Raw genomic sequence first — 72,089 nt, forward strand, 5'->3', positions numbered from 1 at the left:
TTGTCTAAATTTAACATTTATTTAGCTGTGAAACTACCAATAGTTTGTAGCTGTCTTTTCAGAACTTCACGCCTTGCACCGTTTCCTTTATTGAACGTAGCACCAGAATGCATCTTATTAATTGACACAAACATTGTCTTTGGAATTCTGGTCGGTATTACGTCGTTGAGGGACTCATTACGGTTCTGGGTGCGGTCGTGAAGACGTTTCTTACGTAGCCTTACATCTGATAAATCTGTGAAAATTGCTCTCAAGACCATCATTATGGCAGAAGGTATATTTAGTTTGCGAATAAATTTCTCAACATTTTGTTGTGATAATTTCTATTTGCATTATGATTCAGTTCCTGGAGGGCATAGGCTATGAATGGGTTTGTCGTCTGTTGAATAGAGGTGCTACAAAACTGCCCATTCAGATTTTCTCGCACTTTCTACGCTACTAACATTTTACCTTATGTCCATAACATGATAATTTTTTATCGTATCTATGATAGAATCTGCAAGTCTATTCGTACCATCTTATCGTCTGCCATTTTCCAATTTCTCTCCTTGGTGTGTAGTTTTCAGTAGTCGCAGTCTCGCACCGATTCGCTTTTGTACGTGTAATATAGTTTAGTTACTGTTACAATTTCTCCATTTGGCTTCTCTCCCTCAACTGATTTGAAAGGCTTTGAATTCCCATTTCCTAAGTAACTGATGAATCTTACGTTCTTCAACCGTTAAGTATCTTGAAAAATCGTTTCTCACACTGCGTTTTGTTTACATGAATGAATAAACCAGAATTAAGACATAAAGTATAAATATTGCGTCTCATTCGAAACGTAAAATTCCTGTAAATTGATATCAACAGAAAAACGAAAATTTAAAATTTGAAGATAGTAGTTTGTACGGAGCCCCATAAATTTTGGCATAAGTTACTTGTCATAGTAACGTAATTGAAGCAGCCTGCGTATAACTTCAAAGTTCTATAAGCTGTGACAACAGTGAACGATCCTTTATTTAGATGAGGCAGTTCTATTACTAACGTACTACAAAGCTGACCCTAGCCTTCATGTAGACACAAACCTTCTGAAATTTTCAATTAGACTGAAATAATTATGCCAGATGTAAGGCGAATACGTCAGATATTTTTAGTCATCCTAGTAAGAGAAACTCAACAGAGCTTCATACTCCGCCATATCACACTTACGAAACCAAACCGTAACAAACCAAGTCCTCGGAATAAAGTGTACAGTAGAAAGTAAGTACCAGCTACATATTTTTCTCGGCGTTGAAAAACTTACGATATATAAAAAACTCTTCATTAAAATTCGGTTTATTTCGAGAGAGAGTTTAGATGTTATGCAGAAGATTCCTCTAAAGAGGTGAGGCACTTGTCGAGAGACATAAGGAAGACCGAAAATCAAACGAATATTCCTGCCCAAAATCACCAATCAAGCAATTTATTGAATGTAACAACATTACTGCAGTAGCAAAGGCGTAACCTCTTCTGTACTTCCAATTGAGTAAGCAGTAAAGCTTGGCCTGTTCATTGTGTTTTCATGTTAACAGACAAATCTTGCTGCAGATTCCATATATAATTCGAAATATCCAATAATTTTTTGATAATGACTCGAAACGTTCCTGATTTTGAAATTTATTGGGAGGATAGAGAACGTCTTAATACCGCACTATCTTAAAGAAGGTCAGCCTCTTTTACATTAAGAAATGACCGTTTCTAGCGATTTTGAACACAATATTCACTTCCAGATAACGAGCTATGTCAATGGGAACGTCATTTGACAGCTGAGAATGAACAAAGTTTCCTCAGAATCTCCTGGAGTACGAACACATGCTTCAATCGATCACAATGTACGATAACCGACACCCGAAAAGAGACGGAAAGAGAAATGCTAAAACATCAATAAACGAAAACAAGAATAGTGTACCACAGGTGAGACGTTCACATCAATTCTCTAATTAATTCAAAGTCTGTCTGACATTCCGCGGTTACGACAATGTCGTAAATGGCCAGAATTTATAACCAATAAAGGTTGCATATTTCGCTTGTACAGTTATTTCACGGTAATTGTATTCTTGCTGTCTTGGCGGACCGTCCCCACACTTGGCTCTATGGAGTGAGAATTGAATTACTCGTCCCAACCCCCCGTTCCTCCCTTCCATTCCTCAGAACGAACCGCTGCTTAATTGAAATGTATCACCCGGATGTAGTTAATTGGCTACCACTTTGAGGTGGCCGCCCTGGCAAGCGAAGACGGGTTCACTGCAACAAATCTACGACCGCCCCGACGAGCGTCTTCAGTAACACCAACGACTCGCATGAAAGAGAACAGCGTCGAAATACTACGAGGAGAATATACTAGTACCTAATGAAATGAATTGCAGCGACTTGTTATCAAACACTGTTCTAAAATAGCTAAAGTCATTTTTTTAACAAATTGTTTACTTTACCTCGTTGAATCGTACCTAGAAAAAAAGATATAACTGTATCACATGACCGTTGTTATGTGAAGAGGCTAACTTAACGGAAACCGGTAGCGAATCTCACACATTAGGCGAAGTATCGCGTCCATATTGGGCTCAAATTGTGGTCTACAGTCACCGGAGGTATAGCGTAACACGCAGCCGTTTGCGCTGACAAAATGTGTAGTCCTAGAAACTCATATTTCCCAATGTAGAATACCTTAAATTGCAGAATGAAGCTTACTTCTACACGCATTATAAATGGAAGTCACCGGCAGCGTTTTTCTATCTTATGTGAGAGCTAATCACAGGAACTACGGTAGAAATTTTGATTCAGTTTCAACTAATAGTCCGAGAAAGGTTCATGTACATAATTTACACACACTTCGTGCGAATTGGCTGGGTTATGATAAATTAAAGTCCCTCGACGATAATCTTATGAACCACAGAAGGGATTTTGATACGGGTTTCACTGAATAAGTTGTAACTACGTCTAAATATAAATACATACTCCGCAAGTCATAGCATGGTGTGCTTTGGAGGGTACTTGTACCACTACTAATAATTTCCTCCTTTAGTGAAAAATGGAACGAGGGAAAAATGGCGACCTATATGTCTCCGTATTAGCCCTGCTTTCTCTTATACCGTCTTCGTAATCCTTAAGCGGAATGTTCGTTGATAGCAGTAGAATATGTCTGCAATCAGTCACAAACGCGGGTTGTCTAAGTTTTCTCAATAGTATTTCGCCAAAAGAACGTCTTCTTCCCTCCAGGTATTCTCAAGTGAGTTCACGAAGCTTGTCAATGATACTCCGTGTTGATCGTACCTACTAGTAAAAAATGTGGCCTCCCGCCTCTGAATAGTTTCCATATTTTGCTTCAGTCCGACCTGGTTGGCATCTCAAACACTACACCTGCACTCATTAATGGGTAGCGGTGCTGCTTTAAACACCATCTGAGGTAACAAAGGTGACAAAATTCATGGAGTAACCCCAAGTACTGTGTAGGACCTTGTTTTTCCTAGTTTGTGCAGCATCTCGTCATGGCATGGGTTCAAAAAGTCGTTGGAAGTCCCCTGAAGAAATACTGAGTCATGCTGTCTCCATAGGTGTCAATAACTGCGAAAGTGTTCCCGGTGTAGGATTCTTTGCACGAACTGCCCTTTCGGTTATGTCTCATAAATGTTCGATTGGATTGTTGTCGGGCGATTGGGGTGGTCAACCCATCTGCTCGACTTGTCTAAAATTTCTTCAAACCAATCGCAAACAATTTTGGCCCAGTGCGGTGGCGCATCGTCATCCGTAAGAATTCCATCTTTGTTTTGGGACATGATTTTACTCATATTGAGCTCGAAGGGGCGATCTGCAGTGATTACTTAGGAGAGGACGAACTCCATAGCCGACATCGACTTTTATTGTGGATAAACGCATTAGTTAAGCCAAGTTAACATCTCCAGATATTCATAAAGGGCATTAGAGCCATCTTGTGCCTGCCGTATACAAAACCTTTCCATTGGATTTCCAGGTACATAAAACGTAAAATGAGTGATTCGTTGGCGCGTCAAAATTAAAATTACTAGGTACGTCACAAAACGCCAGAACATCTTTTATAACATAATACGTCATGCTTACCAAAGCACCACAAGACTGCCAATAACCAATGCAAGAGTTCGTGCCATGCATTGGCTGTTGACAGTCTTGTGACCCGAGGTATGGATGACGTGTTATGTTATGAAAACTCTATTTTGTCGATTTGTGATGTAGATAGCAATTTTAATTCTGGCGAGCCAACGCATCCTTCATTTCATGTTCTATGTACCTGGAAATTCAATGGAAAGATTTCTTGTATAGCTGGCACAAGATGTTTGTAATATCTTTTATGAAGACCTGACGATGGTAACGTGGTTTCACCGAAATCGATTATCTACAATAAATTTTTATCGCGATATTGGCTGAAACGTTCCTCTTCTCCGAAGTCGCTGAAAAGGTCTTCACGCAGCCAAACATAACCATTTCCAGTAAATGATCGGTTCAGCTGGACCAGAAGACCCACTCCAATCCATGTAAACACAGTCCACATCATTAAAGAGCCGTCGCCAGCTTGTAAAGTGCCTTGCTGACAACTTGCGTCCATGACTTCGTGCGGTCTGTACACACTCAAAACCAACCATCAGCTCTTAGCAACTGAAATTGGCACTTATGCGACCAGGCCACGGTTTTCCAGTCGTCTAGGGTCTAACCGTTATGGTCCCCAGCCCAGAACAGATGCTGCAGGCGATGTCATTCTGTTAGCAAAGGCACTAGTGTCTGCTTTCATAGCGTCAAATTTCGTCGCACTATCCCAACTGTTACATTCTTCAGATGGTCCACTTTGATTTAAGAAGTTATTTCACGAAACCCTGCTACTCTGTTACGAGTGACAACTCTACCCAAACGCTGCTTTCCTCGGTCGTTAAGAAAAGGCCGTCGGCCAGTTCGTAGTCCGTGGTGACAGCAATGCCTGAAATTTGGGATTCTCAGCAACTTTTCATGCTGAGAGTCGCGGAACATTGAATTTGCTAAAGATTTCCGAAATGGAATGTTCTATGCGTCCAGGTCCATCCACCACTCCGCGTTAAAAGTCTGCTAATTCTCGTCGTACGACCGTAATCACGTGGGGATCCCTGTTCACGTGACTCACGTGAGTACAAATGAGAGCTCCGTCAATGCACTGCCCTTTTATACCTTAGGTACGTGAAACTACCACTGGCTGAATATGGGCATATCGCTACGTCATGACATTTGTCTCCTCGGTATAGATGAGCTACACTCTCCTCAAATTCTCCGTATAAATCTGACGACTCGCCTTCTTTATCACAATCCTCATGAGCTTCAGCCATTTCATATCGCTTTGCAGATCTACGTCTAAAGATTTAATCGACGTTACTGTAATAAGTAAGACGTCACTAATACTGTCTTCAAACGTTACAGGATTCTTTTCGTTGCTCACCTTCATTAACTTACAGTTTTTCTACACTTTGAACAAACTGCCAGTCATCGCACAAAATAGTCTTCCTGTGTAATTCTACAGTCACTTTACGACGACAATTTCCCGTATACTGCTGCGTCATCAACAAACAGTGGGAGAGTGCTGTTCATCCTATCAGTGAGATCAAGTGTATAGAGAACAAAACTGTCCTATCACACTTCACTGCAAGCTCCTGACGATACCCTTGTCTCTGACTAACACTCGGCATCGAGGATGCCGACCTTCATTGTATTACTTCACGTTTCTTCGTGCAACATAGCTGGGAACCTATCCTGTATACTCAGCCCTTCATTAACACTCTGCAGCTTGCCACATTGTCAAACACTTTCCCGGAATCAAGAAACACGGAATCTGCCTTTCCCCTTTCGTCCTTTATACGACGGACATCCAACAAGGCCGGCCGCGGTGGTCTCGCGGTTCTAGGCGAGCAGTCCGGAACCGTGCGACTGCTACGGTCGCAGGTTCGAATCCTGCCTCGGGCATGGATGTGTGTGCTGTCCTTAGGTTAGTTAGGTTTTAGTAGTTCTAAGTTGTAGGGGGCTGATGACCACAGCAGTTGAGTCCCATAGTGCTCAGAGCCATTTTGAACATCCAACAAGAAATGTAACCCATTTTCTTTCTCGACCATTTTCGGTTGAAAAAATGCGAAATTTAGTGTGGGTCATCATCGAATATTCCAGCTTCAGCCCCTTGCGTAGTCTTCAAAATGGCATCTGTAACGGAGTTGTGGGCCAAGCTGGGAGATGTCGTTGAGTTTCGTTTGGCGGGAAAGCAGAAAATCACTGATATTTATGTAGCTTGCAGAACGTCTACGATCTCTGGCAATGAATAGGAGTACGGTGAGTCGCAAAGCGAGGCGTCGTGTCATCATCGCACCAAGGTCACGCAAACCTCTCCGATCTCACGCGTGCCGACCGTCCGACATAGGTGTAGCTCTTGCAATGCCGGAACAAGCTGATACACTCATTCGAGGTGATCGACGGGTCGCAATCAAAACCTCTCTGCTCAACTGGACGTCTCTGTTAGTATTTTTGACACATCCGTTCAGTCGCTGGAGTGCTGAAAGGTGTGTGTCTGCTGGATCCTTCACCGCCTAACAGAAGACTACAAGGAGCAACGAACGACTATCTGTGCGAAATTCCTTCCAAACTAGGTGGTAGATTCTGAGGATTTCTTGTCGAACATCGTCAAAGGTGACGAAACATAGGTTCGAACGGGAAAGCAAACGACAATCCATGGAACGGCACCACACTACATCTTCTCTGAAGAACCAATTCCAAGTCTCATCTTCAGGCAGTAAAGCCATAGTTACTTTCATCTGGGGTTCCGAACGGGTTATTCTGTTTGACAACTTCCCTCGTGGGGTAAAGATCAACTCTGAAGTGTACTGTGCTACACTTAGAAAACTACCACAGACATGGTAATGAACTTCTACTTCTCCATGACAGTGCAATGCCTTATACAAGTCTGCCCACCCCAGAGACACTCAAAAAACTTAATTGGACTGTTTTTCCTCGTCCACTTTACGGTACGGATCTGGTAGATTCCCACTACTGCGAGACGCACTCTCCGACGTCGACCAATAAGAGTGGTACCTTGGGGCATACAGGCCCTCCAAGTAAGGTGACGTAAGGCAATCTCGTTGAACGGAGAATGGGGAATGACAGGTGTATTGGAATCGTGAAAAAAAACCAACTAGCTTTCATAATAAAGGTATGTGTTGCATTTCATTATGGAAGCCCTCGTGTTATCTGAGAAAAGGCAAAGTTGACTTTGCACTAGCGATGCTTTCTAATTCCGTAATGGTACGTTCACTGAAAGTTTTCAAGGATATATTTTACGTATGGACTTTGGATATGTCAAAGAACTCTGCAGGAAATCTATGCAGATATAACTGATTATGTAAGTTTTTATATCCTCTTGACGCAGAGACTTGTTGGCATCCAAGTGAAGCCAGGGCTGGTCGCTAGCCAGTACATACGAGGGGAGAGAGGTGCACATGTGGTTCCGCGCTAAGATAATGAGTAATAGGAATGACGTGCTGTCAACAGAGAGGGTACATTCTGAGTTTGTTGCCGAGTCCGTTTGATGCGGAACGGATAACTGGTGCATCAATGTGTGGGAGTGAAACGGCATGGCAACTCGATTCTCACTCCAAATTTCACAGAACCCGGAAAGGCAACAGGAATTGGTTTCGAAAGAGTGTAAAGAAATATAACGGCAGAAGTTTAAACACATTCGCTCCAGGAGGAAAATTAAGATGGTTTAAAAAAATGGCTCTGAGCACTATGGGGCTTGACTGCTGAGGTCATCAGTACCCTAGAACTTAGAACTACTAAAACCAAACTAACCCAAGGACATCACACACTTCCATGCCCGAGGCAGGATTCGAACCTGCGACCGTAACGGTCGCGCGGTTCCAGACTGTAGCGCCTAGAACCGCTCGGCCACTCTGGCCGGCTTAAAGTGGTTCCTCTAGTATCGTAAGACTGATAAGTTGAAACAGGAAGGAGATCGTATTTAGGACTGTGATGTAAATAACAACCTGCAGTTAGTTTAAATGAAGTATAATATGTGATCAAAAGTATCCGGACACGCCCATGTAATGCGTCGTTGACCAATGATATCACGAGAAGTTGACGCGTCGCGCGCCTTAGCACGATGTTTACGGTATTCGGGAGGCGCGCCGAACCTGTATCGTGTCCGCGTTCTGTATTAACGACGAGGGCCGGTGTCCTGGAAATCTAGATGTAGTTTTCGAACTGAGAGAATATCGTACTGGTATTTACAACGGAAGTAACTAGAAGTGGCAGAAATTAGAACAGCGAGAAACTTATCACAAGGAGTGGTGATCACAAAGCAGATGAAGTTAAGGAATTCTGCCACTTAAGCTGCAGAATAAGCCATGGCGGTCGGAGCAAGAAGGATATCAAAAGCAGACCAGCACTGGCAGAAAGGGCATTCCTAGCCAAGAGAAGTCTGCCTGTATCAAATACAAGCCTTATTTTCAGGAAGTTATTTCTGAGAATGTACGTTTGGAGCTCAGCACTGTAGTAAAATATGGGTTGTGGGAAAACCAGAAGAGAGTCCAAGAATTTGAGATGTGATGTTACAGAAGAATGTTGAAAATTAGGTGGACTTATAAGGTAAAGTATGAGGAGGTTCTCCGCATAATTGGTGAGGAAAGGAATATGTGGAAAACACTAATAACATGAAGGGACACTATGGTAGGACATTTGTCAAGACCTCAGGGAATAGCTTCCTCGGTAATGGACGACTTGTAGAAGGTAAAATCTGTAGAGGAAAACAGAGACTGGAATACACGCAGCAAATGACTGGTGACGTAGGCTTCAATTGTTACTCTGAGAAGCAGAGGTTGCTACAGGAATGGAATTCGTGGAGCAGCACATCAAAATAGTTAGCAGACTTATGACTAAAAAAAAGAATTCTACATCCCGCGTCAGTTATAAGATTCGCAAACGTTTCGAAAACAAAACTTTCTCACACTTTTCTGTCCACACTCTACCACTAACACTGCCAAATCCAGAATAAAATGTCCACCCCGCGACAGTAGAGGATAATGCCAGGAAAAAGATGAAGAGTAAATATTAGCAATTTTACAAAGATCGGAAGCAAATGAACTTCACCGCTTGGGAAGCTTAGGAATGCGCTTCTCTCAGTTGAAGTTTTTATCAATATGTACACCCAAAAACTTGGAGCATTCTACCGTATTTAGTGGCTGCTGTTCAGACGCTACGTATATTGTTGGTAAGACTCTGTTTGTTGTGCAGAACTGTATTTAGTGTGTTTTAGGGAGAGTCCTTTTCAGAGAACCACTTAAGAATTCGTTGTACAATAGAGTTTGCCAACTCTTCTGTTGCTTTCTATCTAATGGGATTTATAGTAACACTAGTACCGCCTGCAGGAGTACCAATATTGTTTGTTGAATTTTCGGTGGAAGGTCATTAACAATGTAAGGGCTCTGTCTTTGTGATTTTCACATTCCTCCATTCACTACAAGTTTCTAACTTTCTGGTACTGTCTAAAAATAAATTATTCACCACAACCTTTTGCACTCTGTAAAGCATGATACAAACGAGCTGTGTGTAAGGCCATCAATACAGAATAACGTGATCTATACAATAAAACGCCTTGGAAGGATCACAAAAAATACCAATTGACATCACGTTGTTATTTAAGGTTTGTAGTGTTTGATTAGTCAGTCTATAAATAACATTCTCACTCTAACGACACGTCTTGAATCCACACTTTGATATGCTAAGTAATCTGTTTCAAATTAAGTGTGTATTTACTCATAGATACATTACTTTTTCGAATATTTTGGAAAAATATGTCAGTAAGGAAACCGGACGATAGGATAGTCTGACGTATCCTATCATTTCTCGGTTGTTCCACTTGACCCATCATTCCGTATTATACAGTATACCTTCACGGTTCGTTACTGCTCCATTACTGCAAAAATTTTGTGTCTCTATCGTGAATATTACTGGTTTTTATAGAACTAACTTTCCATCAGTAGTTGTTTTTAAGTGTAATGTGAAGCGACCTTCCTTACAAAAGTTGTCGACTTTGGTTATGGAACAGCATAATGAGTCTGTCAGGAGAGCACAGTGATTGGATGTCACCTGAGAAAAAAATCCATTTGAGGCATGTCAACCCTTCTAATGTTGCTCAAATCGACTGTTTGTGACGTGATGTGATGTGATTGCATCACTGCTAAAGAAAGACTTGGAAGACCTCATTTACTGAAGGACAGGGACCGTCAAGCATTGCAGTGAGTGGCTGTAAATTACCACATGAATTCAGCAGAAGGAATCACTCATGAGGTCCGACGTGCTGACAGTAGTCTGGCTAACACGAAGACTGTACTTAGACAGTTGAAAAGAGTGGTGTACAGTGGTCGGGCAGCTCCACACATTTCTGCAGTTCTTGCTAAGCGATACTTTAGGTGGTGTAAAGAGCGACGGCACTGGCTAGTGGATAACTGTAAACGACGGATTTGGAGATGATTGATTCATTTACTGATTTTAAGAGGGGAGCTAAAACAGCTTAGGTCTGACCCGCCACTACCCGCACCGAAACTAGGTTTATTCCCTGTACATATAGTAAAGCCAGCCAGTGCCCTTAAATAGTGTAAGGAGTCACTCTACTGGTTTTCTATTACACACTATTTGTTCAGGTCTAGTTGTCCCAAGGATTCTGTATCTTTTACTCTCGAATGCCATGCATTCGAGGATTAGGTGTGATGCAGTTTCTTCACCCTCATCACAGATCCTACATTTAGGGTCCTCTTCCGTTATACCCATTGTGTGTAGGTGTTTTTTTGAAATTCCCATGGCCGGTGATCAGTCCAGTCATTAGTTGGATCTCGTTTCTGTCCAATGCCAGGATTACAGAGCTTCTTTTAAAACGTGGCTTGGGCATCATTAGCTTACCATGTTTTTGTTTATGGATCTTGGTCCAATATCCTACGTGCTGTTTCCTAAGCCAGTTCCGTAGTTCTAATTTGATCATAGCCTTGGTGATTGTGAGGACAGATTCCAAACCAATAAATGCTATTGTTGCCCCCAACCTAGCCAATCTATCGGCATGTTCATTGCCACAGATCCCTGAGTGGCCAGGGACCCACACTAGGTTCACCCTATTGCTTCCCTCTAGCTCCACCAGAGCCCTGTGGCAATCTGCAACAATTCTAGATCTTGTTGCAGGAGCTGCCAATGATTTCAGGGCTGCCTGGCTCTCTGAATACATGTTGATGCTACTGTCATTGTAGCACCTATGCATATTCTCCTCCACACATGCCATGACTGCAGTAATTTCAGCTTGGAATACAGAAGCCAGTTTCCTTAGAGAGATGATGTTCTCCAGTCTTGGCTGAACCCCGTACAACCCTGCCCCAACGCCTTGGTCTCTCTTCGACCCGTTGGTGAACCAACCGATGTCCCCTGTACGGTATGGAACTGTTTCTTCCCACTGTTCCCTGCTTCCAGTTATTATGTTGTAAGGCTTGTCGATGCTATTAGGAGTTATTATATAGTCGGCAGGCATTTCCGTAGCCATTCCTACATTTACCTCACTCACTATGTTAAGTGTGAGATTCCGGATATCCGAATGAGAGCAAATTTTTGCCAGTTTTAAGTCTGTGTGCCCCAGCTGCTGCCTCCATCTTGACCCAAAGGTGATGTGGAGGCAGATTTGGAGTTACGAATCACGATAATCCCTGTGGCAATTCGATGGAAAATTTAGTTTGAACATGCATGGATTACGTTTCTTGCCTTCAAGTTTAAAGCCAACAGTAAAGGGCGGGGCAGGTGGTGTTACAGTATGGGATGCGTTTCTCGTGAGTAGGGAGTCGTCCACTTATTTCGCTTAAAGAAACGCTAAATGCCGAACAATATGAACACAATTCACAGCACCTTGTACAGTGTACAGTAGAGGAGCGGTTCGGAGACGATCATTGTTCGTATAAGCATGATGGCGCATGCAGTGCTGAAGCAGCATGTGTGAGGCAATGCTTTGTCGGCGATTGCATTTCTGGAATGGACTGGCCTGCCCGGAGTCACGACTAGAACACAACTGTACACCTTTGGTATGAGTCAACGTCGATTTCCGTCCGGACTCGCGTGTCTAGCATCATTTTGTGGTTTTGAATTTTGGTAAAGGATGGGCTGTATAAAATAAATAAAATAAAATGAAATAAAATGAAATATTAATTATTTTTATCTGTATGATTGGCTCTCCTATGAGTCGTCAGGTTTTGATTATTCGGTATCAGACGCTTGACAATGGCTTTTTCGTAAAGGCAATGTTACTCGTAGTTGACCGTGAAATAAAACTGAAATAATCGGACTTCGTAATTAAATCGTTTCCAAAGACTGCTGCGGTAGGTGCGGACTCATAAACTAAATCTCAATATTAGAATAATTTGCCAGCCATGTCAATACGTCGTACAGAGGTGACTGTCTACTAAACATAAAAAGTTTACACAGTTAGTTAAATCAGATATATTCAACGAATAAGCCTACAGTTAATTAATTCTACTTACTTTCATAAATATAAATTCTTTACAGATTCGAGTGCCTAGTATGGTTGCAACTCGCAGTAATTTTCTATAACATGAAATATGGCGGTGTGCCAGACAATAAACTAAAATACGTGCTTCTCGCACCACTTCAACCAGGGCTCTTTTTTTTTAATCAAACATACGAGTAACGTAAATGTACTTTTGTTTTATCAGCGACACAGCGCTGCAGTTGTGTGCCATAGGCTTTATTTATTTGTCACTGATTATTTATTTAATTAATATCTCGCGTTTCCGAGGAAACTCACGCTCGGCATGCAAATGTGCCTTTATATTGCCCCCTGAATTGCGAGGCGAAAGGACACACCTGCAGGCGAGCAATTCACCTAAAGGCACAAGAAAATCTAAGTTATCTACAACTATTTACATGACTTACATTATACTGTATATTATATACAAAATTTGAATGACGCGCGTGCCCCGAAAAAGTTCTTATGTTGGCAAAACAGAGTGCGCGCATGCGCAGAAGCGTCTGTGTAACTACGGCACTGCCATTATTTCGTAAATTTAGATCACGCGGCACAGTATTGCAGTTCATATTGTTCGTGTGCGCGCGCATTTCTTAGTCGTTGCACAAAGAAAATATTCCACCAAGATTACATATGAAGACTACATTCTATGACAGGTAACTTAGTTTTAAAATTACAATATTTGTTATAATACAATACAACTTTAGATTGTTGAATGTTCTTAGTTACATAGCATTGCAATGAAATGCTTCAACGAAAAATGTTCTGTTGTTTCAGGTGCGTTGACCTATACACATGGTGTCGTTATCACAGTTCATATTCATCTGCTGCACAATAATTTTTTACAGGTTAGTATCGTCGTGGTAAAGTTTTTTGATCACAGTAACATCGTTGTATAACAACGTGATTAATACATAAGCGTGTCCATTTCCTATTTCCATTATAGTCGTTGTGATGCAGTTCGTTGTGACAAAAAGCATTGTTTATTACAGATCAGACGTGACCCGTCGAGTAATTGGTCCACGTGCAGTTCGTTTTTTTTTTACATTCCGTGGAAGCTTGGTTGCAGAACCTCGGACGGCACATAGCTGGCGTCGATCCTTGGACAGTCCAGGTAAGAGTGTCCGTCACATTTCGAGAACATTTCATTCCCTGAAGTTCCAACCAAAACTCTTCCACCCGTCGTGTTGTTTTCTGGACAGGCACTTTGTGTCCATTTAATCCAGTTAACATCTTGAAGTTGGGTACTGTAGTAATGTCACTAGACGATGCACGAATTATTCACTTCACATAGATTTCTGCGTAGTTGCAGAGTTAGTAATGTTCGTTAATGTCCGTGAACAGAGGTTCACTATGCAATGTCTTTTTGGCACTCGTTTTTGTTCAAATTTTTACATGATATATCAGTTAAAAAGAAAATAAGTAATTATACATACACACGTCACATATTTTCTTTGCATAAACATAATACAGTTGCACATAAACATGTTTACATCATCATTACATAGCTATAGGTTATTACATTGTGTCACATTTGATTACATGAATTGCAGATATTTACATCCTCTTTAGCGGTTTTGCTGGGATATTATCGATGTTTTTTGTGATGTCATCTGAAATTAAGATAGGTTAGACACAACATTCATTACATCAGTAGGCAAAACCAGGCGTTTTCGCTACTCAATAAATATTCAAAATAGTAAGAGAGAGAAAATGTTCGATTCCTCGCGTTTTGTGCGTGTGTGTAGAGTGTCTGTGTGGCCTTGACTACTGATAGATGCTTTTCGTGTTGAGAGATGTGCGTCTAATCTATTTCTCAAAGTAAAAGATCGCTTCACAGATGACGTCTGTCAGTTCGTCAGGTGTCATACCAGGTCAGTGGTACCTACAATAACAAATGTTCCGTGAAAAATTAATATGTCATTCACTGCTACGTAATCATAAATTTTACTTTAATATTCAGTCTTCTCGGTGGTGCCGCGGCGTTGAAAGAAAAGTTCTTCTGTCTTCAACTGCGTCACTGGAACCGCTGAAATGAAAATTTCTATACTACTTATAATCTATGTTGTAATTTGTTTTAGTTCTTGCCACACAGCAGGTCGTTGAGATAACGGTACGTTATATGTCTTATGGTAGAAGATCTTGTGAGGCTTAACTTCAATCTTGTACACATACGTGTTGATAACACCTAATCGTCTGGTAAAAACTTGTAAATATTTGGATGACATTTCCTGTAGTTTTATACGTTCATGTACACTGAGAGCTGTAGCTTCACTTATCTTATGATCAAGCAATGTTTTCAAGTCCATTAGCTCTGCGTCAGATGAGTGTGTTTGCATGTCTTGAATGTCTTTGTCAAGTACTAACTGAACCTTGTACCCTGTACAGTGTTTGTCATGCTTTAGAGTTCTCCTGTCCAAATCAATAATAATTACCCTGCTTTTATCATTTAAAATACATTTACCTTTGGAGAAGTCTATAATGCAGTCCTTCTCGCTCATAATATCTATTCCTAATATGCAATTAGTCACAAGGTTTTGTACAACCAGGAATGGCCATTGTACGGTTCCATTACCTATTTTAACGTTTACAAAAACTTGCTTCGTAACCCTACATGACTTATTACCTAGTGCAGTAGTTATTTTACAGTTTTGGGCAGGAAACTCAGGCACAGGTTCCAATTCACACATCTTTTTATAAAAATTAAAAGATAAAACGCTCACAGCTGCACCTGTATCTAGGATAATAGTAGTTGGAATCCCACCTACTACACCAGTAGTGGATGCTAAAACAATTTCATTTGTGTTTAAACGACATTGTGTACTGTCTTGTAAAAGTTCATCTGATATATTGTTATTGTGGTTGTATCTTATAAATAAAACAGGTAGTTTTTGTTTAGAATTACTCGGCATATCATTATTCTGTTGTTCAAGTGTGGTGTCAAATAACTGATTAACATTGAAGCCGCCCCCCAAGGATTCTTCAGCCACGACCTGGGGCAAAGTAGTGACTGTTTCTAGTTTGTTGGATTAGCTTTTGTACTAGGTACTGACACAGATTGAGGTTGTGCATCAGGTGTCATTTCTATTATATTCACATTCGGATATTGCTTATTATGATCTCCAAGCTTTTGCGGTTGTTGTTGCTGTTGCGCATTATAACTTACCTGTCGGTCGTAAGGTATGCTCCAATTTTGATCTGGTGGCTGCTGTGGTAAAGCAGAGTTTGAATGAAAGTACTGATCGTTACGAGTCCAACCTTGATGCTGTCTTGGCTCGTAGTTATTATTATTTCTATTTCTGTTTGTGTTTTTGTTATTACCTTTGTATCCGTTGTTACCGTTGTAGTTATTATCGCGGTGCCTTTTGTATGGATTGCCGCATGAAATGTTATTACTGTTGTAACTATTGTTTGTATTGGAATACGCGTGTTGATTTTGATTTCCGTACTGAGACGGCATGTGAGTTTGCTGTTTTTGTTGTACCGCGTATCCAACTGTGGGCGCGCCAGTATTGTGTTGGCAAGCCTGCATGTTTTGCATACCACTAGTGTAAACATTGTGGCTGCTGTTTTGCCGCGCGAAGCGCTGATCTTCAAGTAACATGTCAACCGAATCTAAAGCTGTTAAAAAATAATCTGAATCGTCATCCGGGATATGTAGAAGTATTTCCTTAATGTTGAAAGGCAATTTCGCCTTCAACGCTCGGAGTATATCACGTGTTGCGACTGGTTCGTCTAAAAAATGTCCCATGTTCAAGTATTTTTCAAAATATCTACGTAAGTTACCATTTTTACTGTTAAAAGTTTCAGGTTCTAAAATTTGTCTTCTGAGTCGCTCCTGGACGGATTGCGACCAGAATTTGTTCAGAAAAGCACGCTCAAACTCACTGTACGTGCTACATACGTCAGCTTGACTGTATGCCCAGACAGCTGCATCGCCTTGGATGTAACCGACAATATATGAAATCTTTTTCCGGTCACTCCAAGTGCGTGGAAATGCGTTACTAAAAGATTTGAGAAAAATCACCGGATGAATGGTTCGTTTTTCTGGGATAAAAATCTGAAATTGCCTGTGTTTCATTAAGCTTTCTTCTTCCTTTGCATTATGATATGGATTTGTACCACTGTAATTACTGCAATGCTCAGCTGGCGAGTAATTACGATAATGTTGCTGTGGTTTACCATGATAATACCTTGTGTTTGTGTTTGCACGTTGTGGTATGTGTTGTTGTCGTGGTGTGTTTTGTTCTTGTGTGTATGTTGTGTGCGGTATGTGTGCGTCATACTCGAAAGTATATTGATTTCTGAACTGTACATTTTGACTGATATTTTCGTTACATTCAGACTGTGGTTGATCGGTGAATTGTCTCATGGGTGCAGTGACGGATTGTACTGCGTCACTAATCAGCTGTTTGTTATTAGTGATGTATTCCGCTACGGAGTCGTGCACAATTGTTGGTAAATTTTCACGTATGCATCTATCTAAATGTTTGTCTTTGTTCTCTACCCAATCATGAAATTCTTTATTAATATTTTGAAAATGAGCTGTGGCATCAGATTGTAAGATGTCAGTCAGGTGTTGTTCAACATCGTCAAATTTATTCTGCACGTCAGTAATTCGTTTTTCAAGGTTGTCGTGTACTGAAGGATATGTTTGAATTTGTTCAGTAAGAGCTTCACACGTGACATTAAGGTTTTTTAATTGTGTCTGTAAAAGTGCTACGTCATTTGTAGTCTTTTCTTGTCTCGTATTAAGCTTGGAAAATTTCGTACTGAGTTCAGTCATCTGTTTGGTCAGTGTGGCGTCTATAAGTTCCACACGCTTACATAAAGTGTCATTACCTGTCTTGAGTGCTATGAGATCAGATTTAATTCCGTCATTTTGTGTCTTTAACTGTTCATTTTGCATCTGTAAGGTTGCCATGTTTTCGGCGTTTTGCTTCATTAGCATTTGTAACATGTCGGCAATGTTTACCGTTTGCAAGGTCTCTGCCCCCGCCGCGTCATTAGACGTGACGTCATGCATTAACATGGGCTGTGATTGAGACTTTGAAATTTTTGTGGTGGAAGGCCTATTGTCAAAATTTTCGTCAACACTCGCGTCAATGTTTGATGAATCGTCACTACCGGTTGCTGTCGTAAAGTCATTTTCTAACATTTGTCTCTCGTCCGAGTCGGATTGCGTCTGAATAGTACGTCTTTGCTGTTCCATTTTTGCGTATTGTTTTCTAGTTATTACCATGCCACACGTGATATATGTTTCAAGAAAATATTTGACACTGATTTTAAAATAAAATACAGTTGAGTATGAATCGGTCGTAGCAACAATGGCTGTCTTTTAATTTAAAAATATAAACTGAATTTGAGATTATTGGTAATGGCTGCTGGCCATGTTACATGATATCGTACAGAAGTCGGCCATATTGTACACTCGTGTATTGGTATTGTTGCATACGTTATTGTTTAAGGAAAAATACTGAGAATGGAATTTATCACTGAAACTGTTATGCGGAAAAGAAACACTATAGAATTTTACTGAAAAGCTAATACACTGAATTATACGTCTGGTCAAGCCTGCTAATGCAAAGATGCTGCGTCTTACCTTATTTTGCTGGAAGCTTCTTTGCGTCTTCCCGCAAAATATCTTCTGATTTTTCTATTTCTCATATAGTCAAGTCCAGGACCAGAAGGTTGATTTTTCACATGAAACAAAGAGAACAATGTAACAAATGACAAAATAACAAGTCCGACACGCAGTCGCCAATATAAAATAAATAAAATAAAATAAAATAAAATGAAATATTAATTATTTTTATCTGTATGATTGGCTCTCCTATGAGTCGTCAGGTTTTGATTATTCGGTATCAGACGCTTGACAATGGCTTTTTCGTAAAGGCAATGTTACTCGTAGTTGACCGTGAAATAAAACTGAAATAATCGGACTTCGTAATTAAATCGTTTCCAAAGACTGCTGCGGTAGGTGCGGACTCATAAACTAAATCTCAATATTAGAATAATTTGCCAGCCATGTCAATACGTCGTACAGAGGTGACTGTCTACTAAACATAAAAAGTTTACACAGTTAGTTAAATCAGATATATTCAACGAATAAGCCTACAGTTAATTAATTCTACTTACTTTCATAAATATAAATTCTTTACAGATTCGAGTGCCTAGTATGGTTGCAACTCGCAGTAATTTTCTATAACATGAAATATGGCGGTGTGCCAGACAATAAACTAAAATACGTGCTTCTCGCACCACTTCAACCAGGGCTCTTTTTTTTTAATCAAACATACGAGTAACGTAAATGTACTTTTGTTTTATCAGCGACACAGCGCTGCAGTTGTGTGCCATAGGCTTTATTTATTTGTCACTGATTATTTATTTAATTAATATCTCGCGTTTCCGAGGAAACTCACGCTCGGCATGCAAATGTGCCTTTATAGCTGCCATTCCTCCACAGACGACCAGGCAACCCACCGGAAGTCTCCCTTGCTGAGTGCAATCCGTCATGAAGGTGAAGGGTTCTGGCGTGCGAGTATTGTGGTTTGATTGTGTGTTGTAGAACTTCAGCAGGATTACAGTAAAACTAGTTACTTATTACCAATGTAACATGAGGTTTTACTCAAACACTTCTTTTCCCGGCTAGTGATCTTTATTTTGTCAAAGAAATCTCCACCTGGAAACGTGTAGCAATGTAGTCTCTCAAGCAGTGAAAATGGCACTAAGTTCCAGATCTCTTATCGAGGTAGCAGCACTTTTCTTAAACCAAAATTAACAGTTTTGTCACACAATACTACACGCACACAACACTTATGTACTTTCCCAGTCAAAATATTTCATAAAAGTTGTTACGAAATAACCAGGCTTCATGCATAAGCAGGTAAGAATTTATATTACGTAAGATGCTATTTGTACAATATTTAAAGATGATTCACAATCTAAGTTGAATATATTTCCCCAAAGTGAGTTCTGGGCCACTAATACACAATTATTATCGCAATTATGACCAACAGCATTTATGTGCGTACAGAAATTCAATTTAAAACAGCCGCTGCAATATTTCACTAAAATTGCGGCTAACATAAGACAATCACTTGTGTACTCTGCTTCAGGCCCTGTTTTACTACTAACAAGTAATATACATTAAATCTTTTTGCACCTTCACTACATGCATTAACATTTAAAAATATTTCTCAATGTTAATGGCTTATTATTTAGCATTTACCAATAAACCGCGTTGTAGATAATTAGCGCTAATGTCTGCTCTCCTTTGCAGCTGAGCAGAAAACTTAACATTTATATAGGACGAGAACTACGATGAAATAAAAGTTTAAACAAAGAAAATTCATTTCAATCACATAGAACCTCTAATCTTCAAATATTAATTAACAACATAATATAGTTGTTTTACAGACCTCTGTGTTACGAGACATCAATCACGTCCGATCATTACAACAGTTCGAACAAGAAGGATTATTCTAGAAGAATCATAGATAACAAAAGATGACTATTTGCAGCATCTTTTTCCATGAGAATTGTCCAAGATATGATTTTCACAGAAAATTAAATTATGTCACTGAAAATAGTTATTTATAATTATTTTAGTATCGATGAAGTCCTTTTTTATTAATATCACGAGAATGTTCACTCAAATTTCACGCACTATGCTGTCGTGTATATTATTCTGAATAAAATACAGTCATGGATATTACAGGCTGTAGACAGCACAATTTAATATCCATAATAGGTATCCGGATATTTATGAGCAGATAGTGTGTAGCACGACTGCATCCAAGGACCGAATGTTACCGCTAGTTCTATGGTTGAGGGAAGGCTAATTCTCTACTGTGGATACAAACTGAAGCTCATTTATCCTGTGGCATTGCCTTCATCTCAATAAGATCTGTGAACTGTGATTCTACAGCGCAGAATATTAGATTCAGTTGAGAGTACTGTAATCGATGCTGCTGATCTTGTAGACCAAGAGTTTGTGCATGCTGTGATACGCTTGAAACACACTAATAGAAAAGGTATGACATACCATAAAGGAATTATCCAAATGGGACGGGAATCGGTAGATGCGATGTATATGTGCAAATAAATAAATACAATTTCAGAAAAAATGTATGAACTGTTCTGAAAGAGCTTCACAAACTGAGCAAGGCAATAACGTGTTGGCCCGCATCTGGTCCGTTCGGCATTGACTGATAGAGTTCCTAGATGTGCTCCTGAGGGATGTCGTGCCAAAGTCAGTCCAACTGGTGTGTTACATCGTCGAATTCCGAGCTGGTAGGAGGGCCCGCCCCATAATGTTCAAAAAGTTCTCAGGTGGGGAGAGGTCCGGCGACAATGCTAGCTAAGGTAGTGTTTGGCAAGCACGAAGATAAGCAGTAGAAACTCTCGCCGTGTGCAGGTGGGCATTAAATGTAAGCCCAGGATGACAAAACGGGACATACAATATCATCAGCGTACCGCTGTGCTTTAAGGGTGCCATGAAAAAGAAATGGCACCATCACTCCTGGTTGTCAGGCCGTATTGTGGTAGACAGTCTGGTTGACATCACACTATGGTCTGGGGGGTCTCCAGACACATCTTCGCTGGTCATTGAGGCTCAGTTTGAAGCGGGACTCATCACCGAAGACAACTCTACTCAATTCAATGACATTCCAGACCAAAGACGAATCGACAACAGCTTAAATCCCATCTAGCCACCATCCAGATTTAGAATATTACTGATTTCCCTAAATGATTCCTTTGAAAGGCAACGGTCGGTATTCTTATTTGTCCATTCCCAATTCGAGTTTGTGTTTCACCTCTAACGACTTAAATAACGATGGGACGAAAAATTCTAATCTTTCTACCTTTTCTTCTTTTGCGATTGAGAAATGAGATTTGTTAGTTCCCTCAGGGAGACTGGGAGATGCACAGATTTGGATGTAGTGGGGCAGCAGGGAACCATATTCAGGGATGAGAGAGTTGTTTGTGGTGGGCTGGGTTTGGTTCAATTGGTTGAAATGGCTCTGAGCAGTATGGGACTCAACTTCTGAGGATATCAGTCCCCTAGAACTTCGAACTACTTAAACCTAACTATCCTAAGGACATCAAACACATCCATGCCCGAGGCAGGATTCGAACCTGCGACCGTAGCGGTCGTGTGGTTCAAGACACTAGCACCTAGAACGGCTCGGCCATCCCGGGCTGTGTTTCGATTTTTCGACACAGATAGTGGGTTTAAAGAAGAATATGTAGGAACTGCACTCAGTGGCAGTGACTGGGATAGGACGACGGGGGATTTATACAGTGGTTGAGGGAAATTTTTAGAAACCTTGGGTACCAGTGCAGTCACCTGTAGTGCTTCGCTACTGTGGACGTTGACGTGGGTTAGATGTCTGTGAACACGGGTCTGCGCCGTGAAAGGCTGTATGAACATTCCCCGTACATACACGGCTAGTACCTATCAAGGGGAAACAAAAACTGTACAGACGGCTCTAGTATAGTGTCCTTTCACTAAGACTCAGTGTATGTGTTGCTCACAAGCGCCGATGACATAGGAGGGGCGTTAAGTAATAATGAAACACACTCTTTTTCACGGCCAATTTAGGTTGAAAAAATGCGAAATTCGTTGTAGGACATGGCGGAATATTCCCCTTTGATCCCCACAGTTCCGATAGATGGAGGCGCTATAGGTAGCCTTCAAAACGGGGTCACTAACGGAGGTGCGTTCCAAGCAGGGAGCTGTCACTGAGTTTCTATGCCAGAAAACTAGAGTACTGCTGATATTCTTAAGTGCTTCCATATCATCATCAGAGACCCGACAATAAACAGAAGCACAGTGATCGTTGGGCGAACTTCGACCAGTAGAGTGGTACGGTGCGGTCATACAGGTCCTCCTAATTAGGTGCCATAAGGCCGTCGCGTTGAACGGAGATTATGTTGAAAAACAGAGTGTTTTAGCCAAAATAATGGTGATGATGATGTTGAGTTGGGTTGAGGGAGCGCTCAACATCGCGGTCATCAGCAACTTGACGAAAAGTCAACATGAAATCTCATGGGTGGGGACGAAGGCTGTCCGCACATGCAGAGCACTTTATAACGTACTGTAGTCTGCCGACCTTCTCCACCAGTTTAGGGATGAGGCCAGATAGTTGACAAAATTTCACCACTCTGTTAACACTGGTATCGGTATCTGCGAGGACGGTGGCCGGATCTCCAGCACTGCCCTATTATTAGTATACAGGACACACGTAGCCGGAGGAGGAAGCTTTGTGTGAAAGGGCTATGCCCGATGCGCATTCTGGTAAGCAAAAGCTCCTTCCAGCGGCAAGGCTGACACGAAGTCCGCCAAGCTTTTATGGTCGGTTTGAGCCACCGCAGTTCGTTGTCCGACACCTGCAACCATTTAGTCTCCAACTGACTCATGATGCAACTGTCAGAAAATGAGATAATGGCGTGCAACTGGATGGGACATTGATGGACAGCACCATCCCAACATGCTTCCTTGGCAGTTTTATCAGCCATGTCGTTACCCTGTATCCCAACGTGGCCAGGTACCCAGCAAAAGATCACCTTCTTGCCATGGCGTTGGAGCCACTGTAAGCAATCATGAGTGAGCTGAATCAGCGGTTCTACCGGATACATTTGGTGAAGTGCACTAAGAGAGTCGAAACAGACAAGAAAACTCGTACGGTGATGTCTGTTACCCCTCCCCAGTGCCATTAGAATGCCATATAAATCCGCATCATAATTTGTAAATTGTTCTTGTAGACGCACTTTAAAAACCCTATCAGGGAAAACCACACAACAACCGAGAGCATTCCGCTGCTGGGATCCATCTGAATAAATAACGATGTAACTATGGTACATACCTAAAACAGAGGAAAACAAAGTTGTGAAAACCATATGTGGAGTAGAACTTCTCCTTCACTGCGTCAAGCTTAAAATCACTATGGGCCTCCGAAGACACCAAGGCGGCAGTGCGTTCCATCCCTGGGTGTGTATTTTCATACCCTAGAGATCCAGATCCTTGAGGCAGGCCGTAGGACGTATACCAAATGGCAGGGTCGCTTGGGGGCGATTCCTGAACAGTCGTTCGAAGGCTGGTTGGATCACTGAACTAAATTCCAATGACTGGGGTGACGCTGAGATTTTCAGCGACTGTCGAGACAAAAGAAGAAGTCTCCAAAAGAATGGGGAACACTAAGGGGACATTGAAATCTCGAATAAAACCAACCTGCCTTAAGAAAAAAAAAACGCTGCGTTTGTTATTGGACCCACTTCGTAACAGCGACATTGCACTGCAGTAGACTGTCATTAGATCACAGTATGATACGCAATACCCGCATCAGACTGTATGTTGTAGAAAGGGGACAGGATCAAAAGGAGGTTCAACATCATCCCTGTTGTGAACATTTCCTTTATTTTAACGGAACACACTAAGTTATAATTATCTAACATCTTTCGGAAAATCCCCTCCAGTGGCATTGACAACTAGGAAACAGAATAATTTACAATCACAAAACTGTACCAGATTGATTAATAGCAAACAGACTGAATACAATAATAAAAATTATTGCAGTAGAATAGAACAGCTACAAATTCTTCCTCGAAATAAGCTTTAACATTTATAACGCAAAATAGAAGTATACTCTGCAGATAAGCACCATAAAAATAAAAGCCAAACCGCCGGATAGCTGAGGTGCGCAAGGCATGCAACAGAAATAACCAGACAAAATTTATGTAAAATACTGCATCCAAATAGTCGGTGAGAATTTGCATGACACTACTATATATTTAATCTTCTAGCGTTTGGCCAGTTCGTAAACCAACGGTGCATGAGAGGTGTAAGATTAATAACCATCCAGTTGTCCGAGCCACACCTATATGAACACATCTCTATCAGTAAATGTTGTAAGTACTCAGCTGGCAAATTAGCCAGTTATCACTCCAATTTACGTGAGCTATAAATTAAAAGAATATTAAAAGAATAGCTACAGTAGGCGCCCGGAGATTAAGAGACAAATAAATACATCCATGTGGTGTACACTCCTATCTCGGCGAGGCGTAGTGGGCTCGGAAAGATTAGATGGTTCAGGACACCTGGACCGGCTGGCTGTTAGGTCGAGTGCGGACATGGCTCTGCTTTCGGCTGCTTCTCCTCCTCTGTCAGCCAGGCAGATTTCACCGAAGTCCCAATAAAACACAAATGGTAGCGTAATTAACAGAGAAGTACAGAATTTAGTACAGCAATTTGGCCAGGCCTCTACTATTGACAGAAAGTCGCCGTACGACAGTAAAACTTACAGCAGTAAGCCCCACACCGAACCCAGGGTTATTGTGTGGTTTGGCCCCCGGTGGACCCCCTAGGGAACTTCTCACACCAGACGAGTGTAACCACTATGTTTGCGTCGTAGAGTATTCGTGGTGTATGCGTACGTGGAAAACTTGTTTGCGCAGCAATCGCCGACATGGTGTAACTGAGGCGGAATGAGGGGAACCAGCCCGCACTCGCCAAGGCAGATGGAAAACCACCTAAAAACCATCCACAGACTGGCCGGTTCACCGGACCTCGACACAAATCCGCCTGGCGGATTCGTGCCGGCGACAAGGCGCTCCTTCCTGCCCGGAGAGCCATGCGTTATACACACTTTTTCAATAAGTTAACGGAGTCAAATCAATGCAACCTGTAAAGCGGCTAAACGCGTAGCCTAATACAGTTACCGAGCAGGAAGTTGGACTACCAACAACAAATTGTGCCAAAGGCGCGCCACGTCGGTAAAAGGTTAACTAGTAGCCGCCATGTGGGGTGGAGCAAAATCGGTTCAAATGGCTCTGAGCACTATGGGACTTAACTGCTGAGGTCATCAGTCCCCTAGAACTTAGAACTACTTAATCCTAAGTAACCTATGGACATCACACACATCCATGCCCGAGGCAGGATTCGAACCTGCGAGCGTAGCGGTCGCGCGGTTCCAGACTGTAGCGCCTAGAAACCACTCGGCCACTTCGGCCGACGGGGCGGAGCATTAAAGCCTAAACAAACACATTCGGATGGCTAACGAAACCCTAACTAACAGCAGATAGCACATAGCCTTTCGAATAATATTACAGCGATGTATAAGATAGCAATTACACACAAAGAGAGACATAACAATTAAGGTAAAGAGACCCCAGCCTTAAAAACGATAAAAAACAAAGTCAGACTTGGCAGTTTATAACATCCAGAAAGACAGTCAATGAAACTTTAGCTTTTCAGTAATAGTACATGCAAGCCGTGGCACTTGAAGTGAACCAGATTCATATGTAAATGGGGGCCGCCACAAATCCGATACCTGTTATCAGCCGACTAGGAAGCTGAGAGATCCATATTGGAGCATTAAATAAAGAAACAAATTCAGTAGTTTTGTAATAGTGTGCACAGAACTTTTACTGTCTAGAGTCAGAAGCGGAATCAATAACGAGGAGTCTGATATGAAACCGGACGTGAGCCTCTATCAGACAATCAGAAAACTACTGAACAGTCACAGTAGTGATTCAGAAAATGGCGATTATAGCTATGGTTGCTGCCGATGCTCGGCTCACTCGCATCCGATAAACGAAATCGGAAGCCCACAAGACACATCCGGGCAACGAGCCAGGAAGGACACCGTGGAGCCGACACACGACTTTAACAGAGCGGCCGTCCGCCGTCCGCCTCCAGCTCCGGTCGTTCGCTGAAGCACACGACACGCTACTTCCCACGGTACGAGCCCCATACGTGCAGAGGTTTGTAGCAGGCCGCTAACGAGGTACTACTCGCTCACAACCGAGGAGTCCCTCTGACTGTGTCTTCCTGGTATTGCTGCTACGCTCAGAGCCAGTGACTGTTAACTGCAGAACTTGTACTAGCCATCGACTATCGTCACAGTATACGACTCGCCGCCAGGTTACAACTCAGCCGCCTCACCCCGAGCGAACTTTTTCGCCTTCCCGGTCTCACTGTCGCTGCCCTCGCCTCCCATCTCCACGGGAACCACTCCCTAATAAGCAAAGACGTTTTGCTACAGACCGTGGCGCGACGTTTCGATTGTGCAACAGTTCAAGCAAATCAAGCATTTAGATGAAATGAAGTCACAATTTAATTTTAAGGAAGCCAACAAGAAAAGTAAAAAAAGGGGAAGAATGGGTGGAGTACATCATGTGTCGACATAGAACTTATTGGCATTTTGTTCTACTGTCGTTGGCTATTACTTTACTACTAAAATCAGAATAGTATTGCCTACAAAGACATTCGGTTTTTTAAATCTTATAATCCAATGATAGTGTCTGCAAATTCGTCTCGATTCGGTAATCCTTGGGGTGGAAAGAGCATGGGAGGTTTCGCATGAAGGGATCACAAAAGAGGCGGTTGTGAGGTAGACCAGGTGTAGAAGTATGAAACCGCAATTTCCCTGTAGATGATGCTGGTCGTCAGTGCAGGGCCCGTGAGACCGCGTCCGCAGCACCATCTGCTGGCTGACGACGAATGTTAACATACACTAACGGAAGTTCCATACATCGGTATCTTGTCTGATGTTTGGTTTATGGAACGCTCAACTGCGCGGTCGTCAGCGCCCGTACAAAGACCTAATTTTTGAACAGCCGAATTTTTACACACTCCAGAAAAGCCACTGTCACGACTGATGATGATGATGACAACACAAACACCCAGTCCCTGGGCAGAGAAAATCCCTCAACCCAGCCGGGAACAGAACCCGGGACCACCGTGATCCAGAGGCAGCAACGCTAGACACTAGACCACGATCTGAGAAAACATCGGCATCTGTTTCAAACCAGAAGACATGCCGAGTTTTGTGCCTACGAACTACGATTTGCGAACAGCATTGGTTTTCTGTTATCATTTGAAGAAAACTGCTGCAGAATCGCATAGAATGCTTGCTGAAGCTTTCGGCAAGCATGCTCTTGGGAAAACACTGTTTCGAGCGATTCATAAAATTCAAAAGTGGCGATTTTGACGCGACAAAGGACGAGAGCGGGAAACCACCGAAAAAGTTCGAAGACAATGAATTGCAGGCCTTATTGGATGAAGATGATACTCAAACTCAACAGGAATTCGCTGAACAATTGAATGTGACGCAGAAGGCAGTTTCTCACCGCTTGGAAGCTATCGGAAAGGTGCAGAAAGTGGGAAAACAGGTTCCGCATGAACTGAATAACAGACAGCAAGCAAATCGAAGGACCACTTGTGAAATACTGCTCGCAGGTACAAAAGAAAGTGGTTTCTCCATCGAATAGTGACAGGTGATGAAAAATTGATGTATTCTGAGAACCCCAAGCGTCGTAAATCATGGGCGAATCCAGGCAAAACCAGCGACATCCACTTCAAGATCAAATCAATTTGGAAAGCAAACAGTGCCGTGTGTTGGGTGCTATCAGACGGGTGTCATCTATTACGCTAGAACCTGGTGAAACTGTTAACACTGATCGCTACCAGCGGCAAATGATCTATTTAAATCGAGCATTACGTGGGAAACGAGAGGAAAGTGGAAAAAAAGCAGCACAACGTAATTTGCTCCACGATAACGCTGCATCACACACAGCAAAACGGGTCAGGGAAACGATAGAGGCGTTCAGTTGGGAAATACTGGGGCATGCGGCCTATTCTCCAGACTTGAAGACTTTACATCACTGGGACACGCTCTTGCTGAACAACGCTTCAGCTCGTATGAAAATGTTCTAAAATGGCTTGCTGACTGGTTGGCTTCAAAAGAAGAACTATTCTTTTGGCATGCCATTCATTCATAAGAAATGTACAAACAGCAATGAAGATTGTTTTGAATAAAATATTGTCTATGAGTTCCAAACAATAGACGTGCAATTATTGCAGCCAAATTCCGGTTTCGTACTTCTACACATCGTAAATGTCACAAAATTGTATTAAGAATACGAAGAGCGAAAAACGTAATGCTCCAAACGGAGACCAGTATCTGTATTTTCTTTAAGAAGCGAGACGGCATTAGAATAACGAAGCGGAAGCGGCGTAAGAGACGACGGACCAACGAGCGCTCAGACAAACTGCTTGCGCAGCAGGACGCGGTCCTCGCTGGCTGTGAGCGAGCCCAGACAATCCCCTTAATTAACTCCCCGTCACGGGCTACTGGAGATTACCCGGGCGAGCCCGGCCGTGTACAAACAGATCCATCCGCGGACCGTGTTCCTCAAGGCGCCCGCTGCTGGCTGCTCTTCCAGAGCAGAGAACCGCCCTCCCGGAAGGCCGCTCGCTTTGTATCGAAACACTTATCCCCCCGTACAAATGTGCAAATATTTGAAGACCGCTATCACGGAACTGGTGAGCAACATCTACAGTTCCTTTAGAGAGGTTGTGATATTTTCGTTTCCCGTTAAAAGTGAAGTTAAGTGTTCTTTCTACAAATCTTACCTATTAGGCACTTGGGTTCTAATAAGGCTGCACTATATCTGCACTATATCTGGTAGTTTTACTAAGATTTTGTGGACATACAGGCATAGTTCATCAGGTAGAAAGTTCTCTGAGAGATTATTCTTAATCAGAAAATCTGACAAGTGGGGCGAGGGGGGGGGGGCGTCTCCACGACGTTCTGAGCACAGATATACTTCAGTTTTAATTTTATTCTAATAGTGAATTAGGACAACATAATGTGCAAGTAATATGGCGTACTACACTACTAGCCATTAAAATTGCTACACCAAGAAGAAATGCAGATGATAAACGGATATTCATTGGACAAATATATTATACTAGAACTGACATGTGATTACATTTTCGCGTAATTGCGGTGCACAGATCCTGAGAAATCAGTACCCAGAACAACCACCTCTGGCTGTAATAACGACCTTGATACCCCTCTGCATTAAGTCAAACATAGCTTGGATGGCGTGTACAGGTACAGCTGCCCTTGCAGCTTCAACATGATATCACAGTTCATCAAGAGTAGTGACTGGCGTATTGTGACGAGCCAGTTGCTCGGCCGCCATTAACCAGACGTTTTCAATTGGTGAGAGATTTGGAGAATGTGCTGGCCAGGGCAGCAATCGAACATTTTCTGTATCCAGAAGGGCCCGTACAAGACCTGCAACATGCGGTCGTGCATTATCCTGCTGAAATGTATGGTTTCACAGCGATCGAATGAAGGGTAGAGCCACGGGTCGTAACACATCTGAAATGTAACGTCCACTGTTCAAAGCGCCGTCAATGCGAAGAAGAGGTGACTGAGACGTGTAACCATTGCCACACCATACCATCACACAGGGTGATACGCCAGTATGGCGATGACGAATACACGCTTAAAATGTGCGTTCACCGCGATGTCGCCAGACACGGATGTGACCATCATGATGCTGTAAACAGAACCGGGATTCATCCGAAGAAATGACGTTTTGCCATTCGTGCACCCTGGTTCGTCGTTGAGTACACCATCGCAGGCGCTCGTGCGTCAAGGGTAACCGCAGCCGTGGTCTCCGGGCTGATAATCCATGCTGGTGCAAACGTCGTCGAACTGTTCGTGCAGATGATTGTCGTCTTGCAAACGTCCCCATCTGTTGACTAAGATTTCGAGACTTGGCCATGCGGATAAGATGCCTGTCATCTCGACTCCTAGTGATTACGAGGCCGTTGGGATCGAACACCTAGTTCCATATTACCCTCCGGAACCCACCGATTCCATATTCTGGTAACAGTCATTGAATCTCGACCACCGCGAGCAGCAATGTCTCGATACGATAAACCGCAATCGAGATAGGCTACAATCCGACTTTTATCAAAGTCGGAAACGTGATGGTACGTATTTCTCCTCCTTATAAGAGACATCACAACAACGTTTCACCAGACAACGCCGGTCAACTACTGTTTGTGTATGAGAAATCGGTTGGAAAATTTCCTCATATCAGCACGTTGTAGCTGTCGCCACCGGTGCCAACCTTGTGTGAATGCTCTGAAAAGCTAATCATTTGCATATCACAGCATCTTTTTTCCTGTCGGTTAAATTTCGCGTCTGTAGCACGTCATCTTCGTGGTGTAGAAATTTTAGTGGCCAGTAGTGTGTTAAGGCCACTCCGAGAATATCGCAAGAGCAATTTTACATGTCACTGATATACCGGTGCATTCGACGTTCAGCACGAGCTGGCGGCGGCTGCGTGGATAGCACTGAAGCTCCGTAATATCTGGAGCGAGTCCCGCCCGTCCTTTTTTTTAGTTTATATTTTTTGAACAACAGTCATATTACTTCGTACGTATCACATTTAACAGGTAATATGATGGAAGACACATAAATCTGTATGAACTTTTATTTAATTTCCAATGTTCTTCGATTGTTTACTAGTTCTTATTATTACAACAAATATGCGTTTTTAATTTCTATAGGTAAGTTAAAAACATTATCAAGAGTTTTAAAACTTATTCATATTTGTTCGACACGGAATGAGGAGTTGCTTTTCGAAAAGATACTATTAAAGTACATTCAGTACTACATCGACTGTTTCCGGCAGCGAAATTTACGAAAATTTTGCGTCACTCATGGCTTGCATCAAAATTGTCGAAAGAAGGAGAAATTTTTCAAAATGTTTAAGAGTCTGATGTTGTTCCCAGAAAGGCGTACGTGCTAGAGGCTTGAACGTATTTAATTTTAATTTTTGACTTTAGCTTATCTGCTAAAAAATTCGACCATTGCCTCTCGCAATGTAATTTTACGGTTTCTTAAGATTTCGTTGTGATGAAGCTAGGTCGATGGACCGCACAGTTATTTACAACCAGCTGGCTGTATAATTCCTATGCTGAAACTTAGATACGGAGGCTGAGAGACAGGCATGTTTAAAACTGGAAAACTTCGTTTTCGTTACAAACTCTGAAGATTCCGTGAGCGTGCGGGAGACTGTATTCATTCGAAGTAGTAGATGACGTATTAATTTATGTTTTCCATCATTTCTCGATGTTAGACTTGGGATTTCCACGCCTGTCCGTCGTCCTTGTAACTTGTGTCAGCAGATCGAAGCGTATAGGTGCAAAGCAGTTCACGACAGGCATACATTTTCACAGAACTCTGTGCGTTTGATAGTTTACTTGTCGATGATCACAAATATTTTTTGTGATAATAAAGATCATTAAAGAACCAAATAACACTGAAAAATTAATGAAAGTTCATGCAGATACAAATGTCTTTTCATCAAAATAACTTTCAAGTGTAGTATGTATGAAATAATATGTCCAGTGTTGAAAAGAATATAAATAAAAGGCAAGAACATGAGTGGGACTCGATACAGCGTTCCATTGTTTACGGAGCTTGAACACTAACCACGTAACCGCCGGCCTCTCTTTCTCAGAGTTGCAACGCACTGGTACACCACTGCCGCGTAAAATTTCTCTTGCGATTTTCTCGACATCGACTAGGTAGTACGCCTTACTACTTGTACATTATGGACTACTGAAACCCTACAGAGCTTACAGAAAAACCGTGATCTGAAAGTCATGGGCTCATCTTGTAAGAAACTCGTGAAGATACGAAGTCACTGGTACGTATTTCTTTTCTTCTTTGTTACCGCGATTAAGCTTTTCTTCCAACGGTAAACCAATGTGTCTAAAACTCCATAAAGGTCTTGGAGTTTACTGAAAGTCGTCATCGATTCTGAACTAGGAACCGACCAGGTGGTTTCCTATAGGTCCGACGAGACGGTGAAGGTGTGTTCACGTACACTCCGTTAGACCAATTCACGAGTAAATGATGCTGTACATGAATGTCGTATGGAGAGGGAGGAGACAGGTTGAGAGGTTGTGTTCCACAATAAAGTCAAATTTACAAAGAAGTTGGTAGCATCAGACCAGTCACCAGTATGACTTTGTATCGCCTCTGGCACTAGTTCCACACAGTAGTTGTAACTGGTCCTTGTTATGTTGGATTCTGGCACTGGAAGTGAGTTGGCGCCCAGTCTGGCCACACATATCTTCTATCGAGGACAGGTATGGGGATCTTGCTGGCAATTAGAGTACCTCAAGATACGCAGACAGTTCATAGACGCACGTGCCGTGTGTGGGCCCACATTCAACCGTTCAAAAAACTCACCACGGTACTGTTGCATGAGAGGTAACACAGGATGCCCGTAACTTACCGATGCGCCGTCAGTGCTCGCTCAGTCACAACCACTGTGACCTGGAATCGTATCCGGTGATTCCACATAACATGACGCCAGAAGTAGAGGAGTAGAAGAGCGTGCCCTTCTATCAGGTCGCCTCCAATCTCTATGGCACAGAAACACGATCTATCACTGCACATAATGCAGCTTCATTCAGCTGAAGTCCATACTTCTAGATCACTTCACCACTCCAAACGCAGCCGTTTGTGTTCTGGTTTTAACTGCAGCCTATGCATGTGACAGTAATTACCTAGTCCGACTGCTTCTGGTGTCGATCCAGTGATGCGGTACTATAAAGAATGTAGCGGGCACTGATACGTTCTGGCGCTTAATACGTCGATCCTCCGCTGTGGTGGGTAGACATGGTGAAGCGGAACCTGGATGACAAGTATGCCCGCTCTCACGTACCAAATTCAAAATGGTTCAAATCGCTCTGAGCACTATGGGACTTAACATCTGAGGTCATCAGTCCCCTAGACTTAGAAATACTTAAACCTAACTAACCTAAGGACATCACACACATCCATGCCCAAGGCAGGATTCGAACCTACGACCGTAGCAGCAGCGCGGTTCCGGACTGAAGCGCCTAGAACCGCTCGGCCACAGCGGCCGGCTCTCTCGTACCCATGCTGTCTAAAACTCGGCCACAAACCTTAATACTGAACGATTGGACAACCCAGGCAAATAGTGGCCCACAACTAGACCCTTTTCAAAGACCGTCAGGTGCTGATAACGCTGTCACATACAAGTACACGGCATCTCTGTGTCCTTCAATGTGATCAGTCAACATATGAGGCTAGTTACGCCTCTTACATACCCTACCAAGCATGGTAACAAAACTATCCGCGAACAGCAGACACTGCAGCTCTGATCATTACCATATCCGCCGATCTTGTGTACTTGTACGTAGTTAGACTGCTTCCTGTCAACTGAGTCCGGTCATCTTTTTTGTCCGGCATTGTATATTAAGCAAACTGTATGTTGGTGAACGCCCGAAATTCATCCCGGTATAAATAAACCGATGTACAACTTGGCAGGTTCCTCTATTTTTCAGCATTTAGCTCATCCATGGACTACAGACAGCTAGATATGTCATTATTTTTGGTGGACATCACCCCAAAAATGTCCCACTACGTCAGCGGTCCAGGAACTGGGGCATAGCAGACCTTGGAATGTAATAATCCGCTGGAATTCCGGCGCAGAGTTTAACAAGTACCTCAAACAAGGCCTCATTCCGAGAAGAGAACTTTACGAGCAGCGGCACGGTGCTACCGCCGCGCCATCACACGGCGCTATGAGTCAGGGCAAGAACCAGGCGATGTGGTAGAGAGAACTCTGCAGTAGTGAACTGCATCACGTGGTATGCGACACAAGGCAGAATTAATTATTTTTGAAAACATTGTTGGAGAGTCAGCGATCACTATGTAATAGTTGGAATTAATTAGTAGACATTCTACATCGCAAGGCACATTTAATAAAAACGGTGATTGATTTCGATTATCACAGGATCGTCTTTGGACCTTCAATCATAGTGACGGACAATGGCTGTGCACAGAGCAGCAATCGCTCCATGCACAGCCATTGTCCCTCACTGTTACTGAGAGCCTGAAGATGATCATGTGATGATCGAAACCAGCAACCTTGTAATAAACGAGCCCTGCGATATACAGTTTTACAATTAATTTCAAAAACCAAGCAGAATATTTTCACGTTAACAAAACGTCAATTGTTCTCAATGAGCTAGCTCCTAAGTACGCTTAAGTGAGCACAATTAAAGTCGTTTTAACAACAGCACTTCCGGTTGTCTTACGACAAAATGTTCTAAGGTATCACGTACCAGCCGCGTTCACTGGCGTCAATTTATTGTTAGTTCCGCTCATGTTATTTCCAAGTGCGCATGTATGCAGCACTGGCTTTGTTTAGTATCAGAGCAGACGCCTTCTGGCGTAGTACCCTCTTTTAGTATCTTGTAAGTATTGTAACGACAACATGACATATTCTTACGAGTAAGAAGAAGAGATAATTAGACAGCTGACTGAATAGGAGATGGCTGAAAGTGAAGCTGATGAATCCGAGAATGGAGAATTCATTTTGAAGAAATATAGGACCAAGACTGTAAAAATGATTCCACCACCGAAAAAGAAGCATCGAGCGATAAAACAGAAGACAATGGTAACGACGCAGATATTAATTTATCGGTGAAGACGGTAAAGTATTGAGATTACCTGCTTTGCCAAAGAACTCACGCACAGGTTCTCATAACATCCAACTCATTTAGGTGAAAGTGAGAAGTGCTGCGAACACTGCTATAAATCCTCTACAGAGCTGGAAACAGTTTTTTGATTAACAAATTATGCACACAGCGTTATCTAAAGTAAAAGATATATTCAAAACATCCAAGGGGTCAATGTAGGGAGAAAGATGCTCATAAAATTAATGAAATCGAAAATAAAGCCTTATTTGGATTATTGTACTACGCTTGGTGTAAGGCGCATCCATTGGCTACGTCTACAACATTTTGACGAACAGATGGCATAGCGTTTTAAATATTTCGTAGTGAAAAACTTCATCTCACCTTGGGCATCAACAGATTTTGTTTCCTCCTTCGGTGCCTCACACTAGGCTATAAAGAAACAAGACGTGTGTGAGAGAGAGAGAAAGCAAGCAAGTTAGATGGCAGCGATAACACAGGTTTTCAACCTAATTCTTGAAGGAGACGAGATATTGGCAGTAGTAAAGCTGTGAGGACGGGGCGTAAGTTGTGCTTGGGTAGCTCAGATGGTAGAGCACTTGCCCGCGAAAGGCAAAGGTCCTGTGTTCGAGTCTCGGTCCGACACACAGTTTTAATCTGCCGGGAAGTTTCATAATTCTTGAAAACATTCGAAAGGCTTGTACATTTTCTGAATACGTGACAACTGATGAAAAACGAGAAGCACTGCTTGGAAGACGCAGATTCCGCTAGTACATGCCAATCAAGTATGGAGTAAAGATTTTTGCAGCAGTGGGGTGCCAGAACATTTTATACATTCGACATGAAGGTGTATGTTGTACAACAGCCTGCAGGTCTATGCACATGAAACGACGGGCCATTTGAACTCGCTCAGAGACTGTCAACCTATTATGGACACAGGGCCGCGCGGGATTAGCCAAGCGGTCTGAGGCGCTGCAGACATGGACTGCGCGGCTGGTCCCGGCGGAGGTTCGAGTCCTCCCTCGGGTATGGGTGTGTGTGTGTTTGTCCTTAGGATAATTTAGGTTAAGTAGTGTGTGAGCTTCGGGACTGACGACCTTAGCAGTCAAGTTCCATAAGATTTCACACACATTTTAACATATTAATACAGGGTGCAATATAACTTCCGACAATTATCATACAAGTTTCGGGCTTGCAAAAACGCTAATGACACTGAAGACGTGCCTCGTTGGTACTCTGTGGAAGAAAAGAGACAAATCTCCTTGGAACTACTAACACCGGAAACCGACAAGAAAAGTCATCTACGTTTGCGTAAAGGAAAATTGTACCTTAGTCTCTTACGTGTCGAAACGAAATAGTGCGGTGTTACACTTTCTACGAAGCATCACTATGGAAATACTGATGAAATTACAGGATATGATAAAAAGACAGAAATGACTAAATTATGTAATCTTACTACTGGAGTTGTCGTGATAGACGGAATCAGTGCAACACATATTGTAGCTATAAACACAAGAAAATAACCAATGGCTACATTTTGCAGCATCATGAACGCATCTGCGATAAATGATGCTATTATTTCAGCACAAAGAAGAGATAACTGAGGAGAATTATTGTGGCAGCTTTCTTTTGCGCTTCTGCAAGACCGTCTTCAGCAAAGGTCAAGGCCAAAAATTTTGCCGATAAATGTAACTGAGAGAATTGGAAAGCTCTACGGTGTGCAAAGTTCTGAAGCGGGAGCAACGGCGAGCTTACGAGTACAAGGTGTAGAATGCAAAAGCAGAAACAGAAAACTTTGGTATATTTGTAAAAACTACAAGAAATAGATTTGTCTTGATCGTTCTATTATTGTATGCCAGCCAAGACTGTATTGACAAAATATCCCACTGAATACGAGCACTATTTTGATAGCAGCTTATTTTTGTCTGTCTTTGTTTTGTGTAAAGGTTTCTGACAAAAACATCAAATTCTCTTTTAAATAGATATATTATAAGTCCTGATAAAAATACTACTTGATTTACTAACACTTCCTTCCGTAATGTATATCGGAATGCAGATTAAAAGCGATGGAAACTGTTAGGGTGTGTGGGACTCGCTACTGTACGGACGTCGACATTCAGGGAGTATACAAGGACAGGTTAACGGATAATTTCTTTTGAAAATGATTATTAATAGTTGCACGCGGTTCGAGTGAGAGATCAGGATGAGATTAAATCGGTTACTTACGTCAACCTCGATAACACAAAAATCCGTAAACACGACAATCGAACCGACCAGTCTTACAAAAATGTATTTAAAAAATAGAGAAATTAATGTTAGTTGTACGTTCCATACTTTCACGGTGGGTTTTTGCGATCTCGGGGTTAGCGCCGCGGCCAAGGCATATTTCCGTAGGTCATGAAGTCCATAGAGGGCACACTCATATTCATACCTTCCCGAAAAACTGCGACCACCATATCAACCAGGTAACAGAAGTGGTCCAAAACATTGGTGAAATGGGGTGAGAGAGTCTGTAAACAACATCACTTTGGGGGAAGAAATAGGTCATTTGGGATCTGCTTGAGAAACGAAACTTCCTGGGAGATTGAAACTGTTTGCCGGACCGAGACTCGAACTCGGGACTTCTACCTTTCGCGGGCAAGTGCTCTGCCAACTGAGCTACCCAAGCACGACTCACGCCCCGTTCTGACAGCTTTAATTCTGCCAGTATCTCGTCTGCTTCAATCGCACGGGGCGTGAGTCGTGCTTGGGTAGCTCAGATGGCAGAGCACTTGCCCGGGAAAGGCAAAGGTCCCGAGTTCGAGTCTCGGTCTAGCAAACAGATTTAATCTGCCATGAAGTTTCATATCAGCGCACACTCGGCTGCAGAGTGAAAATTTCATTGTGCTTGAGAAACGCCAGCTCTGACAAGGAGAGACATATGGCGGTACTTCCTAATGGTTCTGGACCTTCTAGTGAAAAATAACCGAATAATGACAACGTCTTCTTCACTTTCGCAATAAAAGATCACAGATCGTGTCAGCAGAGTACGAGGAGATACGGTATCGACACAGTGTTTAAACCAACAAGGTAGGTTCTTCAATATTTGAACACTATAAACGCCCGCTTGCCGCAGAATGAATATAGCAAACCTCTTCGACATGCCGTGTTATGTACCCATGAACTACAAAACAAGACATTGACACCTTGCTTTTGGAACACAACAACAACTGCCGGCCACTGTGGCCGAGCGGCTCTAGGCGCTTCAGTTCGGAGCCGTGTGACTGCTACGGTCGCAGGTTCGAATCCTGCATCTGGCATGGATGTGTGTGATGTCCTTAGGTTAGTTAGGTTTAAGTTGTTCTAAGTTCTATGGGACTGATGACCTCACATGTTAAGTCCCATAGTGATCAGAGCCATTTGTATCATTTCTTGAACAACAAGAACTGCCCTTTAAGAAACACGGATAAATCGACAGCAGCAGGTCATGCACTGGTACCAGGGAAACATCAAATTCGTTTCGTCGATAGAATGGTTTTGTGAAGACTCGATCATTGGTTCAAATGGCTCTGAGCACTATGGGACTCAACTGCTGAGGTCATTAGTCCCCTAGAACTTAGAACTAGTTAAACCTAACTAACCTAAGGACATCACAAACAGCCATGCCCGAGGCAGGATTCGAACCTGCGACCCTAACGGTCTTGCTGTTCCAGACTGCAGCGCCTTTAACCGCACGGCCACTTCGGCCGGCGACTCGATCATTACTGGGATTGAATGTACAGAGAGTCCACAGCAATTCAAAAGCGCAAAACAAAACGTTAACAGAAAATAAGTAGCGTTTAAATTAGACGAGTTGTGCGCGTTAGTGCTAAATAAAGCCATAAGTGTCAATTCTTCCCCACTAAAATCTGTGCCGTACATGTCGGTGCGAATTCGCGCACATATTTTTGCACATACTCATCTTCGTTCCAACTGTGACACATTAAATTCCTTTGTCCATATCGAGAGGAGTATGACTTCCTGCTGTCCAGCCATTCCACTTTTAAACAATTCCTGTGAGAAATCGTATATATTTTCCGTTACGTAGGGTATTTTTATTCCTGCCATCAAAACTTTCTGGAACGATTTGCACTACACCAACTCTTGTCAGTGTAATAAACAGTCCATCCAACAATTGCAAAGTACAACAACGTGTTTCTCTTTTTTGCTACTCGGTTATTTTCCATCAGCATATGTTTTTGTTGTATCAAGAAAGTCTTCAATCTTCAACATTTCCGACACAGCTTTTATTGTTGGAATCTGCTTTTCCACAGTGACATCGTGGCTTATACTTCTTATAACTCCCAGTACAGACTCTTTCAATGTAAACACTGTCACCTGCAGTATTTTTACGGTGATACAAGACATGAAGTTTCTCTGTACCCTCTGAAAATTTGCTTCACTGTACATTCACTACTACCGAGATATTCTGAAGTTATATTTATTGGCTGTGATGCGGAATTAGTCGAACCCTGTTCATTGTGGTCCTCACAGTAAGCACGCACGCAGATCACCATGAAATTTTCACAAGTGAATCAAGGACGGTCAAGCACTTTTTTTTAATTTTAATTTCGTTCGGTCCATTTGTCGCAGCGGGCGTTCCATGACACCCGTTCAGGTTCATCGTTGATCCATTCACTCACTTTTTTTTTAAAATTACGGAATGCAGGTAACCCACTGATCGAACACGCAGAGCTACTGTGCCGACGAGTATTCGGCTCCCGACCGTGCACTGGATCACGTGACACAGAGCTCAACCTGTCTACACACTTCTTCCACCGTCAGGCCACCCTGTGTGAGTGGGAGGAGGAGGAGGAGGAGGAGGAGGAGGAGGGAGAGAGGAAACCACGAATGCGTGTTATTCAGATGGGACTGCAGTTGTACTGCATATGACTTGGTTTCATGTGTCCCGACAACATGTATCACAAAAGAAACAAATTTACAACATTACTTAACCATTTCTGGGGCGCAAAAGAGACTATATAATTTTTATTTGGCATTTTTACACTCGGATTGCAAAGTAATCATAACTTATTGAGTTTCGTAAGCGAAAAAAGGTCTTTCATACATACCCATATGTTGAACACTGTAAAGGTCCGCTTGCCACAGCAGGAATATAGCAAACCTCTTCCTGTTTACGAACTCGTTATAGTGGCTTGGAAACTGTCCTAGAGGAAAACCATGTAGATTTCCTGGACAGCTTCACCGTAAAACAGTTGCCTTGAAAACGGAAATTACATTACACATCTACCCACACGCCCAAGTGCGCTTTCAACTGAAACGCCAAACAATTTCGAAAACAGCACGAAAACCGATGTAGGACTGGCGACGTTTTCAAAAGTTTAAACAACTATCCTTGTAATTTTTTCAAGGTCCAATGAATTCATCAAACCTCGCATTTTCTTTAACGCCAATGAGCTTAGTGAACTGGACAGAGTTTTTCCATGTGTTATGCCTTCCACAAAGTGATTTTCTTAACTCCATCGCCATCAGATGAAAAATAAGTTGATTCTCACTTTTCAGTTTCTTACTGTGGACAGTGTGCAGTGAAGTCCGCTTAAAATGCAATCTATTACGAATGTTCTAATTTTCATTCCTTCACTCGTTCTTCCGCCATAAATTCGACAGTAGCTGATTTTAAATCGAAAAATAGTTCCCAGCGTGCCCCTTCCCTTAACCGACGTACTTTGCAGTGATGTATGAAGTCTCCATACTCTTCGTATAATCCCATGGAAATCTGTTGCAACTGACTGTGGTATAATGCGTACGACTTTAGGAATTTTACTATTGGTACCACCAGTATCTTCAAGTACTCCCTGACTGAAAATTTAGCACAGAGTGTGTATTGATTAACAGAATAATTGTGCCAACGTCGTTTCACAGCAAATTTTCAGTACCGGTCGATTTTGCGACTGCAAAGTACACTAAGAAGTTTCGGCCTCCTCTTCTTCACTCCCATTCATTTTTAAAGACTTGTGAGGAGAGATTGATAGACTATCTCTATTTCATCAGCCACTGGAAATGTCAACTTCAGTTATAATACCATGAACAACTAACGAAGGGTATGTAACGCGGACACCACCATTCTGCCGTACTAAAGAGAGTCGTGCCGACTCAAAAATACCACACCTCAGCACAAAATTAAATATCGCGCTGTTGTGAAGGAGGGAATAAAGCAGAGACAGGTCAAGCCTTGGCCCGCACGCAGCCAGCACATTTTTGTCGTGTGCGCAGCGTGGTCTAGGGAGACTTGTCACGGTCCGGGCGGAATCCCCGTCGGAGGTTCGAGTTCTACCTCCGGCATGGGTGTGTATATTGTCCTTAGCTTAAGGTAGTTTAAGTTAGATAAGTAGTGCGTAAGCTTAGGAACCGACGACCTCAGCAGTTTGGTCCTTACCACAAATTTCCAAATTTCTCGTGTGCAGTTCGGCACGTCGTGGCCGGCCCTCACAGTAATGGTGCGTGGTTTCACGTAAATACGAAGCTGTTATTAAACTACGAAGACATTTACAACACGACGAAAGACAGGACTTGATTTCTAGCTGATGGGAAGCACCAACGTAAACACTGCAACGACGAATACTGAAATGGAAACACTGTTCAGACGTCCGGCAACGTAGCATGAGCGAGCGTAACGACGCAAAAGCAGATAAACTTAACACATGATATTAGAGCTTTATTCAGAATTATGTGCGTAAAAGCGTAACAGCTGTAAGAGGCAGTTTTCGTCCTGTTATTAAATATGTGCATAAAACCACAACAGCTGTGATACGCAACAAGAGAACTAGCACTGTTTTCGTTTTCTTAATATTATCACCATTATCGGTATTTGTGTAAGCTACGTACGCCTTTATTACGATAAAACTACTAATAGGAAACCGACGAAAATCTTCCTGTAAGTAGAGAAAAGTTGTAGCTTTAAACTGTTCCAAGGAAATTTTTCTTCTAATTTTGGTATGGTTTCTAGGAATTCTCACAGCTGACACTTATAAAAAATGATCAAAAAAGCACGCTTTCTTTTAAATATGACCGCAATTGTTCCGACGAAAAGCGGCCAGATGACGTCACGATCCTATCGACGCTTGGATGTTCGTAACAGTTCGGCCTGCTGAACATGCATAAATTCGAAACTGTCATCTGAGTCGTAATAGCTTCTAATGATGTATCCAGAATTAGACAAAACGTTACGCTCAGAAATAAGGGTCGAACGACGTCATAAGGCCCAAAAAACGTGTCACCAACGCCATGAATATTAATGTTTAACGTTCAGAGGACAATGACGGCAATGGATTCCAGTTACCGGCTCGGCTTAACGAACTGAGCAAGAGTGTTGAAAGGGTGAAGTGCGTTACTCTGTCCCCTTTCCGAATATACTATCTCTGTAATCTTGAATGATTTACAGACTATGGAAAATGTAAATATTGTTGGCCAGATAAGAATTTGAACTGCGTCACTCTCGAAAGCAAGCCCAGTGTGTTCTTCGCTACGTCACTGGGACGATCTACGTCTGTGTCTACATCCATACTCCACAAAGCACTGTGAAGGGCACGGCATATGGTACTTCCCACTATACTAAGTATAACATTTTCCAACTCGTTCCCTTCGTATGTGGAAAGCGAGTATAATTTCTTAAAAAGCCCTGTGCACGGTGCAGTTAATCTGATATTGTCTTCGCCATTGTGTCCGCCCCCGGTATCTGAGTGGTGGTTGGCCTTTGGCTGTGCTGCGGTGAGGACGCGCTGTTTGTGTTCCTGCCGCGGAGCGAGCGCTCGTGTTGTTTACATCGTACTCGGCCGTTTCGCACGTGCCGTACTCAGCATATAGATCACTATGGTGCACCAATACAGAAAATCGACGCTCAAATTTACGTTCCGCAACGAATTTGCACGGCCCAAAGCACTCGAAGTCGAACGATTTCTACGAGAAGAAGTTAAAACCCCGGCGACGGACATTCTCGGCACACACTTGTCCATTGTGAGTAGTATCGTATATGTCAAGATCATCAACGACGCAACATGTGAACGGATCCTTCGGGAAACGAAACAGGGCCTCCGTTTCTGCCCTGCTGATGGCAATGTGGGGACTGTGCACGTCGATTATTCTGGCATGGGACTCCGCACGATCAGACTTTTCGAACTTCCTTTCGAACTACCGACGGAGGACGTCGTGACAGCGCTGCGCCCCTACGGCACGGTGCATGATAATATTGCGGAAAAATGGACGCAATTCCAGACATATCCTGTGCTGAACGGAGTCCGCCAGGTCCGAATAGAACTTAAAAGACATGTACCTTCATATCTGAATATCAGTGGCTGCCGTGCCATCGTCATCTACGATGGGCAACCGAAGACCTGCTCTGGTTGTGGGAAGGTGGGACACCTCAGATCCAAATGTATCCAACGTCGAATCACTCAACTGCCACCGGCTGCCGCGGACCCGCCGTCGCAGCCGACGCTGCTTCCCGTTACTTATGCAGCCGCCCTCACGACAGTTACCACTTCACCACGACAGAAGACATCCACTGTTGGGTCGCGGCTCCATCCTCCAATACAGGGCGATGACGACACACCAGTTCCACAAGCTACGGACTCAACTCCGATGCAGCCGCCCCCGTCGACGGATAACAAGATACATGACGACAGCATGGCCGTAGACTCGCTTAATGTGCCTACGGCTGCCTTTGTGCCGGAACGTTGTGAATCTTTGCCATCGTCTGACACAGAAGGACACACCAGCAAGCAACGCTCTCCGAAGCGACGTAAGCGGAGGCGTAGAGCAACTTCCGAACGGGATGCGACGCAGCCTCCAGAGGACGACGACTCCACCTTCAATGACGACGCTACCACAGAGGCAGCCGCCATTTGCTGCAGTGTGGCATCACCGAACTGAACTGAGGACAACCCACACATATCGACAGTGGCAAAATCGGATGCCGATACGCAGGACAGATGCTGCCCACCACCTTCTGGAGTGCATGCACCCATGCCGTGTCCTGAGGAAGCTAGGGAAACCGATCTTGCTTTGAGTTCCCCGACGTGGGTGGATGACCACGACGACGACAGCACCATTTAAGTAACGCCAACAGGGCCGACGCCATTGGCGCCGGCTCTCTAGAAAGGACAGAAGGTGAGGTTTGGGGGGATGCGGAGGTGTCAATACAGTCGGAAGCATCATAGGTAATTCCAGTGTTAATGGATAACTTAGCACCTGCGGTTCGGCAACAAGCTTATCGTATCGCCACGCTTAACCTCAACACGATACGAACGGCAGTGAAGATCCAGTTGCTGCGTGAGATGCTTCGTTCTTCGGATGTTGACATTGCCCTGTTGCAAAAAGTGTATATAGCGGCCCTCCCTGTTCTCTACGGTTATGTGACATATATGTCACCGGCGGACCGAAATGGCAGCAGTACGGCAATACTAGTGCGCGACGGAATTGCCATCGAAGAAGTGACTTACCTTCCGTCAGGAAGGGGGCTGGCGATTACAGCACTGGGCACGCGCATCATTGACATTTACGCTCCATCAGGCACTGACCAACACCGTGAACGATCGCTGTTCTACTCCGAGAATATCGCCCCCCTCTTTATCAGTCGCTTCGGTCAATATATCTTCGGCGGCGACTTTAACTGTGTGCTCCACCCCAAAGACCAAGTCCCTCATTTCTCGACTTGTCAAGAACTTCGGCTCCTGGTTCGTGATATGCTTCTCACCGACACGGGAGAGACAGTGCACGGTGACCGTCCCGGGCCGACATATCTTACTAGTCACTCAGCCAGTCGCCTAGACCGCATTTATGTCTCACGAGCTCTAGCGCCGGGGGTATTGGACGCCGAACGTTAGCCGCTTGCCTTCTCCGATCATAGCGCTTTCATATGCACACTCACTCTACAGCAGCAGCGGATATGGCGCAGCCGAGGACCCTGGAAGCTGAATGTGGCACATCTTCAAGCCCCGGAATGCCGTCAGATTATCGCCAACACATAGATGGATTGCGAACGTCGTCTTCCCCGATTCCCTTCGACTCTAACATGGTGGGTGGAATGTGCAAAACCAGCGTTTCGGCGTGTGCTAACACAGTTCGGAAAAGATATCGCAGCGTGGCATCGTCACACATTGGACTTTTATTACACGATGCTCCCCGAACTCGCCAGCCAACCACCATCACCAAACCGACAAATGGAAAGCCGCCGAATTAAAGGTAAAATATTGTCGCTTACGAGGAAACGTTTGGAGGGGGTCGTCGTGCGATCGCGACGTCAAGACCGAGCGGAAGGAGAAAACCCTTCTATGCATCACATCGTGCTCGATAGCCGCCGACGCCGACAGCAGCTGATCACGGACCTCATATTGCCAGGTGGTAGGGTCGTAATGACTCAGGCGGCGATTACAGAAGCCTTTGCAGATCACTATCGCCCGTTTTACGACGAGGTGAATGCAGGGGAAACAGATAAGCACGACATACCGCAGCACGTGTCGCACACCCTCGACAATGGAGCAGCGGCGACGCTGTTAGCTGAACTTACATGGGACGACATCGAGGACGCGCTTAACAAGGAAGCACTCAACAAATCTCCCGGGCCAGGCGGACTGCCGCTCGAGTTTTATCGGACTTTCCGCGATCTAATGATGCCCCGATGGATCACTATGTACCAAGAACTGATGATCCCCGGTTCCCACGTGCCACCTGGATTCGTGGAAGGTCTCCTCATTCCGATACACAAGCCTTCCAGAGGTCGGACGGTCGAGGACTACAGGCCAATTACAATGCTCAACGCGGACTATAAAATCTTCGCCTGACTACTCGCCCGCCGCATAAAGAAGGTTCTGCCCCTACTCCTCTCCATGGAGCAAACGACACAGGGCGGAGTGACCAACATGCAAACGGCAACCAGCGAATGCAGGGATTTAATAGCTATCGCCACATCCTGTCGCCTTCGAGCTGCTCTGATCTCCATTGATTTCGACCACGCCTTCTACAGAGTTCACCACATGTTCCTTCTGTCCGTTATGGCCCGCATGGGCTTCCCGCCTGACTTTCTCGACATCTTTCAGCGCCTTTTCCGTGGAACTGCATCCCGTGTACTGGTGAGTGGACGGATTGCGCGTCCCTTTCCGATCCGACGGTCAGTTCGCCAAGGATGCCCACTCTCCATGATCCTTTACGCGATCGCACTCGAACCACTTGTCGGAGGGTTGACTAACAGGCTCTCGGGCATGTCATTGAGGGATCACACATTTCACTGCAGGATATATGCTGATTACCTTCTGTTTCTTGTCCGATCTGGTGACGAGGTACGCTCGGTGATACAATGGATCAATCGCTATGGATTGGCAGCGGGTGGCCTCATGAATGTGGCCAAGTAGGCAGCGATGCCCATTGGGAGAGGTCTACAGGAGGACGCTTTAGCTCCACTCCCACTAGTCAACAATATCCGGTTCTTGGGCATAACATTTACACAGGATTTGCGCCGCACGGCTGCCATGAACTACGCACGATTACTACAGGCAATACGCACAGAAGTTCGCCGGAACCTACTTCGAGAGATGGACCTCATAGAGCGTGTGGAATACCTCAACCTTCACGTGGCGACTAAGATGATCCACATGGCTCAGGTCCTACCGATATCGACAGCGATGGCACATAGACTGGAAACAGCGTTTGGATATTACGTTACCGCCGGACACCTATTCAAAGTCCGCTACGAAACACTCACCCTCCCCCCGCGTGATGGCGGACTGGGGCTTATAAATGTACGAGCGAGAGCTACATCGTTATACTTGTGCACAATGATCAAATTGTGGACCCACAAAGATGCTTCCCTTACGGGACGTCTGTTAGAGGAATTGCTGCCGGCGTCTCTTCTGCCACCTGTCATGACTGCGCACAATACACCCTCACTCTCGCACCTCTTTGCGTTTATTCTTGAGTATAGTTACGTGCACCCAGACCTTCCCAACACTCGCACTCCCAAGGCGAGAGACGTTTACAGGCTGCTGCTAAGGTCCATCCCTCGCAATGTGATTGAGAGGAAAAGCCCGACCACCCTGTGGCTGCAGTGTGGAGAGCGGTCCAGAAGCCGTTCCTCCCCACGTGGGTACGAGCCGCGTGGTACCGGGTGGTGAACGGGAAGGTTGTAACACGACAAAGGCTACACGCTATTGGAATGACGGATTCCCCCCTCTGCCCACGTTGCCACCTCGTGGATACTGACGAACACATGTGGATCGGCGTTAGAGGTATGGCTGCTAGTGCAGAAGATCCTCGCCTGCTACCTACGTATCGGGCCTCGCACAATTGAGCCACGGCTCCTCCTTTGTCCGGAGGATACTTATTTCCCACCTGCGAAGACTCACGCCCTCACATTGTTTAAAGGCATGTCCATATACTACCTCTTTCGAGTTGATGAGAAGATGGTACTTGATTACTGGCAATTTCTCCAGGACAGTCATAGCACACTTGAGTGTCCACTCCAATACCGACAACTATTTGCGCAGTGTCTTCGATAACCCCCCTCACTGTTGGGGAGTACCGGGCAGAGGATGACCGCCGTCATGGAGCTCCACACGCTGCGAAATGTTTTATGAATTTGGAACATGGAGTCTGTACGCAGATGAGCCACGCACATGGTATGGCGTGCGGGATTTGGTTACATCTTTCTTTCCTTATTATCTATCATCATACTATTAGTTTCGAATTCTATTTCTTAGTTTAGAAGGAACTTTGTTCTGTTGTTGCTACGGATGTACATTCTACTTTTGTTTGTCGTAACTGAACGACGCCTTTTTCCACATAAAAAAAAAGTTGGTAGAGAAAAATTTACAATTACAAAAAAACTTAAAATAAAAAAACAACAAAAAAACAAAAAAGATACAAAAAAACAAAAAAGGAAACAGTGGTCAGTGTATCTGACTAGTAAACGGGAGGTCCAGGTTTCGGATCCTGGTCCAGCACAAATTTTGAACTTTCCCTACTGTAAAAAAAAAAGATTGATAGAGCGTCTGCTATGTAAGCAGGAGATCTTGGGTTCGAGTCCTGTATTTAAAAAAAAAATAAAAAGAAAAAAGAAGTGGTCAGCGTGACGGATTGCCGTTCCACGGGCCCGTGTTCGATTCCCGGCTGGGTCGCGGATTTTCTCCGCTCAGGAAAAAAAAAAAAGTGGTCAGCGCGGCAGAATGTCAATCCTCAATCCTACGGGCCCGGGTTCGATTCCCGGCTGGGTCGGAGATTTTCTCCACTCAGGGACTGGGTGTTGCGTTGTTCTAATCACCACCATTTCATCCCCATCGACGCACAAGCCGCCGAAGTGGCGTGAAAGCGAAAGACTTGCACCCGGCAAACAGTCTACCCGACGGGAGGACCTACTCACACGACATTTACATTTATTTCGCCATTGTGTAGGATAAATACGTAAAGTGTGGAGCGGAAGTGTGGGGACAGGCATAGTAATATCCAATACTTAATAGTGGTTTTTGAAACATTCTAAGTCAGTACATTAAATGTATTCGCAATTGCGAATAATGACTACCATCAGCTGTAGAATGGCATGCCGACAATGAAAATTTGTTCCGAGCCGGGATTTCCCGCTTATCGCGAGGGGTCGCCTTACTATTTGGCTATCCGTGCACGACTCACGGGCAGACCTAAACTCCCATGTGTCGTCAACCATGCGTTGTCATACACCTACTATGTATATTCCCGTACAGGTCAGACTTTGTACTTTAAACTTGCTTGCCCGGTATCGGAAAACACGATATTACAGTGCCTGTGTTATTCTGATTACCATTAAAAATTCCTCTGGACATGCATGCGTGTCCAAACGACATGTACGAGTCCAGGTCGTAGACGCATGGTTGACGACATATGGGATTTTCGGTCTGGTCGTGAGTCTCGCACGGAGAGCCAAATAGTAAGGCGACGGCTCACGATAAGCGGCAAATCCGAGTTCGACTCCCGATCCAACATAAAGTTTCACTGTCGTCGTTTCATTCTACAGCGAATGGTAGTCATTATTCGCAATTGCGGATATATTTAATGTATTTCATAACTACTGTGGTCGCCGCAGTGGCTGTTCCTTTGGGCATGCATGCACGTCGAAAGGAATTTCACATCGTAATCAGAATAACACAGGCACCGCTATATCGTATTCTAAATAAGCTTCACGGACTAGCTGACTTCTGTCTTCGAGTGTCTGTGATCTCAAGTTTTTTAACAGTTCTGTGGTGCACCTCGTACAAACGTGTTACCATTCTCGCTGCTCATCTTCGTATTTCCTCTGAAGGTCCTATTTAGTATCAGTCCCACAACTCTTCACTACCGTTCTTATGTGGGCTGCACAAGTGTTTTGTGGACCGATCACATTTCCATGATACCCAGCCAAGGGCCCGACGTGTGCCACCTGCTGCCCTACAACTGATGCAGAGTTATCTTTTCACAAACTGTTATCGAAAGTTACTTTCATTTAGACAGATTCCAGTTTGAACGAAAATAACAATGTAGACTTTTCTGCGTCTTGTGGAGTGCACAACTTAAATTTCTGAACATTTAAACGAAGTTGAAAAGTCATTTCTAAATTTGAAATGTGCGATCTGATCGATCCGTAAAAATTTTGGCAGATGGTACTTCGTTACAGATAATACCATCGTCGGCAGAAAGCCTGAGGGTACTATTACGTAATTTGGATAAAAACTAGTGCAAACATTTCCTAAACATGAATGATGTGCGTCAAATGGCATACGTGCTATCTGTGGCTGATACCGAAAGGTCAACTGAGGTAGCGGAGTGAGCGGCGGCCGCTTTGGTAACGTCAGCTGCAGTGTGTACACTCTGAGAGGATGGGATGTCAGTTCAAGCGTCCCAACAGACCACGACTACAGCCTACTGCTCCAGTTTCTTCGACATCACCTTCGTCCCGCGCAGAGAGGAAGGCGACGGCTCCTTCTGGCACTGTGGCCTAACACACTTAGCGACAATGCATAATGCCACACGGGAAATCCCGAGCTTTGGTTAGGAGGTACTGGAACACTCGATACAGGTCTGTGCGATTACGTCCTGTTAGCCAAATTAAGTAAATTAAGTACCCCTTGGTGGCATGTTCTACAATAGAAGAAGACATCATCCGTGCCATAGAATGTTTCTTACAAGAAATCGACAGAGGTGGACACGCCGACCGCCACAACGCCTTCCATCTGTGTAGGGTAAGACGATCGACATGCGGGGCGATTATACTGAGGACGAGTAACACTGCGAACGTCTCTCCAAATCTGAGTTATAACAGTGTTTCCAGCACTTTTTATCCAGTCCACGTAACACTGCGGCTAAGGCCCTTCACACACGATACAAACAGCATGGGTTGAATCATACTTGCCTGAGAACTCCTGGCTTCACCTCTGACGATGTCCCTACCACGGAATCCTGAACCCACTCGAGGCTTTTCGTCTTCCAGTGTCTTGCGACTCTACACCGCAACGGTCTGTTAGCAATACGACGGAACTACGCACATTACACGAAATTTTGAGTTTTTTCCACTGGTTTTATGAAGTTGGTGTCCATCGGATAATATTCCTACGGGTGTTATCTGGTGACCTATTTTTCAGATTTATTTCATTTCCGACGTATTGGTTCTATACTAGAGCTATTTTTCGGATGATATTTATTGTGTACTTATCGTACTGTGCCCAGATGATAGGTGACTTTAAAATGTTTTATCCCCGTTACCAGTAGTTTCGGATTCATTATTAGCTTTGTGCCCCGCTTTTTTCTACGCCTAGCTCATACAGGGGTCATGCTTTGTACATTTTGACAGAATTTCTTCGGTCTATTCAACTTTATTATGACAGTCCAGCAATGTGATTTGACTCTTAACGCTGCTAACTTCCCGAAAGCTGGAACTCTGTAACTGTCCATCTACATTATGGACATATAAACACTGTCAGTACTTGTGATTCTTTTCTTTAATGAATTCCAATTTTATGGTTCTGTACGTCTACCATTTCAGAAATTTAACACATTGAATTGTATTCTTGACAGATAAATCTGAAAATGAATATTTACTGACGTGAAACCGTTAGTTGCGAATAAAGCACTTTCATATGGCTATGAGGCTTTTGTAAACACTTCATCGTTCTTAACTTCTTAATTGTTATGATATTTATGATAACTTGAATGGTGATGGAGTGTTGATATTATTATTGACAATGTCTCGGGGCTGTGTTCGCCCCCAACAGATAGTTGCCTGTATCGCTCACAAATCTTGTTTGATACCAGGAACAAAGTGTAAGACTGGTACATATTCTTTTATCCATACTTTTCAGTCAATATATCTAAGCATTCCGAGAAGCACTGTGAGGTGCCCCAAGAAAGTACCGGTACATTATACACCCACTCGCCATTAGTAGTAGACATTGCTGTCCGTCCACGGTCGCAAAACGTGCAATATTCGGTCGGTTTTCGGAGGAACGCAGGTGTTCCCATGCGTCTAAGTGACAAGGAAAACTGATGACGTGGACACTGCTGGCAACACCGAACGGTTAAGCTATTTATGACGAGCAAACTCGCGGTTTTTACGTCCAGAGGTTCGGGGCATACGATGTCAACAGAGTACAGCACAGCACAGTAATAGCGGTTACAGTTAACATACACTCCTGGAAATGGAAAAAAGAACACATTGACACCGGTGTGTCAGACCCACCATACTTGCTCCGGACACTGCGAGAGGGCTGTACAAGCAATGATCACACGCACGGCACAGCGGACACACCAGGAACCGCGGTGTTGGCCGTCGAATGGCGCTAGCTGCGCAGCATTTGTGCACCGCCGCCGTCAGTGTCAGCCAGTTTGCCGTGGCATACGGAGCTCCATCGCAGTCTTTAACACTGGTAGCATGCCGCGACAGCGTGGACGTGAATCGTATGTGCAGTTGACGGACTTTGAGCGAGGGCGTATAGTGGGCATGCGGGAGGCCGGGTGGACGTACCGCCGAATTGCTCAACACGTGGGGCGTGAGGTCTCCACAGTACATCGATGTTGTCGCCAGTGGTCGGCGGAAGGTGCACGTGCCCGTCGACCTGGGACCGGACCGCAGCGACGCACGGATGCACGCCAAGACCGTAGGATCCTACGCAGTGCCGTAGGGGACCGCACCGCCACTTCCCAGCAAATTAGGGACACTGTTGCTCCTGGGGTATCGGCGAGGACCATTCGCAACCGTCTCCATGAAGCTGGGCTACGGTCCCGCACACCGTTAGGCCGTCTTCCGCTCACGCCCCAGCATCGTGCAGCCCGCCTCCAGTGGCGTCGCGACAGGCGTGAATGGAGGGACGAATGGAGACGTGTCTTCTTCAGCGATGAGAGTCGCTTCTGCCTTGGTGCCAATGATGGTCGTATGCGTGTTTGGCGCCGTGCAGGTGAGCGCCACAACCAGGACTGCATACGACCGAGGCACACAGGGCCAACACCTGGCATCATGGTGTGGGGAGCGATCTCCTACACTGGCCGTACACCACTGGTGATCGTCGAGGGGACACTGAATAGTGCACGGTACATCCAAACCGTCATCGAACCCATCGTTCTACCATTCCTAGACCGGCAAGGGAACTTGCTGTTCCAACAGGACAATGCACGTCCGCATGTATCCCGTGCCACCCAACGTGCTCTAGAAGGTGTAAGTCAACTACCCTGGCCAGCAAGATCTCCGGATCTGTCCCCCATTGAGCATGTTTGGGACTGGATGAAGCGTCGTCTCACGCGGTCTGCACGTCCAGCACGAACGCTGGTCCAACTGAGGCGCCAGGTGGAAATGGCATGGCAAGCCGTTCCACAGGACTACATCCAGCATCTCTACGATCGTCTTCATGGGAGAATAGCAGCCTGCATTGCTGCGAAAGGTGGATATACACTGTACTAGTGCCGACATTGTGCATGCTCTGTTGCCTGTGTCTATGTGCCTGTGGTTCTGTCAGTGTGATCATGTGATGTATCTGACCCCAGGAATGTGTCAATAAAGTTTCCCCTTCCTGGGACAATGAATTCACGGTGTTCTTATTTAAATTTCCAGGAGTGTAAATGGCTCTGAGCACTGTGGGACTTATACAGTTAACAACTGTTCGTTCTTGAGAATAGATTTTCTTAGTAATTAGTAGGTAGCTATTGCACCTAGATCTTCATTTTTGTATTTATCTGGACTGTGGGATACTTGGTGTAAATGTGGAGAAGTGCAGCATATCTTACGTGCTCCAGATAAGTGAGTGTACTTAGATTCCCCACCAGTCAAACAAGGACCAACGATGCGGGTCTTGAAGATCACTCACCAAAAATTAGTGGACTAAGAGCACAGTTTTCATCCACTTCTTTGACTCAGTACTAATTTTTAACTGATTGTTGGTACATACTTAGCAGGCTGACTTGTACATGATTTCTAAGCGATGTTTCTTCATTAATCCAAATTCTGCACAGATATGCTTCATCATTTTGCACCTTCCGTTGGTAACAATCGTAGAACTGTAACCAGTTTGCCATGAAGCTGCAAATTAATCCAAATGTGAATAGGATGAAATGGGGTGGAATATATTGGACACGAAACACTCTGTTGTTTGAACACGGAACCTGGAGGCGCACATAGTTTATTTTCAGATGTCACAAGTGTCTCTGTGAACGTGATGTGACATTTGTGGTATGGCCTATGGTTGAACATTTTAGCAACACAACGCCTGTCGGTCCAACGATATTTGACACCCACTGGGTGTCACGAGTTGTTCCGAATTTGGATTTAGTAAATCTACAACGTTGTTAGGTATGAAATTTCTTCTCGGATGTAACTAGATTCTAGATGGAACAGATGGTCTACTCCTAGTGCTTTGTTATGCGACAATCTTTCTTTTCATCAAACAATTTTCATTCGAGAAAGTTGCACTTAAGAAACGTAGATTTTTTTTAAAATCCCGATTTATAATATACTGGTTGTAATGTGGCGGTCAGGTGTTAACATGTAAAAATGTACCCTAGTATAGAAAGAAAAGTAGGCTAATCGGGCAGCCAACGTCTTGTTACAGCAAACAAGTTAGCCACACTTAGTACACGTACCGTACCTACATGTGTGTATTTTTGAAGTGAAATCAGTCCATAAAATCTTCTAATCTATTGGTTATTGACGATGGTGTAGTCAATGATTTATAATAAGATCTGCAGCATTTTATTTGCGGAATAGTACAAAAAATTGAAATAAAATTTTTGCGAAATTATTTGTATAAAAGTAACAGATAAAACAGATCAGAGAAACATTTGACGTACTCTAACATATTCACGAAAACATGTACGGAAAATAAAGAGTGTCAAATGTTTCTCTCATCTGCTTATTTTTTACATTTAGATAAATTATTTCGCAAAAATTTGACCTTTCATTAACAAAAAAAAACTTATATTCAAGTTTTGTTCAGAAAGTATTAAATATAATAAATTTAAATGTCGATTGGAGAGCACTTAGATCTAGAGAAATTTCAGTTTAAGCAGTAAACTTGATAATTATTACATCTACCCAACATGAAGGAAGGAATGCCACAATTACCACATAAAATATTTTTATGTGCGGAACAGTTAGACCCTGGAAAGATGAACAATTTGACGCTTCATTTACAAAATTAGGAGCAGATTTTCGTGAAATATTTCCATTTTCCCTGGAGTCACAAATAATTAAATCTTTATTAATTACTCTGATAACCTTCAAGTAATTAAATCTTTTGCGAAACTAGATCTCACACTGGTCAGTCCGATATCCCGTATGTCCTTCCCCACTCTTAGGCTTGGTATGAAAACTGGGACAAAAATCAATTGCCACTTTAGGGAGCCTTGTTTTCGCTCCTCTCAAACATTTGACCATTTCCACAGAAAATCAATCTCTCTCTGTAACACACACACGTACACTTTATCTTGTGGCTACAAATGCAAAAACATAAAATTGTAATTTCTGTAAACAACAAAATTATCAAAATTACTGAGTACCTAGTACGATACCGTGAAATGAGTGTGCAGATCTTTCAATGTGTGATGCAAACAAATTAATTGATTAAGAGGAAGAATGCTCCTTTAAAATGAATTTTATTGCCATATAGCATTACATGAACGTAAAGTAACACTACTTGAAATTATGTCGGTTTTTCAGCCAGTGTTTTAGTATTTCACGACATGCAGTTTTATCATGATTTGTAAAATAGTTACTAAAACTTTAAAATCAGTCACAATAGATTACTCAATAAATCGTTCAACAAATGTCGAGAGCTGCATCTTACGAAGTTTTGAACTCTTGTTGTATTTCTGAACGTGGGCATTGTCGAAGTAGGCATCGTAAATTTAGAGACAGACTGGCATTTTCCGCTCTCCGTCCCTCTCTCTCTCTCTCTCTCTCTCTCTCTCTCTCTCTCTATTGCAATACCTCCAGTGTAATTTTGTGGCTGAAACCCCATGGCATTGAACAGCTTCCTCCTTCCTCGTACCGAATTGCCATTTTATTTCCGGTGATCCGCATTTACTCCATAATGCACCGCCACTATTGTTTACGTACACTGCCGGCCACTGACTGTATTACCCGACGACGATACTCCTGAATGTGGCCACCAGTAGCCGTGGCAATTAACGGAAACATGCGATGTCGTAACAGTAAAAAACTACGGTGGAGTACCCAGGAAATCGCATCACACTGTGTAGCGGCAGTGGGGAGTCTGGTGCGTCGCAAGGTACACCCCAGGTGTTACATGCTTCACCCACTGTCCCTGCTGTCGAGACATCTTCGCGGGTACCGGGCGCGGTTGGGCCACCCTCTCCCCAAGGGGAGTGGCGGGTTCAGGGGCGCACGAGGCGGAGGGTAAATGTGGAGGCTGGCCGTGTGGCATCGCCAGCTCTGCCTGTGAGTGGACATGTGGCTGCTCCTTCAGCAAGGTCCGAGCAGGCACACGTGCGGAGGGGTTTATTAGTTATTGGGAGCTCCAACGTTAGGCGGGTGATGGAGTCCCTTAGGGAAGTAGCGGAAAGGTCGGGGAAGAAGGCCAGTGTTCACTCTGTCTGCTTGCCGGGTGGTCTCATCCGAGATGTGGAGGAGACCATACCGGCGGCGATAGAGAGCACTGGGTGCACCCGACTGCAAATTGTTGCTCATGTCGGCACCAATGACTCCTGCCGTCTGGGTTCAGAGGTCATCCTCAGTTCGTACAGGCGGTTGGCGGAATTGGTGAAGGCGGAAAGCCTCGCTCACGGGGTGGAATCAGAGCTAACTATTTGTAGTATCTTTCCCAGAACCGATCGCGGTCCTCTGGTTTGGATCCGAGTGGAAGGCTTAAACCAGAGACTCAGACGATTCTCCGGAGATCTGGGGTGTAAATTCCTCGACCTCCGCTATCGGGTGGAGAAATGTAGGGTCCCCCTGAATAGGTCAGGCGTGCACTAAACGCCGGAAGCGGCTACAAGGGTAGCGGAGTATGTGTGGAGTGCACATGGGGGTTTTTTAGGTTAGAGAATTCCCTCCCTAGGCCCGACAAGACGCCTCCTGAGGCGCGGCAAGGTAGGAGTAGGCAAAATGCACCAGGGAATAACAATATTAATGTGCTAATAGTAAACTGCAGGAGCGTCTATAGAAAGGTCCAAGAACCGCTCTCATTAAAAAACGGTCACAACGCCCATATAGTACTAGGGACAAAAAGTTGACTGAAACCAGATGTAAACACTAATGAAATCCTAAACTCAAATTGGAATGTATACCGCAGAGACAGGCTGGACAGTGAAGGGGGAGGCGTGTTTATAGCGATAAGAAGTGCAATAGTATCGAAGGAAATTGACGGAGATCCGAAATGTGAAATGATTTGGGTGAAGGTCACGGTTAAAGCAGGTTCAGACATGGTAACTGGATGTCTCTACAGGCCCCTGCCTCAGCAGCTGTTGTGGCTGAGCACCTGAAGGATAATTTGGAAAATATATCGAGTAGATTTTCCCACCATGTTATAGTTCTGGGTGGAGATTTTAATTTGCTGGATATAGACTGGGAGGCTCAAACGTTCATAACGGGTGGCAGGGACAAAGAATCCAGTGAAATTTTTTAAGTGCTTTATCTGAAAACTACCTTGAACAGTTAAACAGAGAACCGACTCGTTGCGATATTAGACCTTCTGGTGACAAACAGACCCGAACTATTTGCCACAGTTAACGCAAAACAGGGAATCAGCGATCATATAGCGGTTACGGCATCGACGATTTCAGCCCTAAATAGAAATATTAAAAAAGGTAGGAAGATTTTTCTGTTTAGCAATAGCGACAAAAACAGATTACAGAGTAACTGACGGCTCAACACAAAAGTTTTGTCTCAAGTACAGATAGTGTTGAGCATCAGTGGACAAAGTTCAAAATCATCGTACAATATGCGTTAGATGAGTATGTGCCAAGCAAGATCGTAAGAGATGGAAAAGAGCCACCGTGGTACAACAACCGAGTTAGAAAACTGCTGCGGAAGCAAAGGGAACTTCACAGCAAATATAAACATAGCCAAAGCCTTGCAGACAAGCAAAAATTACGCGAAGCGAAATGTAGTGTGCGGAGGGCTATGCGAGGGGCGTTAAATGACTTCGAAAGTAAAGTTCTATGTACTGACTTGGCAGAAAATCCTAAGAAATTTTGGTCTTATGTCAAAGCGGTAGGTGGATCAAAACAAAATGTCCAGACACTCTGTGATCAAAATGGTACTAAAACAGAGGATGACAGACTAAAGACCGAAATACTAAATGTCTTTTTCCAAAGCTGTTTCACAAAAGAAGAGTGCACTGTAGTTCCTTCTCTAGATTGTCGCACAGATGACAAAATAGTAGATATCGAAATAGACGACAGAGGGATGGAGAAACAATTCAAATCGCTCAAAAGAGAAAAGGCCGCTGCACCTGATGGGATACCAGTTAGATTTTACACAGAGTACGCGAAGGAACTTGCCCCCCTTCTTGCAGCGGTGTACGGTAGGTCTCTAGAAGAGCATAGCGTTCCAAAGGATTGGAAAAGGGCACAGGTCATCCCCGTTTTCAAGAGGGGACGTCGAACAGATGTGCAGAACTATAGACCTGTATCTCTAACGTCGATCAGTTGTAGAATTTTGGAACACGTATTATGTTCGAGTATAATGACTTTTCTGGAGACTAGAAATCTACTCTGTAGGAATCAGCATGGGTTTCGAAAAAGACGGTCGTGTGAAACCCAGCTCGCGCTATTCGTCCATGAGACTCAGAGGGCCATTGACACGGGTTCACAGGTAGATGCTGTGTGTCTTGACTTCCGCAAGGCGTTCGATACAGTTCCCCACAGCAGTTTAATGAATAAAGTAAGAGCATATGGACTATCAGACCAATTGTGTGATTGGATTGAGGAGTTCCTAGATAACAGAACGCAGCATGTCATTCTCAATGGAGAGAAGCCTTCCGAATTAAGAGTGATTTCAGGTGTGCCGCAGGGGAGTGTCATAGGACCGTTGCTATTCACAATATACATAAATGACCTGGTGGATGACATCGGAAGTTCACTGGGGCTTTTTGCAGATGATGCTGTGGTGTATCGAGAGGTTGTAACAATGGAAAATTGTACTGAAATGCAGGAGGATCTGCAGCGAATTGACGCATGGTGCAGGGAATGGTAATTGAATCTCAATGTAGACAAGTGTAATGTGCTGCGAATACATAGAAAGATAGATCCCTTATCATTTAGCTACAAAATAGCCGGTCAGCAACTGGAAGCAGTTAATACCATAAATTATATGGGAGTACGCATTAGGAGTGATTTAAAATGGAATGATCATATAAAGTTGATCGTTGGTAAAGCAGATGCCAGACTGATATTCATTGGAAGAATCCTAAGGAAATGCAATCCGAAAACAAAGGAAGTAGGTTACAGTACGCTTGTTCGCCCACTGCTTGAATACTGGTCAGCAGTGTGGGATCCATACCAGATAGGGTTGATAGAAAACATAGAGAAGATCCAACGGAGAGCAGCGCGCTTCGTTACAGGATCATTTAGTAATCGCGAAAGCGTTGCGGAGATGATAGATAAACTGCAGTGGAAGACTCTGCAGGAGAGACGCTCAGTAGCTCGGTACGGGCTTTTGTTAAAGTTTCGAGAACATACCTTCACCGAAGAGTCAAGCAGTATATTGCTCCCTCCTACGTATATCTCGCGAAGAGACCATGAGGATAAAATCAGAGAGATTAGAGCCCACACAGGAGCATACCGACAATCCTTCTTTCCACGAACAAAACGATACTGGAATAGAAGGGAGAACCGATAGAGGTACTCAGGGTACCCTCCGCCACACACCGTCAGGTGGCCTCCGGAGTATGGATGTAGATGTAGATGTAGATGAATAATTTCAAGACAGCTGTGCGTAATGTCAAGTAGTTTAGTGTGTTCTCATGAAATATCACGACAAAAGATACGATAAGCCGACCGCAGCTCCCTCAGCCCCAGGTGTAAATATGTGGTGGTCGGTTAATAAAGCCTCTCGATCGGCAACAGAAGTAATGTCTCTGTCCTAACTCATTTATTTCCGAGGAAGGAGAGCCACACAGCACTCAGTCGCAGTCCCAGTAGTTCTTATTGTCTTCCAAATCTAGATTTCAGCTAGAAACACCCAGTATCAGTTCATTTTCGTTAAGTTCAACAGACTCGTGGCTGCGCGTCACCATACGTTCCCACAAGTGTGTAGGCAGGACACCGAGGCCTCAGTGACCTCCTCCTATACACCTGAAAGAACGTACGGTAACATGGCCTACCGTGATTCTGAAGACTTGTAACGAAAATTCACTGAAGGTGGCTATTTATAGCTTATAGCCGAAATATAGATACGCAAGAATAATAAAAACTAAGAAGATTGCGACTAACTGCCGTGTGCCTCTCCAATATTATAATCTACGGTCGCTGTGTACAATTGTTCCTAATGGAATCAAAGATGAATGGCCATCTTTGTTGCCAATGATAGTATGACATTTAAAGATAATAATGTCTTTTGTACTAAACATTCTACTATTTCTGAAGTATTTAAATCTCTAACGACACAGTTGAGGATATATCATTAAAAATAATAAAAACTAAAATGAAAATTCTGCGTAGACAATACATACATATATTTACACGCTCTAGAACTGGTGCCACTGGTTGTTACTTTTATAATCCTCAGGCGCTCATACTGAGGTATTTACACTGAGGCGCTAAAGCAACTGGTATAGGCATACGTATTCCAATACAGACATGCGTAAACAGGCAGAATACGCCGCTGCCGTCGGCAGCGTCTACAGAATGAAAAGTATTTAAACCGACAAACTCTGGGAGGTTGTAGGGTACATCAAAACAAATGTTTTTCCCTAATATCATTTTTCCCTATAAGGAGTATTTAAACCGATAGGGGGAGGTTTCTCTGGCGGCAAATTAATTAAACCAACAAACACTTTTCCAGTTTTTTATGACCAAGAGACAACAACTAGGTAGCAGATACGGTCCAATTAAACAGTCTCCAACAATACTGACGCACATATTAACGAAGAACCGCACTTAATGAGCGTTAGTAACTGTGGCATGTGGGTTATCCTCGCTCCCAACATGCGAATTGTGCATGTTGATGACTCCATCAAGCCCGAACGTTGCTTCATCGGTAAACAATACAGAAGATGGAAATTTAGGATGCATTTCACACTGTTCCAGGTACCACTACGAAAACTGTGCTCTGGGTGGATAATCAACTGGTTCCAGGTTGTGGACCGCTGTAAGCGAAACGGACGTAACAACTGCTCTCGAAGGACTGTTCTTACATTCGTCTGATTCGTCCCCATGTTACGTGCAATTTTACGAATGTTGATTGAAGGCACCCGCTCCACATGTTGCAAGGCAGCTTCCTCAAATTGCAGCTTTCTTACCGTGCGACGGCATCCCTGTCCAGGTAATCTGCTAAATGACCTGGTCTCACGCAGACATTGGTACACAGCATCACAGGTCGTATGATGCGGGATGCGGCGATTAGGATATTGTTGTTGATAAAACCGCTGTGCAGCTCGTCCGTTGTGGTGCGCTATGTAGTACCCACCAACCATATCAGTGTATTCACTCCAGGTGTATTGCTCCATTAGTAAACAGAGACAATGCACTACTACACTGGTGGACAGCAGTTGCCTACAACTGAAGAGCGTAATACGCCTTCTAACTACTGAAGGTCGTAATACGGCCTCTATCAACTGAAAAGCGTAATACGGCCTCCAACGGTTTCAGTAATCCTCGTAGGAAAAAACGACGTTAGGGAAAAATATTTATTTTGATGTCCCCTGCAACCGCCCAGAGTTTGTCGGTTTAAATAGTTTTCACGCTGTATACAGGGTGCTACAAAAAGGCACGGCCAAACTTTCAGGAAACATTCCTCACACACAAATAAAGAAAAGATGTTATGTCGATATGTGTCCGGAAACGCTTACTTCCATGTTAGAGCTCATTTTAGTTTCGTCAGTATGTACTGTACTTCCTCGATTCACTGCCATGATTTCATACGGGATACTCTAGCTGTGCTGCTAGAACATGTGACTTTACAAGTATTGAAAGGTGGCTACACTGAGCCACAGCGCCAGAAATTGCGCCAAAGAGTATTATTCAGCCGCCTCCACTGGCAGTTCTTATCGAGAAGTCGTGGTGGAGAGTGCTTGTTGAGATGTAGCAGTGGTGAGTCGTTGTTGAGAAGTTCCCATGGAGAGTGCTTGTTCAGAACTTGTAGTATTGTTTTGATGGGCTAGACACCAGATGTTGTTGGATTAGGGATGCTGTAATGTGCTTTTCGTCACTATATATGAAGGTAAAAAAATTCCGGTTTTTTTTATTATTTATTTCAATATCTTAAACAATAATGCCTCTTGGTCACAGGTTCAGTCAACAAAGCATCTGGCTCGTGTTCTTGTATTAGACTGTATTTCTGGTTTCTATGTGCAATTATAGTATTTCTGTTTTTTTTAATTACTTCAGTATAAATGGTGTTTAAAATATCTGGTCTTATTGAGGAAGAACCGTGCCAGATGTGTAAGTTGAATCACACTTCCACACACAGAACAGTTACACTTGTGCCTTCTTGTTTCGTAGATTTCATAGTTGCTGGGGACTTAATTAATTAATTGTGTTAACGGAAATTTCGTTTCATTCTTTGTTGTTGTTTTATGCAGTCAGATTGCGGAGTACTACTAGTCAGGGCCAACCGGTTACGAGACTGCGTAACCGGACGTACAGCGACTAAAATTAAAAAATATTTGCATTCTATTTAATTAAGCCCCCATGCATGTGGCGACCGCTGCTTCGGATGGTCCCTTGGAATTCTTCTGATTGTAAAAATAGCAGACAGTAGTATTGTTCTAGTAATTTGTAGTTTAGTAATTGTAGTCTATATTACATGTGTAGATTTGGTAATTGTCGTTATTCTAATGGTATTTTTTGCAGAATTTAATTTTTTTTGTCTTGTATACGGGTTTGACAATTTTGTGCAATTATGAAGATTTCAATTGTTCGTTAATTGTGTTTGAGGGAAGCATTTCGTGTAAATGATATTGTTGGTGATAAAGTGTCATTGTGTGTAATTTTCATATAGTGACGAGTTTTGTATGTTTTGTAAATGATTACGCAATCGATGAAAAAGGCAAAAATGATGAATAGTGAGAATGACGAAATTGTTAACATGGCGAACTCGCCAACAGAGGAAAACAGTATTATGAATAATGAAGTAGAAAACAATTTAATAAGCAGGGAAAATAGTCCAGAACCAGTTCAAAATTTTTCACAATCAAAACATTTTCAGGATACGAGATTAACGACAGAAGATTTTGGAATAGTATCGAACAAAGATAGCTTTACAGCTATGACGAAAGAAGCTGGTTTTGCGGGAAATGTTAGGGGCGAAAGGAATTTCCAACCAGTCAATGTGGAGCAGTTGATGGGTGCAATATTAAATCTGGGGTCACAGTTGGGATCTGAATTAAAAACAATGGGATCACAGTTACGATCTGAATTTAAAACAGAGATAGGCACAATTAAAACATACTGGAACAATGGAAACACGGTTAGACTCACTGGGATCACAGTTGGGATCTGAATTAAAAACAGTGGGATCACAGTTACGACCCGAATTTAAAACAGAGATGGGAACTTTGGCATCGCGGTTAGAAACTGATATGGGAACAGTGGAAACACGGTTAGACTCACGGATAGGGACATGCTTCAACATGAAAGATGAATTAAAGAAAGAAATTAGAGAAGAAGTACAACCGATTTTGAATGCTCACAATAATAGATTAATTTCAATAGAAATCAGACAAAAGAAACAGGATAGAGAACAGGAAGAAAGAGATCGCGTGATAGTACAAAAATTTTCAGAGTTAAATTTGCAACGTGCACATGATAAGGAAGAAATATTTGAGAGAATCGAGGAATCCGTACCAAATGACAGAATAAATAACCTAACACAACAATATGAACAGTTAACTACTAACTGTGTCAATACTAAAACCCGAGTCGCGACACTTACGGAAGACGTAAATAAACAGAAGGAACAAATAGGTGACTTATCGGAAAGAGTTGAGGAGATTTCAGACAAACTGATAAATCTTAGTTAAATTGGGGACATAGATTCAGATGATACAGCTCCATTGCCATTTTCAGAAACCGAAGAGTTCCAGAACATAAATAAGCATGTTGAAAATCAGGGAAAATTTAATGATCGCATTAAAAGGGAATTTGAGGCATTACAAAAGCAAGTCAAACATATTGAAAGCGAAATCGTAGGAAAAGACAGCGGAAGAAATTTAGAATCACAGATAGCAGAAGGGTTTGAAGAAAGTAATTGATTTCATTTACGAGAAGCAACAAGAGAGCGCCAGGCGCGCGAACTTGACAATAATCGACATTCGGACTGGGACAGAGGCGGTAGGTCTTTGTCGCCATGAGGAGAAAACTTTGACTATAAAAACTTCTTAACTGTTCGGAAATTTAAGATCTTTCGCAATTCTAAGAATGACATACATCCATGTTCATGCTTAGATTAATTTATGTACGCACTTCCACCAAATTGGCCACTAAGTCACAAACTGGAATTTATGTGCGGCTATTAATGTCCTCAGGGGATTCACTACGCTAAGTGAATATGTGCCGTAGCGTGCACAGGGCCCCGAGCTGTAGTGGTGCTATTTCCTATTTAGTTTTCTGCACCGCTGCCTACTCTTCTACTATTCTTTGCATCTATCAAAACAACTCTTCAACTATCAGTCTATCTAGAGAGTCGGTAAAGAATAACCGGATATGACTATTTTAACCAAAAGTTATTTCAGAAATTACCGTTTGGACTTACTGTAATTTATGCAGCATTCATTCGTAGTTTAAAAGAAATTTTACTTGTTTATCTTCGTGACAATATTACTTCTTAAGTTGACGATATTCTTATTGCTAAACGTTCTTGGAGTGAGCATAACAAAATTTTGGATTCATTATTACGTATTTTTGCAAGAGTTGGCATTACAGTGAACTTGAAAAAAATCTGAATTTGGTCGTTCTCAGGTGAAATTTCTTGGTCATATTATTTCTACAGAAGGTATTCTTCCCGATCCAGAGAAACTAGATGCTATTCGTAATTATGCTGCTCCTACTACAAAACGTGATGTTCGTAGTTTCCTTGGTGTCTGTAATTTTCTTAGACGCTTTGTTAGATTGGACAATTTGGCCACACCTCGTTTATGTGAACTATCTGGAAAGGATTCTAATTGGTGTTGGGATGAGGAAGCTCAATCAGAATTTGAACAACTTCGTGATGCTTTAGTTGCTACTCCACTTCTTTCAAATGCGGATTTATCTAAAGATTTTTGTTTGGCGATGGACTCATCATACAAAGGCCTAGGTGCACATTTATTTCAAGAGATAGAAGAAAACGGCGTTGTAGTGCAGAAAACTATTGCCGATCTGTTCCTGTCAATTGCAAATTATGTCAAAAGGCTAAACCGCCAACTATTTCTCACAGAGCACCGTTGTTTCCTATCATTCCAGCGAAATTAAAGGACATGGCTGCAGTCGATTTGTTCGGTCCAGTGGTTCGTTCTACTAATGGTTTTGCGTACATTTTGGTAGCAGTGGAATTGACATCAAAATATGTGTGTTCTACACCTTTACACAAAGCAACAGCTTGTTCAGTATCTAATGCTTTCATCAAACATTTTCTTAAAGAAGTGGGTCATGTTGATAAGGTTATATCAGATAATGGATCACAGTTTCGCTCTAAAATTTGGCTTCGTACTCTACGGCGTCGTAAAATTAAACCAATTTTCATTTCACTTTTTCACCCTCAATATAACGCTTCAGAGAGATGGATGAAGGAAATCAATAAATTGTGTCGACATTATTGTCATCAGAATCACAGAACGTGGGATCAGTTTCTTCATATTTTTCAAAACATTCTGAATGAACTCCCTAATGATTCAACTTCTTTACCGCCTATATTGATATTAAAAAATAAAGCACCGACAAATCGCATTTCTGAAATAGTTCCTTTTCCACCTTCACGAAAACTGCGGCATTCTGAAGTTGTGAACCTGGCTCTGCAAAATATTGCATCTGCGGCTGCTAGAAGAGAGAAATCAGCTAAACGTCCTGGTCGTTTAAGAACCTTGTCAGTTGGTCAAAAGGTGTTCATTAAGTCTCATCGTTTGTCTCACAAAGGAAAAGGCTTGTGTCGCAAATTTTTTCTGCTTTGTAACGGTCCATATAGAGTTCGCAAAATTATTCATGATAACACTGTCGAAGTAGAATCTCTTAAATCTCGGCGCTCTAAGGAAATACATCATCTATCGAACGTTAAAATTTTTGTGGAATGACATACTTTTGAGAAACTAACAGTTATACGTAAACACACGGAGAGTACAAGGATGCCGCGCCGTGTTCTGGCGGCGGCACATACTCAGAGCAACAGTCAAGTCTGCGCGCCGCACAAGGCAGTCGTTGACCGCAAACAATTACTTCCTACGTCACGCGTACCTACAGCTGATCGAGCGCGCAGTGCGAATGCACTGACAGCCGTAAGCAAATACACAGTCTAATTTCTCCGAATAAATTCAGTATAAAGCTATAGTGACCTGATAAATTATGTTATTAACGTTCAGTTTTTTTCAGGATACGGTTGTATAAAATATTTAAGAACTTCAGGTAAATTCTGTGTGTGTCCGACGTTAAGAGGACTTGCTATCGAGAAATTTTCAGGAAGAATGTAATTTCGAAGAAGAAACTAATAAACTAAAAAGATAACAATTAATTGAGTTTATTTTTCAGGTAACATATTTCCACTTAGGTACGTACTTTAGACGTAATTTGCTGCTCGCGATTACGTGATTCATACTTTGTGCTAAATTTTATGTTCTATGAATTTACTTCTGAAGCGACGAACTGATTTTGACAATGATTGATTAATGAACAGAGTGTTACTTATGTATACTATGCATCGCTTGGCTGCTATGCTTTTTCACTGACGTCATGTTTTTTTTATTATGTGCCTGCTGTGCTTATTTATTTAAATTATAACTGTCACCTATTTAGTTGTGCTGATATGGTTATGTATGTAGGTTATACTTTGAGATGTATCTGCTTGCGCCTTCATGTTTACTTATCAAGATTACATTTGAACATTTATTTGCTCATGCTGATATGATGCTAATGACCTGTTTATTATGTAAGATACACTCCTGGAAATTGAAATAAGAACACCGTGAATTCATTGTCCCAGGAAGGGGAAACTTTATTGACACATTCCTGGGGTCAGATACATCACATGATCACACTGACAGAACCACAGGCACATAGACACAGGCAACAGAGCATGCACAATGTCGGCACTAGTACAGTGTATATCCACCTGTCGCAGCAATGCAGGCTGCTATTCTCCCATGGAGACGATCGTAGAGATGCTGGATGTAGTCCTGTGGAACGGCTTGCCATGCCATTTCCACCTGGCGCCTCAGTTGGACCAGCGTTCGTGCTGGCCGTGCAGACCGCGTGAGACGACGCTTCATCCAGTCCCAAACATGCTCAATGGGGGACAGATCCGGAGATCTTGCTGGCCAGGGTAGTTGACTTACACCTTCTAGAGCACGTTGGGTGGCACGGGATACATGCGGACGTGAATTGTCCTGTTGGAACAGCAAGTTCCCTTGCCAGTCTAGGAATGGTAGAACGATGGGTTCGATGACGGTTTGGATGTACCGTGCACTATTCAGTGTCCCCTCGACGATCACCAGTGGTGTACGGCCAGTGTAGGAGATCGCTCCCCACACCATGATGCCGGGTGTTGGCCCTGTGTGCCTCGGTCGTATGCAGTCCTGATTGTGGCGCTCACCTGCACGGCGCCAAACACGCATACGACCATCATTGGCACCAAGGCAGAAGCGACTCTCATCGCTGAAGACGACACGTCTCCATTCGTCCCTCCATTCACGCCTGTCGCGACACCACTGGAGGCGGGCTGCACGATGTTGGGGCGTGAGCGGAAGACGGCCTAACGGTGTGCGGGACCGTAGCCCAGCTTCATGGAGACGGTTGCGAATGGTCCTCGCCGATACCCCAGGAGCAACAGTGTCCCTAATTTGCTGGGAAGTGGCGGTGCGGTCCCCTACGGCACTGCGTAGGATCCTACGGTCTTGGCGTGCATCCGTGCGTCGCTGCGGTCCGGTCCCAGGTCGACGGGCACGTGCACCTTCCGCCGACCACTGGCGACAACATCGATGTACTGTGGAGACCTCACGCCCCACGTGTTGAGCAATTCGGCGGTACGTCCACCCGGCCTCCCGCATGCCCACTATACGCCCTCGCTCAAAGTCCGTCAACTGCACATACGGTTCACGTCCACGCTGTCGCGGCATGCTACCAGTGTTAAAGACTGCGATGGAGCTCCGTATGCCACGGCAAACTGGCTGACACTGACGGCGGCGGTGCACAAATGCTGCGCAGCTAGCGCCATTCGACGGCCAACACCGCGGTTCCTGGTGTGTCCGCTGTGCCGTGCGTGTGATCATTGCTTGTACAGCCCTCTCGCAGTGTCCGGAGCATGTATGGTGGGTCTGACACACCGGTGTCAATGTGTTCTTTTTTCCATTTCCAGGAGTGTATATATTTGCTGCTTTGCGTATGGATTGCATATTTACACATTTCGGTTTTGTTGTCATAACTACTATTTAATTTGGTATATAGAAATGCTGATATACTGTGTACGAACATGGAGTTTAGGTCACACTATGGTATTAATTATAGATTGTTCGCTTGGCAGAGCCTCGTTGTAGAAATTGTGCTGCATCCACTTGTTGATATTCTGTTCTCCACTGGTATATTTACTCGCTATTGCATGTTTTGCTTACGCTCAGTGCCTTTTATTTTTAAGATAAAAAAATGAACTGCTATAATTCGACGAACGACATTAGTACAAGAAACTGCATAGAAGTCACATGAGCTGGAGGTTTCACGGAAGCTGTATATATTTATGCTAATAGGAAGGAAGCTAACGACATGACATACCAACACTAGGTTTAGACCATTGACAGTTATTACACTGCATTCTTCGTGAGCAATTGAAATAGCAAGTGACACTTGACCCAAGAAATACTCCACATGTTTGCTTCTGTTTTGCCAAGATTCTTAAAGTGGTGTACACACTGTGAATTATTACTATCATTCACACTCTGTACTCGTACTTACTTACTGAAAGTTATTCAAACTGAAGGCTGTTAGAGGTCATGTATGCATTTCTTTTATTTAATGATGGACACGGTAACCAAAATGTAATTTATGATTCATAATGAGTAGAAGATATGGGTCAGATGGATTACACAGAGGTTGTGTGTGGACATTGTGTCTTCGGATTGCATGGGATGATGAATTGAAGTTTGCACTAGGATTTTATCTGTACTTGTTCGAGGAGACTGACTAGAGGAAAGAGTTGTTATGGAAGTGAAATGATATTGGCGATAAGGTTTATATGTGTCGACGTATTGAAGAGGTATTAGTGAGGTATTGAGATTGTGTGAAGTTGATGATTATTGGAGTTTTGGTGGACAAGAGGTAAGGTAAATGATATTGATGATAAGGTTTATATGTATCGACGTAAGAGGTATTATTGAATTATTAAGATTATGTGATGCTGATGATTATTGGAGTTTTGGTGGATAAGAGGTAAAGTAAGTGAGGAGCATTTTTTTTTTTGTTGGTTCATATGGAACAAGGAGGATGGAGATAGCAGACTAGAACACTCAAGTGGAAGGAAGATTGTCTACACACACACTTTGTTAAATCACTAAGCAGTATATACCTTTTTTTTGGAGAGAGGAAGTATTTGCATATCTTGGCACACTGACAGTTGTTCAGAAACTGTACATTTTGATTTGGCTTGGCAAATATTGGTCTTGACATGATGACTATGACGTTGACTAACTATTATTGACTGTTATACATTGCTGCCACTACTACTTGCTACACATGTCGAGCATCAAATCTTTGACAGAATTGCATTTACACAGTTAACACTATTCAATTACACAGTAGTACTTAATGTGGATGAAAGATGAGTGAGTGTGTTTTGTGTGTTTCCCTTTCCTAATCCTAAATAATTGGTACCGACCTATCTCCTAAATATTATCTTACTTGTTTGTTGTGGCTTGCACTGACACCCATAAATATTATAGGTTTACTGATATTTATGTATTTGTAATATTTAATATGACAATTATCTGATATCATTTGTGTGTTTATTATAATTTGTATGTTTAGTGTAAGAGCATTGATAATAATTTTCTAAAAGCAATTGTGTGTGCATTCAAACTGTAGTTCGTGCTTGCACCTATTCAACATTGCTGGGTGCCACTTGGAAATGTTTGATTTCTGCTGATAAACTCTGATGAACTGTCTAATTAGTGATAGTGAATATTATGGACTGTTACGTGCACTTGTTCAACATTGCTGAGTGCCACTAATGGAACTGCTTCTACTGAAACAATGTCACTTGTTGGTGTCTGCACCAGTTCAACATTGCTGGTTGCCACTGATGGAACTGCTTCTACTGAAATAATGTTACTTCTTGCTGTCTGCACCTGTTCAACATTGCTGGTTGCCACTGATGGAACTGCTACTACTGAAAAGATATTACTTGTTGCTGTCTGCACCAGTTCAACATAGCTGGGTGCCACTGTTGGAACTGTTTCTACTGAAATGATGTCACTCGTTGGTGTCTGCACCTGTTGACCATTGCTGGGTGCTACTGCTGGAACTGTCAACTACTTGTTTATTGAACTATGGAAAGCATTTTATGTGAATATTTGTATATACAGATTTTTTTGTGTATTTACTGTTTGTGAAATGTTATGAGACCCTTACCTACACCTATTTGACATTGCTGGTGCCATTTATTGAATGATACTTGTGTAAACTGTAATGTAAAATCATATGTATGAAAGCATTTGTATTCCTTACTGTATTTTATATATTAGGTTATTGAAGGGTCAGTGCAAAGCCAAAATTTATTTAGTGAAGTGATATTTACTTATTAATATTACCTTTTATTTTTGTCTGCATTTTTTTGGACGAATTTGGTGGTATTTTCACCACCAATGCTGGCAAAAATACCATCAAATTCTAGCCCGTGGAGGAGGGGCATATGAAAGGTGGCTACACTGAGCCACAGCGCCAGAGATTGCGCCAAAGAGTGTTATTCAGCCGCCTCCACTGGCAGTTCTTGTCGAGAAGTCTTGGTGGAGAGTGCTTGTTGAGATGTAGCAGTGGTGAGTCGTTGTTGAGAAGTTCCCATGGAGAGTGCTTGTTCAGAACTTGTAGTATTGTTTTGATGGGCTAGACACCATATGTTGTTGAATTAGGGATGCTGTTATGTGCTTTTCGTCACTATATATGAAGGTAAAAAAATTCCTTTTTTTAAATTATTTATTTCAATGTCTTAAGCAATAATGCCTCTTGGTCACAGGTTCAGTCAACAAAGCATCTGGCTCGTGTTCTTGTATTAGACTGTATTTCTGGTTTCTATGTGCAATTACAGTATTTCTGTTTTTTTTAATTACTTCAGTATAAATGGTGTTTAAAATATCTGGTCTTATTGAGGAATAACCGTGCCAGATGTGTATGTTGAATCACACTTCCACACACAGAACAGCTACATTTGTGTTTTGTTGTTTCGTAGGTTTTATAGTTGCTGGGGACTTAAATAATTAATTGTGTTAACGGAAATTTCCTTTCATTCCTTGTTGTTGTTCTATGCGTACAAGTACCAGTCAGGGCCAACCGGTTACGAGACTTCGTAATCGGACAGTCAGCTACTAAAAATTAAAAAGGTATTTGCATTCATTATATATAATTAAGCGCTCATCGAATATGACACAACATGTGGTTCATGCACGATGGAGCTCCTGCACATTTCAGTCGAAGTGTTCGTACGCTTCTCAACAACAGATTCGGTGACCGATGGATTGGTAGAGGCGGACCAATTCCATGGCATCAACGCTCTCCTGACCTCAACCCTCTTGACTTTCATTTATGGGGGCATTTGAAAGCTCTTGTCTACGCAACCTCGGTACCAAATGAAGAGACTCTTCGTGCTCGTATTGTGGACGGCTGTGATACAATACGCCATTCTCCAGGGCTGCATCAGGGCATCAGGGAATCCATGCGACGGAGGGTGGATGCATGTATCCTCGCTAACGGAGGACATTTTGAACGTTTCCTGTAACAAAGTGTCTGAAGTCACGCTGGTACATTTTATTGCTGTGTGTTTCCATTCCATGATTAATGTGATCTGAAGAGAAGTAATAAAATGAGCTCTAACATGGAAAGTAAGCGTTTCCGGACACATGTCGACATAACATATTTTGTTTCTTTGTGTGTGAGGAATGTTTCCTGAAAGTTTGGCCGTGCCTTTTTGTAAGACCCTGTATAAGGCAAACAAGTGTCTGGCGCAGTTGTTAGATCGATTACTGCTGCTACTATGACAGGTTATAAAGACATGAGTGAGTTTGAACGTGGTGTAATAGTCGGCGCACGAGCGATGGGATATAGCATCTACGAGCTAGCGAAGATGTGGGGATTTTCTCGCATGACCATGTAACGAGTTTACCTTTAATATCAGCAAGC

This window comes from Schistocerca americana, chromosome 4 (assembly GCF_021461395.2).
Source record: "Schistocerca americana isolate TAMUIC-IGC-003095 chromosome 4, iqSchAmer2.1, whole genome shotgun sequence".
NCBI classification, from domain to species: domain Eukaryota; kingdom Metazoa; phylum Arthropoda; class Insecta; order Orthoptera; family Acrididae; genus Schistocerca; species Schistocerca americana.